General features: G+C 28.8%; 1 long non-coding RNA gene across 1 annotated transcript; it reads right to left on the bottom strand.

The window, feature by feature from the left end:
• Positions 1 to 41,836: 41,836 nt before the first annotated feature.
• LOC123300839 lies at positions 41,837 to 65,494 on the bottom strand. The gene is made up of 3 exons (XR_006535408.1): positions 65,481 to 65,494; positions 50,715 to 50,717; positions 41,837 to 41,965 (listed from the first exon to the last, which is right to left on the bottom strand). It is a non-coding gene; the product is annotated as an uncharacterized LOC123300839 (long non-coding RNA).
• Positions 65,495 to 72,089: the final 6,595 nt, after the last annotated feature.

Here is a 72,089-nt window from a genome sequence, read left to right as displayed (position 1 = left end):
AGATTATAAAGACAAATACAGTTTTATTTGTAGCATGACTGTTAAATTCAAGAAAATAATATTTGTGTCTTGTGCCTAAAAAAATTTGGTCAAGACTACTTTTAGTGAAAATATCCAGAGTAAAATTTTTTGGAATTTTTCCCTGGTTTGCAAATCCAACGATTTTTGATATACTCGAAAGTAAAAACCGTAAGAATATGTAGCAGCAGAGTTGTCTGGCTCTTTTGGGTTACTATTATCCCATATACTTATAAAAGTTGATAACAGTAATTACGTTCATCTGCTAATTTATTGACTCACAAAACTAAATAAAGATAATTTTATTGCAAATACGGTTATATACGAAATATCGGTCAACAAATAATGTTTAAAAGTTTCCGAAATTTTTGATATTTTTATTAAAAGTAGTTTGGTCATATTCTTTTGGACAACCCATTAATGGGATATTTGTTAATATTTCCCAGTTCATAAGAAATAGCTTTCATTCGGTAAAAAGATTGGTGAAGGTCGACCTCAGTTCCGCTCTTATACTATGTCAAAAGAGTTCGGCAAACTGATGGGTGGAGGTCAACCTCAGTTCGGCTCTTATACTATGTTAAAAGAGTTGATAAATAAAGTACAATAAATTATTGTAAAAACCAAAACATGTCTCAATCGACAGTCATAAACTCTTCCTGTCAATTTTGTTGCTGGTATGCAATTGCACAGATTATAATTTATTTTTTCAATTAAAAACTATAATTTGTGATCAATTGTCAATGTCTTTCCTTTCACACAATAACAGACAACCGAAAATTATAGAAATATACATGAAAATCGAAAAATTGGATTTCCCTCACTAAACCCTCTCTTCTTCTTATTTTCTTTTTTTTTAAAACTGGCCTTTACCAATCCTAAAAAGGCAGGCGATAATAATCTTTGAAATCAACCTTAAATAGCTAGAAATAATGATTAATAAATTATGTAAAACGTACTAAATCAAATTGTCGGTAAATTATTTGAATACTAAAGAAGGTATTTGATAAGTGAAAATCCAACAGCTATCATGAAAATTATGAGTAAAAAAAAAGTAAAAGTCAATAAATGATATTTTTTTCCATTCATTGATATGCAACAGTTTATCAATTTATCATCACATAATGTGCTGTATGCAATAGTAATTTATACATGCCGTGATGTTATGGTATTTATTAATCAGGCAAATAACTTTCTGATAAATAATTATTGTTTTCATTCTAAAACGATTGCCAGAATCAAATTTCATAACAAAGTATAAAGTTGAAAATTAGGAGACAATAATGGACTTTATGTTCCTCCTAAAATCTAAATATCTTGGTAAATATTAGGCCACAACAAAAGAAGGTAGGTGAAAAATAGTATAAAAATACCTATTTACAGTTTGCTTAGTATGAAATTTCCATCTCCTAACAGCAAAATTCCAGATTACGTCTCCATGTGGAAGTTCTCTTGTACAACGTATGAATTGGGCTTTCTTTTAAATGGTATCGTTTCCAGATATGATCATGGCACCTATGTAAATTTAAGAATGATTGGTAAATTCTAGATTTTGCCTCCATCTCGAATTTTTCATCGGCTACGTTTCGATTGCACCGTCAGTTAAATGGTATCGTCTCCAGATATGATCCTGGTACCTGTGTAAATTTTAAATAGACCAAGCAATTTGTTTGGGAGTACCTAGTAGCGCAGTTGGAGTCAACCCTTGTAGCTCAGTTGGTTAAAGCGTAGCCAATGCTGTACTTGAAATGTCTTGGTTTCGATTCCCGTCGTTACAACAAAAGATTTATTTAATTAATGGTTTTTAAGTGCAAAGTATGCATGAAGAGGACTTTTACTTTAATAAGACAAATGCTGCCTCAAAAGTCACGTATGGTCATGTGTCAGCGTCCTTAGATAATCAAGATAAAAGGTCACAAAAATCAGTTTTTGGAGAATATTCTGTTTCCTTTACCTTCAATCGTATTTACATTTATTATAAAAGTTGTAGAGCATAAAATTTTGTCTGAAAAACTTTTTTTTAAACGTCGAATTGTTTTTGAAACAATCATTTTGTTCGAAATAAATCAGGATCAGCCCTTCGTCTAAAACTTGAAAATTGCCATTTTTTTAGCCTCTCATTATAATAGAGGAGTTGATAAATAAAGCGGAAAAGGTGGTAAAACACATATGGAATCATGATGGGCTTTATGGCCTAAGTGTGTCTCTTGTGGACAGTCAATGTAACCTAACGTAACCTAACCGTGCGAAACAATTAGCTACCCACGTAGACTTATACTAGCAAACATTTTCGAAGAAGATATAAAAATGTAAAAAATCACAAAATTCCGACACAAGATTTCGTCACAAAATTTAATTTTTCATGGTGAAAACAATAACATTTTATCAAGAAACTAATTGTGATATCGTAAAAGAAAGGTGTGAAAATTTACACAAGTGACATTTTATTTATTATTTATTAAAATGTATGTTGTTACTTTTAATCTGTTGGAAAAAATAAACTGCAAAAATAAAAATTTAACAAATTGTATTTAGAAATTTATTTATTTAATCATGACAGTTTAATCAATATTTAATATTTACAAATAAATTTTATTTAATTAACTTTTGAAACTTTTATAATTAATTTTTTTTAATGAATTTCATTCAAAAATTTTCTGAAAATTTTTCATACTTCTCAAGAATTACAACTTCGAAAGGTATTTCCCTAGAAACATCATTTTCTCTAAATTCAAATTAACTTGAAACTAAAATCTTTATTGAATTTTTTTAAGAATAATTTCCCTAGAAACATTGCGAGAAAACTTTTGTACTCTAGTTTTATTAATTCTTTGTATCTGAATATCTCAATTAAGATAATTTTAACCCAAAAAATAACGAAAATTAGATTTACTTGCAGATATAACAGTGTCAAATCATTTGAAATTTTAATTTAAGTTTTGGAAAACTGAACTATGAATTTTAAAAAGTTTTCCCAATTCAATGTTTTTTTGTTACAATTTAAAGTTTTTAATGTATCCGAACACAAGTGTACCAAATAAGTCAATTTGTCTCCGATTGAAATTTTTTACTACATCGACCAGATGTTTAAACATTTATAAATTTCTAAGAAAACTTTTGTTTTTTTAATAAATTTGGTTGAGTATTGTATCCAATTTTAGTGCTTTAAACAATTTCGAATTTCATCAATAATTTTTATATTTTAAATTAGCCCTAGGAATTATAATTGAATATCGGAACTTGTAAATCAAAAATTGATATGTTAACGAATTGACCGGATAATGTAAAGTAGCAGCGACAAGACAAACACGATCCCAAATTAAAATTTATGGTTTCACCTCAATTTCTGTGTTGTTATTATTTTTTTTTTTTGGTACATTCCACATTTTTTTTTTCTTCAATAATATATTAATCAAATCCACCACATATGGTACAGACAAATTATTTAGTCTCAGCTTCGCAGCGAGAATATTGTACGTACGTACGTCCGTTGATTCTTGTTGTGGTAATGAATTATATATTTTTTATATTTATAATTCCAAATAAAACTTTCTACTTATACTATTAGGTATAGGGTCGGGTGTAGTATTTGACGGCCATTTCTTAAAGGTTGAAAATTTATTTGAGAGAGACAATACGAGAATACGTCAACAAGAGATGAATCGATAATAAGAATCCCGATTTTCGATAAGTATTCGATAGATACACATCTAATATTCGGGCGACAGACGATGAACATTTGATAAGCCTTCGCTTTTAATCTTCGAAAATGTGTTAATCAGAAAACCGATAAATTTTTACAACAAAAATTTGAATGCCGACGATTTAAGAGAGTAATTATAAATTAAAAATATTTTTTTACTTAATTAATTACTCTCTTAAATGATCGGTAAGGTACCCAAATTTTTGTTTTATTTGTTTCATATATATAGTAAAAATTCGATCGTTACCCAGTTATTGTTTTAAATTACTCGAGTCACCCTCATTGATGTTCTTCGATTTTGTTTGTTCGACTGATGAATAAAGTGTGTTTTTTGTTTTTTTAAATCTATATAATCTATTTATAGTCCATTCATCTTGTAATTCACCTCGAAATCTACTGGATTAAGCAGAATATTTGCACAACCTTTATTTTGACACGAAAAATGTTGTCTTAAAAGTCACATATGGTCATGTGACAGCGTTCTTAGAAATTCAAGGTCACAAGTCACAAAAATCAGTTTCTGGTGAATATATCGTTTCCTTCACAATCAAGTATTTACATTTATTATAAAAGTTGTAGAAGATAAAATTATCATCAAATATCGTCTGAAACTTTTTTTTATACGTTGAACCGTTTTTGAAATAGAGGACGCAGAAGATGAAGCGCTCAGCTATATGTACTTTCGTGCACATGGGCGATATATTCACCATTGTAATAATCATTTTCTTTTCAATAAGTTCATTATCATTTCTCGTTCATATAAATTCAATAACCTTGTTCGAATGTCATCTTGAATAATTTTTATCAACTTTAAGCAAAAACAATTTTCCGAGTCTTTTGAAAGAGAAGTCCGGGTTATAAGAATTTTCGTAGAGCAGTTGAGAAGTTGTTAGTCACGACCTTGCTCACATCTTCTTCAATTTCCAGTCGTTCTGAAATGACTATCAAATTCTACGTCTGGTCCTAACTTAAATACACAGCGCGAAGCCAACGAGCCACAATAATACTCTAAAAACATAAAATTATAACCCGTAATAATAATAATTTAAAAATGTAGGCTACTACTTAAGGTTTATTTTTATTTTTTTAAATATTTAATAAAAAATAGTTATCGTAAATCCTTGACCTCTGGAAAAAAAGAAAGAGATCTCTTTAGCGTATTTTTTCACCTCTATATGTACATGATAAAATTTGTTAGAGGTAAAGTTAGTGTTTTTGATACAGAAAAAATGGTAAATTGTTAAAAAATCAAAAAAAAAAAAAAAATTAACTGCAATAAAACTCCAATATTTTACCTGAATACCAAAAATAATTTTTAACAATTTAAAAAAAAAATTGAGGCTTTAGAATCAAACAATCTGCAATTAATATTCAGAACTTGTAAAAGATGTTCAAATAAGGTTTTGAGATATAGAAAATCTCAAAACTTATTTGCATTAATTTTCAGCTTTGAAAATAACCTTTTTGGAGTTTCTCCAAAGATACAACTGTTAAAGTCAAAGATTGTAAGCTTTCGAAAAAAATAACAAGGGGCCCTTTTGATTCAAAAAACCTCGGGTAGCTTTATCTGATTCAAAATATTGATATTTTACTTTTTCTGCTTAGAGGGAGGGAAATTGGACCGTTAAAAAGCGACATAACTAAAAATAAAAATTATAGAGTCATACAATTATGTTACCTACCGCAAACAATTCATAGAACATATTTTTCTGCTTTTTGGAAACAGCTAAGTTAACGAATTAAACGAATAGTAAAATTTTAGAAAACAAACATCATAGCGTCCAATGATATTTTGAATAGACGAGAGTCTTGTTTTATGGAAGCTTGTGTAGTGCACGAAAAATGAATTCTTTTCAACCTATTTTGCTAGCTTTTAGTTAGTGTATATAGAAGTCGTGTGGCCTTCGTACCTACCATAAAATTTAAAGAAAAAATATTATTTTAATAATTCATCTCTACCTGTTGTTATATGAGTACGTGAAATAATTTTATTTCTAAAAAAGAAGTTTAAAAAAAAAATTACATATTTATTATCGTTTTAAAGTAAAAGTTAGAATAAGTTTTCTTTCTTTTTATAGTTTATACCGAGTGTATATCGTATATTCATACTTTTTGCAAAGCTGTTGGCAATAAATATGTTTTATAAAGCTTATAGAGACATTCTATAATCTTCATGCTAAGTAAGTTTGATGTAAAATAAATTATACTTTAAACTTTAAAGTTATGTAGTGCCTTTTTGTATAGGCACACGCGTTAAAAGGCAATGTTAAATTGAAAGTAGGAAAATATTAGGCTTCGAGCAATATTGGTTTTTTGTTTGAAGGAAATTAGCGAATTAAAAATCATCATTTCGTGAGATTATAAGATAGTCATAGATCGAAATACAACATTTTTCCAGTTCCGCTTCGGACCAGACAGTTAAACGATTCAGTGTAGACTGACGTGGGTGCAAGTTTGCAAGAAAGCATCCATTTTACAAACTCTGTCATGTGCACTGCGTGAATTATGTGACAGCATTAGAGAATATAAGACACAAGAGCTTCAACCGATCGTTTAAAATAGTTAAAATAAGAAAATGATCCAAAAATTTGAAATTTTACTTATTAATTAATCATCTTTTTATACGTCTTTTGTGGGAAATTCATATCGATTTTCTGTACGGTTTATGAGAAATTAACTATCAAAGTTAGTGTTTTTACCAAAAAAAGTTTTTCATTTTTATGCACAGTTCTTAATTTTGGTTTGATTTTAAAGCTTAAAACTGGAGGAATATTGGTAAAAGTTGTTTATGTAATTGGTTAAACATTTTTAAAAACACTTTTTGACTAAAGCACAAACATTTATTACGACTTCTTCATATACCACCATGTAAAAACGGCTTTTTTTAATAATTAATTTATTATAAACCGTGCAGAGAATGGACTTGCAATTTTTACAGAAAGCACATTATAGTTTTGGTATCGAAACACCTTAAGGAAACATGTATTTCACCTGTTGTGACAACGAATGTAAACGAATGACATGATTACTCAACAACAACAAAATTTTCAATGAACACCATGGTATCTTTTGTAGGTGTGGAATTGGGAAGTAAGTGAACGTTGAATTGTTTTTAAAAATACATGCATTCCTCAAAATTTGTATTTCAAAAGAATGCACGAAGATCAGGGCCTTAAAGACTCGAATACTATAACTATACATATAAATTAAGAGTAAAATGTTTTCATAGCAATATACCTACGGAACCAAAATTATCATATAACACATAAAAATCGTAATCATAAATTTTACAATTATTGTGCTGTTGAGAACTCAAAAACTTTCATAATATAATCTCACATTAAAGATTTTTTAAAAAGATTGTGAGAGAATTTATACCAACATAGAATCGTTCGTTTGGTTGCGTCGTGGACGACAGTAAAATGCTTCAATTTATTTAAATTATTTCCATGAAAAGTAAAATTTATTTATTTACATTTTATGATTTCACACATAATATTATAATACTAGTGGGAAACCTGTTGAAAACTAATGCCGTTGCAATCATATTGTTTTTGAAATAGGAATATATTATGGGAATTTAGCACAGCCCTAATTTAATTTTGAATTTTTGCATTTATATGTTCAATTTAAGCTTTCTAGTTCGCTTCATTTCTAAAAGATAAGCTATGACGTAGCTATAATAAGTGGCGGATTAACCAGGTATGCAAGATAGGCTGTTGCCTGGAGCGGCACATTTCAGGGGCGGCGAATTTTTATGGCGAAGACTGATTAAAGTTACAGTTGGATTTCAAGCACTGCGATTACACCCTTTACTCTATCGATTTGAAATTTGGAAATATTATAGGTAGGTACTCATATTCTACCTGCCCTGGTTACTTTTTTTGATTGAAAATCCTGTTAATTTTCATAATTTTCACTGTTGACATCCAGGTATCAATACATAGTATAAAACAAAGTCGCTTTCTCTGTCCCTATGTCCCTATGTCCCATTGTATGCTTAAATCCTTGAAACTACTCAACGGATTTTGATGCGGTTTTTTTAATAGATAGAGTGATTCAAGAGGAAAGTTTTTATGTATAATACATTCATATTATAGTAGAGTAAGGGGTTGAAATAGGGGTTGAAAGGGATATGCTTCAAAAACTAAAAAAGTTGTGCATCGATTAAGCTCAAATATTGACACGATATACAACCAGCTTCAAAGATCTATTGTTTTTATCTACTTTTAACCTTCGGAGGGTAGAAAGGTGTAGCGAGAAAGTGGGAAGGAATTATCGAATATTTACAAATATACCTAAGTGGGATATCAAATAAAAGAGCATGATGTGTACATTACAAAACTGTTATCCAACGCAAGGAAATTTGGAGGGAGGGGTGCAAGTGGGGATGTTGCCCAGCAAAGCGGGTAGTTCACAGCTAGTAGTGGAATAAGGAAAAAGTACCTGGGTGTGAACAATAAAATTTGGGAAAATAATAAGATACTCGAAAAATAAAAATAACCAGGGCAGGTAGAATATAAATACCTATAGCTTATCCAAATTTCAAATCGAGTAAAGGGTGCCTGAATCGAGTAATCGCAGTGCCTGAAATTCCATTGTAACTTTTATCATTCTTATCTAGAAAACCGCTTTTATTTATGTTTTTTTTTCCACCAATGAAAATTTAAGAGGAGTCATAAAAAAGTTATAAAGTTTCACGCTAATCAAAGAATGATGTCACGCCTATCAAAAATGAGTATAGAACCGTTTTAACACAAGTTTATGGTGAGTGAAGGGGGTAGGAAGGAGCTCGGCAATTACACATCTGCCTATGATGGCGAACTTTCTTAATCCACCCCAGTATAATGTTCCTTTAGAAAAATGATCGATGAAATAAAATAAGGGACTGAAATATATCGACATCATCTAATTTGTTATGAAACTACTAACTAACATTCAAATTAGTGATAATAAGGTTCTTTTGAAAAAAAACCATTCAGCTATAAAGAATTTCCGCTTCCGATTATCATCATCCAATCGCTAACACATAAGAAATACAATATACATTAACCACATTGTACGTTTCTTTATAAAAAAAAAATATTGCATCTTATTCGAATTGTTTTTATTTAAACGGAATTCCATCAATCTAATTCAAAAAAGTTTTTTTTATTTTTACAAAGTAAGAAAAATAACCACATAAACTTGGTGATGTATGATGATGATATGATAATCGCACTTTGTTAAAATGTATTCTATAACAATAGCAACAAATAAGATTAATGACCGAATAAAAATTTATTCATGTATGCGGTGTTGCTTGCGCTGCGCTTTAGTAAATAGTGTGATATTTTAATGTATAAAGTTTTATTTATAAAATTATTGTGGCATATACTCAAATGACTTCTATAATAACGATTACCCATAAATTTCATATGCGTTTAGAATTCCAAGGCAAATAGGGAATATTCATGGCTGGACATTTGAACTAAACCATTATTTTAGTAATCAATATCTTTTTAATTACTTAAAATTAATTAGTAAAAGTACAAATTCAGTGAGAGAAATTCAAATTTTAAAACGAATGTGACGTCATAGTATGTGGTTTTGTCAAACTTGTTGACATTCTGTATGGAATTCATTACTTATATTTTGTATGGCATTACCATGGATATATACTATAATTACTACAAACGTGGATATTACACCTGTAGTAAACAGTATCTGCAGTAAACTTGAAGTTGTTCAATTTATACTGGCTTTTGGGTCAAAATTCTAAGTGATCACAATCAAGTGTCAGTGTATAAAAATAATACTTAAATCTGTGTGGACTTTAGTAAAACTTTACCAGTGTAGAGGTAGACCCATGGCATTCAACTATTTGAGAATGTTAATAATAGTAATATCGAAACTTAGCAAAAATTTCAATCAAAAATGTTTCGAGCAATTAGCGAATTTCCTTGGTATGTGCGCAATCATGATATTCACCGAAGTCTCCTAGTGCCCGCAGTTCGTGAAGAAATTACACGTTTCAGTAATAGATACTTGGCACGCATTGAGCAGCATTCAAACTCTGTAATCAATAAATCTATTAATAGTTATTTTGAAATGTGATAAAAGAAAATAGAAAAAAAAAAATTCAAATAAATCCTCGAAAACTTTGCCAGATCTCGTACCAATACAAACAAATTTGTTTACGCCCCATATTTTGTATAAATACAAAACTACTCACTGGAGATCGGGACTACTCACTGGGAATCAGGAATTTAAATTCAAAAATTAAATCGTAATAATCATTCATATTCTTATGTGTATATATAGACGTAATAAAAGTTACAACTTAAAATACATTACCTTCTATTCTTATACTTTTTTTTTAAATTTTATTTTATGCATTACTGATGGCGAGTGAATAACATAACAATTCTAAAAATTATGTATACTTACCTACCTACCAACTTAATATCCAAAGTCAAGTCCAAGGTGACAAAAAACTTACAATATCATGTTCATTACTACTTACTTTTTAAATACTTAAAATATTATTACTCTTATTTTCCCCAAAGATATAAACTTAAGCATTGGATAGAAGGCCAACATATTTTAAAAGGTTTTGGGGTATGTGATGACGAAGTTATAAAAATGGTGGTTGATTTCAACAGTTGGGAAGGGGGGGGGGGGGGTGGTATGCGAGAAACTAAAATTTAATACGTTTTTAAAGCTTTTCTCATCTAATTTCCTTTTGTGGGAGTTTTTGACAACTTCCATAGCCTCTAAAAATTGTAGTATAGATTTAAGGTTTATAAAGCTTTGCTTATCTAATTTCCTTAAACATAACTTCCAACTTGGAAGACTATAAATCGGTATATAGGTAGCCTCAAGGAACTGTATTTTGTTGGTGTTTTGGATAGCCTCCGTTGTCTGTACAAATTGAAGTAGAGAATTAAGATTTATAAAGCTTTGCTCATCTTATTTCCTCAAACTTCTCCATCAAATTGGAAATATAAAAATCGGTATAACGGTAGTTTCAGGGAACTACCTTTTGTAGATATTGTTGATAATCTTCATTGCCTCTACAAATTGATGTAATAAGTATTTCATGTGTTTTAAAACAAAAAAAGACAATAATAAGAGGCATCAAAAAAGGGTTAATATGACTTTAGTGATGACACTCTGCTGCTCACGAGTTCTTTCTTAATTCATTGAATGGATTCCTAATTACTAAATACCTAGTGACGTCACACTATTGTTACCTTCATCAATGTCACAAATTTTATTTATCCAAATCTGTGATAAGAAAGTTGCTGTTTGATTCGTCTACTTTACTTTCAATTTGTTTACTCTAGTAATATCTCTCTATCGGGAAGAGTATCATTCCATAACCTTACCCTTGTTTATTGGTGTAAGGGTAATTAAGCAACATGTGCAAGCAACATAAGCAACTTTTTTGTAGCCTGTATTTATAGAAACCTAAGGAAGTATTTTCAATGCTCATTCCTTCTTCGTTTGGTCCTTAGGACTGAAAATTAAAATAAAAAAAATCGTAATTTTTAACGCTCCAATGTCTCAAATGGTTGGCACTGATTTAAAGATAAAGCGAAAGAAATTAAATTCTTTTGGAAAGAAATTGAAAAAGAAAGGCTGCGAGAAGTTAAGTTGAACTTTTGCCAACATAGTTTTCTTCCCTCTGTAGACCTAGCAAGTACGATATTAATTTCTAATCTTATTTCATTGACATCTTCGAAAGTATCGTGTTTCAATATTTAGGTGAGTGTCTATTAAGAAGGTCAATTGGACCTGGGAGTTTGTTTGATGCTGTGCCGCTCTAATCGATAATACAATATTACAAGCTCCGCTTTATTCTAACGAGTTTAAATGGAAATAACTATTTTTACACTATTTTTGTCATTTAATTGCCATCTGTATAACAATTGCTTAAACTCAATAATAAAACGAACAAGCATTTGAACAAAAAAGCAAGTGGTAGTCGGTAAGTGGAATCTGAATAAAAGAAGTAGTGGCAAGTCAGAATTATCTGGTAGAAAGATTTAAAAATACCAAATATTTTAAGTGTTGTTGTAATAATTCTGCTGGCATCTATTGAAAATGTGTTGAACTTCTGTAAATGTTTGTTACTTTGATATGTTTTATATGAAACAAAAACCACGGATGAGTGAGTGTGTTGGTAAATAATATGCTGCGTTGTTGTTACTTATGGTCAAGACTCCCAGAGTATGGTTGTTTATTTGCTTTGATATATCTGAAAGAACTACAACTTCGACTGAATAGAATTTGTACAATAATGTAGAGATAACACTCTGGTACCAAGAAACTTCACTTAAAAATATAGTGAATATTCAATCTCTTAAGTGTTTCACTAATAGATGGCCTCACCTCTGTTTCAAACTTCCAGGCTCCTAAAAATTCAGAAAATTTACGTATAGTTTATGTGTTATTTATTGCTCGAGCTCGCAAAAAATCTCGTTCGTTTATTAATTTATACCTTCGAAAACAATAATTAAATTGATTAACCTCTTCCGGCGTTAGTGTCTACCTCTCATATTTGTTCGTAAATTTTGTTTAATCGCTTATTCTTGATAAAGCTCTGGTGGTGGGAGTGCATGTAAATGCATTTAAACATAGTACTTTAAGTTCGAAAATTGAACTTTCCCTGCGCTTCCACGAAAATATAATTTAATATAATTTTTTTTGTTTAATAAGAGAAATAAATATAAACTCAGGCTGCGTAGTAATCGATCCTACTTTTTAAACCACGTTATATACGTTACATCACGTTATAATCACGCTATATACGCCTTACTGGATTGACTTATTTCATTGACATTATTTTTTAAAGTGGAGCCAATTTTTTCAAACTAAAATCAGACCAAATTAGTCCTAAAATTAACAGTTACTAGTTGCAAAAACAAATAAATTAAAGTTTGTAATGTAAAAATAATACGTTGCCTTCAGGAAAAAACAAATAATCAAAGTTAATATTTCCAAAACAAAATATGTGAATTTACTCTGGTATGATCTGATCAGCAGTAGGTACCCAAAGTTTTTTTGTCTCGTGAACTATTCGCCAGTTTTTAATTATTTAGATAGACCTCCTCACACCCAAAGCCCGAGTTACATAGTGCGGAACCCATAACGAATAATATCACTCGACCATTTTTTTAAAGTTATCATGAATCTAACATACCTTCCGCCTATTTCCCATTTATGAGTTGGCCTCTACAGAAAACCTATCCGCACCCTTTCGCTTTGTTTTAGTCAACAAGTACATTATCACCTTTTTTCGTTTTAATTAGCGTTCATCCGCCACCTACCCCCATTTTCCTTACCCAATATTTTTGTTCACTGAGAACGCACGACTCTCAGTTTTTTTCGATACCGTAGGCCGCTTTCTATTCTTAAAGACTTCCTTTTCTTATTTTCATCACCATCGGCTTCTTTTGCCTTCAAATCGTCCCCCAGATGTAGACTCTTTGGGAATGCATGATATAGATTAACTCTTCGCATTGTAGTATTTGTCACGCTCAACCAATAATAAGTTATTTGTTGCCCTGAAAAATCATCTACAGAAAGAGAGCTTGTGATAGGGAACAGTTATCTGGAATGGGATTTTTAATTGAGTGAGAAAACCTTGAAGCTAAAATGGATGGAGTTGATTTGACTGCTAATGATTTGATGTATATTAGAAGCAAATTTATCAGATTTTGAAAAAACTATAAATATCCCAAAAAAAAAAAAAACGATAAATTCGGTGTCCTCTTTTTTCAACCCGCAAGAATATTTATTTTGCAAAACAAAATTGATTTTGAATCGATTATTATTTCTATACGGATCAAAGAATAAACCACGACCGTATATTAAAGTTTTTTTTTTTTTTTGCATATTTCTTTTATCAAAAAATTACTGAATAATAAGATATAATTTACTTTTTTTCAAATAGTAATTACATAAATATTTGTCCTCATTATTTATACTAAAGTTGACCACACTAATTAATAACATATATGTACTCCCAATATAATAATCTTTATACTCATACATAGTTAACTTGTAAGTCCGGTGTATGATGTTCAATGAAAAAATATCTTAAAACTAGCTTGATACCCGCCCGCTTGACTGGGCTTTAAAGTAAAAACCACCGCTGTATAGCCTCCAGCTTTCTTGATCTGACTTATCCCTGTTCCAAACAACTCACAGGGATTATTTTACACAGCTAAACAATACACACAGTTTTCAATTTTTTTAAGTGTAAAATAGTCATAATTCATTGAGTATATCAGAAAAGATGGTCATGAATTTATCTAAATTCATTTATTATTTTAAATGTTTACAGAAATTTTTAATTTATGGTTCATAATGAAGTTCATAGATGGAGGAGTAAAATGTCAGATTAAATTTCATTTTTTAATTTTTCTTTAATATAATTTTATAAATTGTAGTTCATGTGTTATTCTGATATATAAGCTATATTGGTCTACAGCTTCATTCAAATCTATTCGGTAGAATTTTCATGAAAGCGTAACAAACAAACATTTATAGGAAAACATATAACATATATAGGGATAATTGGTTCGGATTGGTTAGAATGATGTAAACAACCCGATAAATTATGTATAGAGGCAAGCATTGCCAGTATATAATCGGGATTTTAAGAAAATAGTTCAGAATTTAAAGAAAAAATAGCCGAATTATTCTAACTATCAAATGTGATAGTATTTTTTTTAAATATAGAACTTGTTTCGTACATTTAAGTCAAAATTTCAATATGTTTCCTTTCCGTCATTCACCCTTAAAATTTCTATTTTCTATCGTATTGACACAGTTTTTGAATGCGAAATTGCATGTTTTGCAATCGCTAGGACATACCTCAAAACTGAATTTAAAGTTATCGAGGACGAATAAACGAAAAAATTTGGAAGCACGTAAAATAAGGCAGACTAAAATATTTTACCGCCTCAAACTGGTTGAAAGTTTTATACATATAATGAAAACCTAAATGGAACGAAAGAAGAGGGAAAATAATTGGTTTGAACAATTAGCATGAGTTTCTCGAAAAAATCGAAAATGCTTTTTATTCCGTGTTTATTTTTGCAAAATGACCAGAAACGTTATTACCTTGATAACGAAATCTGTCAAATATTTTCTTTAATAATAAAATCAAAAGTTATAAGATAACCAGTATATTTTTTTCACTCTTGAGAAAACTAAGTTTACTGGATAAGTATAAATTGTTTGAAGAAAAATGCTAAAATTTTATCTTTACTTTTGTTTACTCAGACCATTCATTTTTCAACGAGTTTCACGTTTATAGTAACAATAATAATAACTTCGTAACTTTTAAAAGTTATGTATTTCAATGTTTTTTTTTTCTTTTCTTTTTAATTTTTAAATATTTATTTATTTCTTATATTGGTAACACGACCTCAAAAATTTAAAACTAAGAAAGAAAGAATACAACAAAAAAAAAATTATATTATTAAATTTTTATAATAACAAGATCACATCGTCAATCTGTCTGTCAGTCAGACTATTTTAAATAACAATTTTAAAAGTACACTTCACTGAATTTAAATGATGCTTTACATACCTAAGTATATGTTGTTATTACTAAAAAAATTTAAATAAAAGTAATTTTAAAGGACAAGCTTTTATAATAGTTTTAAGTAGAAAATAATTTTTCCTTTAGTCACTTATATAAGATGATTTAAAAAAAAATTGCCACTCCTATATTTTGAGAACGGAAGGGAAAAACAAAGAATGAGAAAACATGTAGCTGCATATTTTGTGGGAGGATTAAAATCATTATTAACTTAGGAACGTCTTCATGGTCAAACAGGGACCTTTTTGGATTAAATTTTTGTGTCATGCTACAAAATACAAAAAAGGGGATTTTTGTTTAAATATTTTGTTTCTTAGACTCCAATTTTTGCCACCATCATCCAATCAAGAATAATAAGTAAGTAAATTATACAAACCGATCAGGAAATTAGTAATTTTGAAATTTTTTTGTCAATTACTTGTATACAGGTAGGACCATTTTTATCTATAAAGGCAAATACTTCGTTTTTAACCGACTTCAAACAAAAACGGAGGAGGTTATCAATTCGACTGTATTTTTTTTTTTTTTTTTTTTGTTACCTCAGAACTTTTGACTGGGTGAACCGATTTTGGTAATTATCTGTTTGAAAGCTGGTGCTTCCCATTTGGTCCCATTTCATTTTGGTCCAGTTCTGACAACGGCATACATAAGAAAATCATAAAAGTCTTAAATTTGCATTAAGTATGCACGACAAGAGGACGAATAATTTAATATCACTTCGATGATTCTTTTTTTAGTGACAAATTAGTTAATGTTCTTCAGATTCACTAAAAATCACAAAATAAAAAACACTTTTACCAAAAAGAAAACCGACTTCAAAAGAAAAACTTTTCCAAAATAAATTAAAATGCACTAAAAAGTAAAAAAAACGCTAATATAATGTAATTATTGTTATTTTTGGAGTCGGTGTCAGCCAAGTAAACAACTCTGACAGAACAATTTTCTACATTAGCTTGGCTGACACCGACTCCAAAAATAACAATAATTTTAACTACATTATATTAGCGTTATTTTTTTACTTTTTAGTGCATTTTAATTTATTTTGGAAACGTTTTTCTTTTGAAGTCGGTTTTCTTTTTGTTAAAAGTGTTTTTTATGTAGTAAACCAATCAAAAAATAAATTAAACAAAAGTTGCGTTTGATCATGCTCTGACATCAGATTGGACCTAGTTCTCAGGGTTGTTTTCATAGGCAATTTAGATCTTATTTAGAACATTTTTTCAAAAGTCGTTAGCTTTATGAAAGAGACGCAAAAAAATGAAAAAAGACAATTGCATTAGATACAAGTAGTTCAGGACAATAGATGGCATTCATCTGTCTCCTTGACTTTGACCTTAAATTCAAGTATCAAGGTCATTTTATCTTGAAAATTTACCCGCCATTTATATTTATTAGCACAGTCGAATGATCTTTATTTTGCTTGATAACTTATGCCTTAAAAATGTTTCTAAATCTAGCATATTTTCTTTCTATTAAGTGCAATAATAATGACATATTTTTAAATCGTATTTCCTCTGATTTTCGAAACAATTCCTTCGATTTATCAAACGATTTTAGAAAAAATGTTTTATAAAAAAATGTTGGGTTTTATTATGAGGACCAACTTCCTAATTTATTCTATCTCTTGCCTTTTTGGATCTAAATCGACTGTTAAGGAAGTTCCCTCACCAGTAATTGATCGATAAGACACCCAAATTTTTTTTTGATTTAATAATATGTATCGTTAACTACAACATACTAAAAATTCGGATCCTTATCTACCAATTTATTTTTTTCTATTACTGGGGAGGGAACATCCTTAAAGCTACCCGGAGAGCTAGATCCTATCTACAACTTTTATTTATGTTAAAATTTGGTTGGTTAAGTTTAAAACGAGCTTTTAGCCGTAATATAATAAAATGGTCAACCCTGTATATCATATGAAGATATTTATTTGAGAAAAATATAAAATTTACAACAAGGAAACATTAATAAAGCTCTCAGTACTTAATCGTGTAGTATAAATTTTTGGTTATTCTCTGTATACAAAAATTTAAAAAAACCATTTTGAAAATATTAATAATTTTTTGGTTTTATTAGGATTAAAGAAAGTGAATTATATAAAAATAAATTGTAAATAATATGATAATATCAAGTTTTTGATTGTTTCAAAAAACTATATTAGTCATTAGTGAAAGTGGTTTTTCTAAAAAGGATACACGTACCACAAAAAATTTCCCCATTGAAAGTAAAAATTTTTTATCATCATAAATATTGTTAAATATGAAAATGCTAATTAATTGAATTTTTATTGTCTGTCAAACAATGGTATATGTTATTTAAGGGCATAGTAACACAGCAATTACATTCATATTTATAAAATATGTACAAACTATCTTGATACCCGCCCGCTTCACTGGGCTTAAAAGTAAAAACACCGCTTTTTAGCCACCACCTCTCTTGATCTCACTTATTCCCCTTCCATAACAATCGAAGGAATTGGTTTACGCAGCTAAAATATTAACACAATTTTCAATTTTTTTAATGTAAAATAGTCATAGTTCATTCAGTATATCAGAAAAGAAGGCCATGAATTTTTTGACATTTACTATTATAAATTTTTACAGAAATCGTTCATTTAAGGTTTACAATGATTATCATAGATGGAGCAGTAAAATGGCTGAAAAAATTTAATATTCTAATGTATGAGCTATATTGTTGTACGGTTTCACTGAAATCCATTCGCAAGTTTTTGCGTAAAAGCGTAACAAACAAGCAAACAAACAAACAAACATAATATATAGGAATTGTTGTAAATCACGATAGCCAACTGCCAAATAAACAATGTTAAGCAGGTACTTAATGAAGTTTTTGGCCTAGCTAGAAACCAGTACCCAGAGTTATATCTGAAATATTAAAAGCTTTCTCTGAATTTCACGGATGGCTTAAGTTTGATCGGACAGAAAGCCACAATTTCATACAAAAATTTAAATTTTTTTTAAATATAAAATATTTTGATCTGTAAGATAAATATTTAACTTTAATTACTAAAAATAATAAATTTTCTTCTTTTGACTTTGTCTGTATTGGTGGACAATAAATTACATGAATATTTTATCTTTTTAATTTAAGATATTTACAAAACTCTTCGTCAAACTATTTTTTTTTTAATTTTAACGTAATTTATAAAAACAAAAGAGAGTTTTAGTTCGTAAATGAGTAGTTGGTCAATTGGATTTTTAATCTGTAGGAGGCATTTTGTAAGCCGTAAGAGATAAAACAAAAATTTAAATATAAAATTTGAATTCTTTACGAAAAAATAAAAAAATTTTGTCTGAAACATTTTTTCCTAAACATGTGCTAGGTATTTTAAAGTTTTCTAAGTTATTAAAAATAATGCAAGCACTGATATTCAACACAAGTATTAACTCAGTAATTGTTTTTTTTTTTTTTGAATTGTTATTCTTGAATTTGGTGTAGATATACAAGTTGGACCATTTTCATATATAATGGCTAAAAGCTCGTTTTTGTGTTAACCAATCAAAAAATAGTTACTGACATCAGATTGGACCTAGTTGTCCAGGTTCCTTTAATTGTCAATTTAGATCCTAAAAGGTAATAGGTAGAATTCAACTTTAAATTAGAAAGATGATCCCCATAAAAAAGTAACATTTTTCATCGAAACCATTTTTTCGAAGATCGTCAGCTTTCGGAAAATATGTCATTATTGTATTTAATCAGACGAAACCTACGGAAAAATACTTTATCCAAAAGTTGTCAAAGAACATTCGCTTACATACATGATTTTGTTTTACAATTATTGAAAAACTTTAAGCGTATTTTCTTTCAATTAAATGCAATAATGACATATTTTTAAATCGCATTTCCTTCGAAAGCTTACGTTTATTGGAAAAATGTTTCAAACTAGAATGATTAGTATTTTTATGAGGATCAACTATCTAATTCAAAGTGTTATTCTATCTCTTATCGTTTAGAATCTAAATTGGTTATTAAAGCAAACCCAAGAACTAGGTCCAATATCATGTTCAAACGTGATGTCCCCATCAAACTTTACAATTTTTGCTAAAGTTATTTTTTTATTGGTTGACTACTAAACGAACTATTGGCCATTATAGATTTAAATGATCCACCCTTTATATCATTCCCCTACGATTTTTCGTTCCCAAGATATGAGCATTTTTGTAAACCTCGGATCCTGCGAAATACGAAAATTTGGATTATTAAGGTAGAGAAGTACGTATATAAATTTTAAAATTTAAAAGTCTCTCGTGATACAAAGTAAAAGTTTTTTAACTTATTATTTAATAATCAAATAATAAATATCTAATGTCATTGTTATTACATGATGATGGTGACACTAAATGTTACCACTCAAAAAACTAACTTATCTCACACTAATACTATCAACAATTTATTTTATGTAAATTAATGGATGAGCTGTGTGTACTCGTGTACTTGCTTTTAATAATTTTATTGTTGTGTTTTTATCATGTAATTATTTAAAAATAAATATTATAAAAATCCGATTCTATTGTCTTCACAAAAATTATAAAAAAAAAAAAAAAAACATACGCGATTGATGAAAGATGATATTAAAAAGTCACATACAAAAATATGTAAAATAGTTGAATGTATCATTAAGTATTTACAGTAAAACCTAGTTGAATAGTTTCCACAGAAAATTTGTTGTGGTTTATTTTTTATTAATTTACATTAATAAGAGTTAATGTTCCAAAATTAAAATTCCATTTCAGTATTTGTAAATTGGGTTCCAATAATTGGCGTTTAGTATTCATGAATATTTCTTGATTAATATTGGTCAAATTGAAGCTGTTGTTATAAGTTGTAGAGACATAGAAGATAAATTGTTAGTTGTAAATATTCTTTTTCATTACTTATGGCTCATTTCAAAAATTTCAATTTGATTAACATAAATCGAGAAACTTTCAAAATTACAAACCATAATTAACGAAGGCTAATTTATCTAAGTGACTCTAATCTTCAAAGAGGTGCTATGATTTTATCCAAAAACTGATTTGACACGATGTTTTGGCTCGATAACGTAATAATAATAGCGGCAATACAAAAATTTTAGGACACAATCCTATTGGAAATTAAGAAATAACTGTAAATCCTTTCAAAATTAAGCAAAAATTGACTCTACGATCTTTTCTCTTATACTATACAACAAGTTTGTGAAATTGTCAATGGCACATCAGAGTTGAATGTCTATTATCAATTATGACTCGAGTGTCTTATCTATAACCCGCACGAATTGGACATAATATTTTCTTTCAAAATACTTTTATGGCTTTGAAATTAAGTAATGTGTGTTAATCTCTTCAAGTGTACAATCACGTTCTCATATGTTAAATGGTATTTTGTGTTGAGATAATAAAAACTATTAAAAGTATCATGTTTGAGGTACTTAAACTTTTATAAAGCACAAAAAATTAAAACAAATCTAATAAAAAGATGTAATTGAAATTAACTAAAGATCTGTAATTATTTTCAAAACGGTGCAAAAATAGATTCTAATTTCTTTTATCGTATACTATACAAGTTAAATTATCAATTACACACGAGAGTAGAATTAGAATTTCAAACGAAGAGTTTGATTTTACCACACAAGTGCGTAAAAGACAATCCGCATGAATTGCACACAATGTTTTTTTTTTTTTTTTTTTTTAAATGCTTGATTAGTTCTCTATTTATGTTCCATAAAATATAAATATAAAATTATCCATTACTGCTCCAAATTAAACTGCCTCACGAAAATGGTAATATGCCACATCTGTAATTGTCTATTTTCGAACGGGAAACAGAAAGAAAAGAGCACAGTATTATGGCACGCCATTTTACTATTTAATGTCGGAAACAAAATGATCGTAATAATAATACATTATTATTATGTTATCATCATAATAATAATCATTTTCATTATGTACATAATTTTAATTCAATCATTTTTATTATGTACATAATTTTAATTCAATCATTTTTTTTAAAATCTTATTCAAATAAAATTAACTGATTTATTATTATGTATCATCATAATAATAATACATTATTATTATGATGATACATAATAATAATACATTTTTATTATGTTATCATCATAATTTTAATTCTCATCTCTCTTTTCTCATCTTATCTTATATCAATCTCTCTTTTACTAAGATTTATTTTACAAAACATAAAATATAGAATATAAAATTTCTGATTGAAAAAAAAAATTAATTAATTTTTTTCTCGATAAAAATTAGCCTATTAAATAGTAAAATGGCGTGCCATACAGTATCTTACATCAGTAAAGAAAAATAAATATTAGTTATGTACTTAAGGCGTTCAGAATTGTTCATTACCACCACTTCATAATGTTAAACTCCAATCATTTATTTATGATAAACGAGGTTTAACTGTACAAATTACCATAATACCATATTATATTACAATTGTAATATTAATATATTATAATTGCCCGTGTGTGTAGGCATAATATTATTTATTTTTTGTGTTTTAAAAAAATGTCTCCGCGCTGCGCGACAGTTACTAGGTATAATTTTACTTTCACTTGTTCACTTAAAAAAATAACTGTTACTCATTATTATTTATTACATATTATATTTATTTTATTTATTATGAATCAGTAATTATTATTATTTACTTTGGACAAATATAATTAATTTATGATTTGTGTGGTGTTCATGAAGATGACAAATTTTAAAACAATGCATTAATTATGTTTTAATTAATCATCATTTTGACTTAATAACTCGAGCTTAGCTTCAGTGCTCGGATTTAAAAAAAATCATAGATAATTCAGTATTCTGAATAATTTTGTTAAAGGATATAAAACTATTCCTTTTCTAAAACATTAAAATAGTAAATAACTTTTTATGAAATACTTTTTTATGAACAAGCTTTTATTGTATTAAGAAGTACCGACAACCGACCGAAAGGGATATTCGGAACGCCTCAAAAAATTGTTATACCATGCATATATGTAATATGCAAGGTATCCTAAGTTTAGTCCCAAGTTTGTAACGCCTAAAAATATTGATGCCACGCACAAAATTTTGCTATAGGTGTTCATAGAATCACCTAATTAGTCTATTTCCGGTTGTCCGTCCGTCCGTCTGTGGACACGATAACTCAAAAACGAAAAAAGATATCGAGCTGAAATTTACTCAGCGTACTCAGGGCGTAAAAAGTGAGGTCGAGTTCGTAAATGAGCATCATAGGTCAATTGAATCTTGGGTCCGTATCATCCATCTTGTAAAACGGTGGAGATAGAACAAAAGTTTAAATGTAAAAAATGTTCCTTATCAAAAAATAAACATCTTTTGATTGAAGCTTTTTTTCGTAAACATTGCTGTTTACCCGTGAGGGCGCCAATTAGGCGGAAATTTTATAGTACGTACCATACTTGAATATCAGTTATGTATGTGTCACATGTATGTATGTGTTATGGGATAAAGAAATCAACACTGACTATGCATAGTATTTCAACAATTAATTCAGTCAATTGTTTGTTTTCACTTGTTTTTATTTCAATTTTTATTTAAAACTGAAAAACGTATCTATATCAAATGTAGTAGAAGCGATGTGAAAACCTGATTATACCTACTTACCAGAAAAATGCATTATCATCTGATTTACATAATTAAATATAAGCTCAATCGGATGCCAGGAAGTTGATAAAATGTAACTTGCAAGATTTGATTATAAATAACGGACAAGTGGAACTAAATAAAATCTTATAAAAATCAGGATATATTTCATGATAACAAAAAAAAAAGCAATTTTTTTTTTCAGAAAGAAATGATTTGGCACTTGGCATTTTTATCAATGAAAAATATAATATAACCATCGATTTGAAGGCGTAGTTATTGAACTATGAAGATCTAGCATTTGATTCGAGCATGAGTTTTATTTCAAGCCGTTTCCATAGAAACCACGCATTCCTTTATTAATATACTTGTATGAATAGGCATTTAAAAAAAAATTTAATACTATTTTCTTACAAATTAAATTAAGTAATTATATTAATTTTCATTTAAAAGAATATCATTTATGCAATTTCATCTTTTATTGGCACAATTTCTAATGCAACGAGTTTGATTAATTGTTGTACCATGTATATATGATTATATCAAGGTATACTAAATTTAGTCTCAAGTTTGTAACGCTTAGCTCTGTTGACACGATAACTCCAAACCGAAAAAAGATATCACGTTGAAATTTCTTGTGAACCGTTAGGCATAGAACAAAAGTTTAAATGTAAAATATGTTCCTTATTAAAAAAAATTAACAACCTTTGTTTGAAACTTTTTTTCGTTAACATCACTTTTTACCCGTGAGGACGCAAATTAGGTTTTATACACTATGTATGTATTTTATTAAGTATAACTAAGTATGCATACATTTACTGTATATTATATTACGTGTTTGTTTATAGCAAATAATATGTTCTCTGAAGAAGTGAGAAGAAAGATATTCCTATTATTTTGTGTGTAAGAGTGGCTATCTTTCCTTACTTACATGGCGTTAAAAAACAAACTATTTCCTAATCAACACTGTCTATACATGGTATTTCAACAATTAAGGTAGTCAATTGTTTGTTTTCACTTCTTTTTCAATAATTTAAATGTAACATTAATTACTATACCATTTGCATGTAAACAATCTAAAATAAGTCCTAATACCCTCCTTTATCTCCAAAATTATCCACTGAAAACGCTAGCATCTTCTCTTCTTCGTTTTTTATCTGAAGAGTCTCAGCTTATATTTTTTGCATTGGAGTCGTAGTACCTAACGACTACGGACAGAGTTTCATTTTCTTTCAGAAATGATATGAATTTGATAAAGATATGGAGTTGCTCTCATTTATAACTAGGTATACTTCAAAGCTTCCGCAAACTTGAAATAAATCCGTCATTTTCCTCATATTTTATCTCCTTCTTCTAAAGTAGAACTGAATTGTTCTTTGGCTGTAGGTGTGCTAGAAGTCTTTGTAGCTGTAGCTCGGTTTTTCTCAAGTAAGTATATATTTTCATCCATAATAAGGGAAATATAAATAAAAACTCCCCTCAGATAAAAACAATCCGATTCGTATTACCAAAGCCTAGAAATATCTTTGATATAATTCGAATAATTTTTTTTTAAAACATATATCCGAGGGCACTAATATATTAGATCTATATACATCTCACGATTTTTTAATAATATTATATTTTTAACTATGCTAGTTTTTTTTAGTAAAACAATTTTTATAAATAAAATATTTAAAAAAATGTTGTTATGTTCTGCCCTATTTGAATATTTTGCGTGTGTTTTGCCGTTGTGTTCGTTGTTACATTTTATTTTTCTAAATTCTAATAGATCTTGACTTATTACAAGAAGTAACAATTAAATACTTAGTTTATTTTTTATCTACATGGGAGGTGAGCCACAGAGCACACTTTTTAAATATATCTACATTTTTTGACTTGTGTATATAGGGTGTCCCAAGCAAGACAATTTAATTTTGGAATTAAAAGCATTGTTTGAAATACAGTAGTTGCATCACATCTTTCAGAATAATTAGAAAACATTGTTCTAAGAAAGATAGAACGCAAGTTTTCTAGTCGTGGATAGTGGCTATACAAACTAGGCCCTTCTTATGGTTAATAGTCTCTTTGTCCTACTGTTATCTATCTAATCTTCGGCCGGCAAGTTTCGATCAATGATACAACCATCTAGATTATGCCATATATGTCTATGCTCACATTGTCAAAGTGTTAGGCAAATAGAGGATAATCCTGATGTCGAATTAGCCTAGTTAAACTAGACTTGATACCATGACAAAATTTGAAAGTAAAATTAAAATTGATAAAAAAACAAAGAAGCTATAAGCAATCAAAGATTGCAATCAAAGGTTGCCCATATCTTTTTACGTTGGTTAACGTCACTAGTGGGTATCTTCCCCTTTGTTTAATAAGGAATTTTAAACGTTCATATCTGACATAATAGTAGTAGATTTTTAAAAACCAACTTCACTTTTTTATTCGTGAAGTAAGAATTCTTCTGAAGTGATTTAAAAAAATTTAGTCTGATCCCCTATTGCTTGGCACGATTTTATTGTCATTCTGAATAGAACTGAAACTGTTTCAATATTCCTGATGTGACTAGTGACAAACTGAAATTTTTCATCATCAATAGTGCCATGTCTATGAGGCAGGCGTTGGCATCCATGAACACACATCTTTTATCAATTTGTTCCATATTGATCCGGTTCTTAACACAATGGCTGAAGAAACTGAGGAATTTTTATTCCTTATTTATTTACACCAGCATATTTTAATACACGCTCATTTGATATGTGCTGGGTCCAAAATATTCGCTGGCATCGACGTAAAAACCATATTTCAGTTGTTCCGAGCAGCTTTTCGATGGGTTCGGTTATTATCCATGTTTCACTTATTATTCATTGTTATTATTCATGTTGTTTGATATATTTTTGTTAGTTAACAATGGTTGGAATTTTTGGAAGGCTGATTTTGCTAGAGCCACTCGATTTTTAATTTCACACACACAATTACCATAAGATGGCACTATTAAACCAAGATATGGGAATTTATGCACTTGTTGAATCTATATATTATGAATTTAGAGCATTTTGTAGCATGACTTCATTATCACGGATAATGAACGTGTCATCTGCATACCGCAGTTTGTTGATAAATTTTCCACCTACTTTGATGCCAGCAACATCACCTATTTGTCTAAAATCCATTCAGAATACATATTAAACAAGCCGGGTGACATAATGCATCCTTGGCAAATTACTTTATTCATGGATATATATTCGGAAATTTAGAAAAGATATAACGGTGTTAAAAGCAATACTACAAATATATGAATTCGGCCACCAGAGTAAAATAGTAAGGGAATTTAAATCATACTGATATGTCAGAATACAATCGACATTCATGTCCTATGTAAGGATTTTTCTGTCAATATTAAAAACAGTTTAACAATGGAAGAAACTTTTTCTTTGAACATTATAGATTTGTTTGTTCTAAATATAAACATGAAGTTTTGATTAATTTTTTTGGAGCAAATTTTTAGGGTATAACTTGCGTCACATTTGGCACATTCTAAAAGATTGATACAAGAAAGCTCGTTTAAAGATGTTTCAAAAGTCAACGTTAAAGCTTGATATTTTTCTTCTTCATTAAATTTTTATCTAAGTGACAGAAACACCCTTGAATTCTTTCGTAGCCTTTTTTCGTTGATTGGGAGTTGTATTCTGTATTTCAATAAACAATGCCTTTATTTCTAAAGTTATTTATTGCGTTCTTAATGGGACACTCTTTACTTATTTCTCTTTTTGGAATATGTATGTTGTGATTTAGAGTAGAAATTAAAGTTGTTTTTTTTCTTCGTTTTAAAACACACACATTTTTATAAACTACTTACAATTAAATATCACAAGAATAAATTAATTCATTTGATTATCATATTTAATGTGTATTTAATAAATTTTTAATTAAGTAGTACACTTATTATATTAATTAAATAAATAAATAATACATTAACTAAATTAAATTTATATAAATAAATAATATTTAAAAAAAAAATTGTAAATAAATAAATAAAATCACTTTTCCTTATTTAACTTCTTAGCAACCAACAAGTTTTTTCTTTTTTGGTAAAAACAAGCGAATTTTAAGGAAGGTACTTATATTGACATTTATTTTAAACAACCACTGAAAAAGTAAGAATTCCGAACCTTTCTTGCAACTCCTTATAGATTCCAAGATATTTGAAACAAGACAAAAACTACAAAATCTTTAAGGTTTGCATGGCAGTTTTATGTTCTTAATGTACTAAAAGTAGTAGTAACGTAAGATAAATTATTTTCAAATAAAAAAATAAAAAAAAACCCAACTACCTACGTTAAATAAAAATAGAAATGAAAAAAAAAAAAAAAACACAAGTCCAATAATTTACATAGTGACTTGACTGTAACAATCGGAATCCATGAAAATACAGGGCCAAATCTTCCCAATAATGGTTCCTCACTGCTTAATTCGCTATGTGAACTACTGGACTTGGCTTTTGTTTTATGTTTTTAGTCCCCGAACAAAAAAAGAGGGTGTTATAAGTTTGACCGCTATGTGTGTGTGTGTCTGTCTGTCTCATCGTAGTGCCTAAACAGATGAACCGATTTTAATTTTCAAGTGTGAGGTTTGGGTTCCGTACCCGAAAAAAGTAAAAATTGTCGACGATCTTCAAAATCGATTCAGTTTGAAAAGGCATGACATATAAATAATTACTATGGAAATGAATGGTCAAATAAACCTGGCTCAATGCATTTCGAAAAGTGAAATGATAAAATAATTAGTTAATTCAAAAGAACAAAGTCATTTCAATTTCAATTAAAACAGTTTCAAAAATTTGTCCCAAAAAATGATAGCTCTCTGGAATCCTTTTCATCTCATCTGATGTCCTTGACCATCAATTCGATATTGATTTAAGGAGTGTTATAATTTTAAAGTGTTTATCTGTGCATCTGTGTGTTTCTCAATAGTATCGTAGTCCCTAAACGGTTGATCCGACTTGATTGAGAACATTTTATAGCTAAGTTTCAAAAAATCGGTTTGCAAGGAATAAATCGCATTTGTCGGGGGGTTTTTTAAATTTTGTAAATTTCACTTGTTAGTTGATGATACTCCACTAAACATAAATAAGATACTACACTTAACATAGTTTCTCGACTTTAATTTTAAGGTTTTGCATGTACGTTTGGTAATTCGTGGTGGCCCTAGAGACCTAAAGCTCGAGCCGATTTTAATGATTTTCATATCAATCGATTTGTCCATTAATACATGTTCAATGATACTTCATTTAATATAGTTCGTCGACTTTAATTTTGTTCTTTTTCACAATATGGCGTCTAGTGGTCATCATAATGAATTTTATTACTACCATATATTCAGTGACACTTGCAAGATTATAACAAATCAATTGATAATATTCAACTAAAGAAGTATTTAGTATTTCATTTACTAATATCTACTGATTATCATTGGCTACTGGTTATCGAATGATATTCAGTGAATTTACCAATTTATCAATTTTTGTCATATCTGTAGCGCCCAAATTAGGGCTCAGATCCAAAATTGGTAAATAACTTTTTCCTTCGTCTTTATGAGCTTATTCTGTAGGCCCACGATTTGCAGTTAATAACAGAACGCCCTGTATAGATTAATAAACATTTTACCACTCAATTGTGTCAAAACATATAGCCTTGTTGTTTTACAAATGAAAGAAAAGCTTATTTAGAAGATTATGTATAAAATATTTTGCTAGCAATATTTTTTCTCGTTTCAGAAATATCATTTAAACCAGTATTTTTACCTGCGCTCCCACCAATAACGGTTTTTAAATTTTATAAAAATAGTAACTTTTATTATTTACGGAGGTGTTAATCAACGTTAAAATAACATTACAAAACAAAAAAATAACTGATCTCGAACGCAAAATCAACTGGCCAAATTATCTTTTTGACATTTGAATAAAAAAGAATTTCTTCATATTTTCTCTAATATAATTATAATTTTTATTTTTTACACTACATTTTTTTTTCCAATTAATTAAAATTGTCATTAGAATTATGTCGTGTTTAATAATATATAAATATATGACTTATATAACTATTTAATTTAATAAAAAATAATAATAATAATTATTTTATAAAATAAAAATAATGTCATATAAAAACTTAACGCTATTCTAAGCATTAGATCTAATTTATATTATGAAATAATTTATTATAGTAAAGTAGTACTTTATTGAAAAAAAATTATCTATTGTTTTAAGTATTTCAATTGGAAACAAATTATATTACGTATTGAATTGGTTGTATGATGCAGCTACATACACTGTAAAACGCCACTATTGGTTCAAAACTGGTAGCAAGTAAATGTTTTTTTGATTCAAAAAAATTCTATAGTAGTCTAATACTAATTTCATTGAATAAAATATTGAGATCGTTGATTTATGAATATTTACTTGTTACAAGAACATCAATAGAAAAATAAACAAGTTTTTCCACTAGAGAAGTCGTTTTTTACAGTGTACATGAAGAAATCGCTGTACTATTTTTATGCTATGTGTGGCTGTAGGTATGGAGACAACGACACGAAATTTCAAACAGTATGACGACCCGTTAAAAGGTCGAATTACGTATTTATTGAAAACAAAATGATGGGAACATTGCTGAAAGTCTTTACAGGTTCCGAATGTGAATGGTGGAAAGTAATTAGTTAAGAAATTCAATTAAATAGCCTCTGCTAAGAAATTGAATTAAATAAATTCTGATAATTATTCTTCGATTACACTTAGGCATCCATGTAATTTGACATATTCTAGGTACCAAATGATATGAAATTGTGTCAGTGTCTCAAATCTATAGAAAATGGAATGATAACGGTGATATAATATGGAAACAAAGCATTTTCTTCATTAACGTATGACAGCATCATCTAACATTGTGGGTATTATCGGGCACTTACTTTTACAAATTTTAAAAATGGAAACTGAAGATGTATTTACTTCGATGTAAAATGAATTTTCTTGTTCTGAACGAGAAAAAAATGTGTTTTGTTTTCAAGAGAAATTTCAATTCTTTAGATACAATATTATCTGATATTACAAGAGACGGTATAGACCTTCATTTATCTGATAACCAGGTACCAATTTCGATTGTTATCAGAAAGAAAATAATTTAATTACGAAAATAATGATATAGACTTGCCAGAAAAAAAATGCATGGAAAAATTGATTACAATTAATTTAATGATAAATAGCCATGAATACTTTTCGATAGAGAAACTATGATAAAAGTGTTTAAAAATCAATCAATAATCAGTCGCTTCTGATTATCAGATGCGTGAAGATTGACCGTATACTGTCTCTTAGGCCATTAGTGTATCTATATTTTTCTCTGGCGCAGGTCAAAAAACAGAAGCCGAAAAATATGTGAAAAGTCTAAACTTTTAAAACTGTAACATTTGGCCGCGAACTTATCCTTTTGTACTTCTTTGTTAATGGTGAAATATCTATTTTGGCTAGTTTATAAGAGTGCAAGGAAGTCAAGTCAATATTGGAATTGAATTTTGAAGCAGTTATCCTCAACTGTTTCAGCTGAAATTGTGCATACACATTTAGTTTACATGACAATAAATAGTTAGCCACCTAATGTAATTCAAAAACCAATATGGCGATGATCATGCAATTTTTAGGTAAGCATGACCTGATTGTCCCATCGCTTCCACCATATTTGATATAAGTACATAATTTTTTTGGTTTTAAATTAAGAATACAAATAAAAAATAATTTTTAAAGGACAAATTTTTATTGCCCAAAAAGTAGAAAATAATTATTTCTATATGAGTCACTCATACATAACTATTTGTAAAAGCTTGAGGAGATCCGAATGTTATTTTAAAATTGAGCGACTCTAGCTATTTAAAAATAATTATGTATGATACTTTCCAGTACAATTAAAGCTTGTCCATCAAAAATATTTGTTATTTATTTCTAAAACTCTAAGACCGAGTGTCAAATGTTATAAGGAAACTGTTTGCAGTAACTCAACTTTTGCTCAGTAACAGATGAAAGATTGTTTTTATAGAAATTATTTTTAAAAACATAAATAACAAATTTTCTAGAAAAAAACACGCTAAACTTTAAAAATAAAAAGTTTATTTCCTAGAAAAATGTGTTAATCAATATCGAAGGAGGATGGATATCAATTTAAAACTTAAGATTTATTTGACAGGCTAAATAATATGTAATAATTTTAAAGGGTAAAGACAGTGATGGGTTATTTAAAATGATTCATTCCAATAATTTCTTTTTCGATGATATAAAATATTCAATAATTTATCGTTATTTTTTTATTGTAGTTCGAAGTGAATCATATGTATACTTACTTCCGATATAAAGCATATACGAATTAAGACATACTGGTTTAAGAATTGTCAAAGTAACGAAAAAGTTAATTTCAAAATGGTTTGATTTTGAATGTTGAATATTTATTTGTTTAGATATTGTAAGAAGGTGGAGTTGAAAAACCTACATCTGAAAACTCAGAATGGCTGCGTAACTGCAATTATGTGCGCGGATACCAGAAAACTGAGAAAATTGCTGAAAAGAAGTTTAAGACAATTTTTTCGATACCAAAAGCAAAGTGTTACCAAAAAATTGAAATTTTGTGTGTCAATTTATGAGTATTTAGTACGCCATCTGTATATGTAAATTTCAAGTCGATTCTCTGTACGGTTTACGATAAATTAATTATTAAAAACAGCCCCTTTTTACATGATGGTATATGAAGAAGTGATAAATGTTGATCAAGTAAATAAGTGTTTTTAAAATGTTTTACATTTGCATAAAAAATTTTTTTTAATGTTCCTCAAGTTTGAAGCTTTAGATCATACTAAACTTAAGATTTTTTGGTAAAAGGAGTGACTCTAATAGTTAATTTTTCCTAAACCGTGCAGAGAGTTGATTTTCCACAACAGATGTATAAAAATGTGATTAATTGTTGAGTAGAATTTCAAATCTTGGGTATCATTTTCATTTTACGGTATCGAAACACCTTGAATAGTTGAAATGAAAATGATTTCTAATTTTATTTATCAATTAATTACCCATATATTGGTCTTTTGTGAAAAATTCATCTCGATTCTCTGTACGGTTTATGAGAAATGTACCTTTTTTTGGTAAAAACACTGGCTTTGATAATTAATTTCTCAAAAACCGATTAGAGAATCGACATGAATTTAATAAAAGGATTAATTGATAAATAAAAATTCAAATTTTTTCGAATCATTTACATTTTTTGGTATGGAAATTCCTTAAAAATATCCTTTTCCTTTTAGCAATAGAAATTATAATTGCCAGACAGTTTTGTCGTTGTCAAATGTTATTCTCACAATTAAAAAATAATTAGTTGTGGCCTCTAATTATAATAAAGCAGCGTTTTTGAGAATTTATTTTAAGACGGTTAAATTTGGGGTATTTCTTTTCCTATTAAACTTCATTTGTTAAGAAATACTTCTTACACCTAACACCCTGAATTTTAAGAGGAGATCTAAAGATAGAGGCTTCAAAACTTCAAAAGTTTGAATAATCTAGTGATACTCATTTATATCAGAAGTACCAACTTAGTATAATTTAAATAAATTATTGTTATACAACGTTTGGTGGAATGTCTTTTTTAAAAAGTAAATACTAATTACTTTAAAAAAAAAAAAATACATTTTGTGTTTTTTTTTTCTCTGGTATTATGATCTCGCGGTGAGCCAAGCCAACCTAAGCCAAGCCAGTCGAGTCAGCAGCATATACACATAGTTGTGCCTTAAGCAATATACAATTTTTATGTATTTCTTGCAAGAGATATATAAATATATATAACTGTTATTTAGTGTTTGGTTTCTTCATAAATGGACATTTATTTAAAAAAAATTACATCGAATATCCATCATATTATTAAGTTTAATGTCATGTGTGCGTAATTTTATGTTGTTGGGCTATGGATTTTTGGAAATACCATAAAAATTGATGCTCGGTCAAAGGGCATTAATACACACCGATAATATTTTTTCGTGTTAAACGTATTTATAATTGGTTAATAAATATTGTGTTATTTTTTTAGGGATATTTATAGTTATTATTATTTTGATAAAAACTGGTTATTTTGTAAATTAAATTTTAGCATTCCCTACCAGCTCAGGAATTGAAATTATTTTTTGCCATTTTCCCAGATAATGGATTATATTTCACAAGTTTTTGTTACATTGCATATATGTTGGTAAACATTTGCATTAATAGGCCTTTTTGATTAGGCTGCTTATAGGAGGTTCATTTAAAAAAGATTAGAAATGTGCAAAACAGGTTCTAGTAGGAAATTGTTTGAAAAAATAGAACTAATTTAAGAATCTTCACCAAAAGGACTTTCCAGCAGCTCCCAAAGAGTGCGACATTGTTACACAAATTAATGATACTTGAAAGTATATTAAGATGGGCAATTCCTGAGATCAATCCCAATAATTAATTTTTTCCAATATAAATGTGGTGAGCCCGACAGTGCTGGCAAGTGACACAATATTTAGACACGCCACCGATCACAAAGATCACTATGAAGTATTATGAACGAACGCGAATGATCTTGCAAACCCGATCTCGTTTTTTATTGTAGTTAGATCGTAGACTATAATCGGCATTTTGAAACACATCACAAATCGGTTAGTCAAAAAAGCGAACCGGTGCAAAAGGAATTAGTTGCAATTATAATGCAAGACTTAAGAACCGTTGCAAGAAAAATATACAGTCAATCAATATAGTGCATAAAAATTGTCGTACGAGTGCGGCAAGTTACTCGGCTGTAAATTATATTGTTCGGCATATGAAACCTTTTCAAGAAGGGAATTTTTTGGAGGAAGCCTGGTAAGCAAGCGCGCCGTCACTTTTTGAAGATTAAGATAGTAAAGAGAAGATAATACAGTGCATCAAAGATCTATATTTAGAAACCAAAAAGAAATAATATTAAAACTGGACGGAAATGTGATAGATCAATAAACTTTACACATTAACTTTGCTCGTACAATATCGCTGTGTCTTGACGCTAGCCCTGGCGTCACTCGATATGACGTAGAAAATGTTCGTATGTTCGATATGACGTAGAAAACCTCAATAAGGAAGAATAAATTGCAAATCCTCACGAAGACTCATTAAGCATTTCATTGCAAAAATGGCACGTTGATACGTTCGCCAACCCTGGGCTACGCTGATTCCCACAGTCAGCGAATATTATTATTCCCATATTTATTGAGGATACATAAAAACATCATTTATTTATCCTCAATTCTAATTTAACATCAATTCTAAGAAATGGTCTAATTTTGGAGCTTAGAACTTAAATCGGATAGTAGTACATTTATAATGATAAAGGAGTATTTCGATTACTAATGCTGCCCATCCTCCAGTGTCTACCAAGAAGTTTTATCATTGCACCGTGCTTAAACTTAAAAATAAAAGGCATTTTGAATAAATTTAAAAAAGTTAGTTTTTAAAAATCTTTAGAAGTACACAAAATATGAACGTTTGAAATTACTAATTAAACCAAGAGAAAGATATAGGTTTATGACATCATTGATTGATATCACCATAGAGATGACATATAAAATACATATAATACTTTATTTTGTTAAAAGAAGATGTGCAACAATCTTTGAATGTTTATAACTTCTTCGTTTTATATCAATTTTAATTTCACTTTCAAATAAGTTAATGGTATCAAGTTTAGTTTTACATTTTTATGCGTAATATGGCAAATTCAGCATCAGGCAACTACCGTATTGCATGTTATATCAATTACGAATGATGTACAAAATTACATTTCAGCAAAAGAAAAAGGTGGTTGAGCTAGCCTTATAAGGTGTAGTTATCTAACGCGGAAATATCGTTCAAGTTACAAAATTACCTACTGCCAAAATAAGTATAGCAAAAACTTTTAATCTACATACTGACAATCCTTAACTTACAGAGCTTTAGCTAATTTTGCAAATTTAATTAAGGCTTGTTCTGAGTGTTTAAGCTCTGAAATAACGTTTTTAGTCATATTACTGAACACATTTTTCTATAGAATTGCTTTAAAAGTTGAAGCATTGAGATAATAATTAGTTTATTTTTAAAATAATTTGGATTTAATACTTTGTTTTGTCTTGCACGGTACATATTTTTCTTACAAATAAAAGTTGTTTAATATGATGATACATTTTATTAATGAACAAATGGAATTTATTATAAATGTTTTCGGAAAAGATTAAAAACGCATAAAATTTTTGTAGTTTGCTTCGCAATAAACAAAAAAAAAAATCGTTCTCATTATCTCATTAAAAAAAATATAAATATACTTATATTAAATCGTTGTTTTTATGTACGAAGCAATTTTGTTTTTTGGAATACCCCGCACATATCATATTTTTATGAAATTTAATATTTCATAAATATTTTTTTGAAAGTGTATATTTAAGAGGCTTTTTTTATATTTATGCTTTATTTTAAAGGCGATCTTGCAAATCGCTCAGACATTTTTATATCAATGGGACATTAATACGACACCTGCAGTAATCTGGGGGAGTTATTTTAATTCGACTGGTAGGTACCCCGAAAAATGGGTCCAGTTGAAACTGGCAGCTATTGTTAGAATTCCTCCTAAAAAACAAAATTCTCTACCCAACTCCGTTAATTTTCTTTCATGTTTACTTCGAAATATTCGTGACTTTAAGATACCATACATAGCGCTTAAACCGCGGTTGAAGATGATGTAGGCATCCAATTCCAGGATATAAACAAACAAAAAATCGTATAATCTACTTTCTATCTTGGAGTCGCATATAATGAGTTAATGAAAAATAAGCAATAAATCTTAAACTTTTGCTTGAGAGCTTGATAGTCTGACCTAAATTATGTAAAAATCCTGACAGCGTTTATCAGTTTTGTTTCAGTTTTTGCATGTTTTATCGATAGAATAGATCGCTAGCATAATATCGTGAAGATTCTGCTTGCATAACAAAGAAAAATCGTTAAATCGTCCTTGGGAATTATTGGGAAAGTAATGATTTTGGAAGGATTCTAACAAATAATGCCAGTAGTATCCTGTTCAGAGTACAGAGTCCCGACTCATTTATAAAACTAAATACCAGACTATAATAATGTAGGGCTGTATTAGCTTCGAGTGGATAGATATTTGATTAAACATAAAAATTCCCTGCTGTTAGGAATAAACTAAACATATACAAGTTGTCAGTTCCAAAATAAAATTCTATGCATAAAATTATAATCTTGCAAATATTGACCCAAAAGTGGATTTAACATCCAAAGTCTATAATTTGCATAATTTATTAATATTCGAGTCATTTCGGTTGAATGATTCATAATTTTTTATGCTATAATAGTTTGTTTAGTTAAAAAATAAAATTCTCATATAACTTTCGTCTGCAGTTTTTGTAAAATATTGCAAAACCGTTGCAAAATCTTAAACAAAATTAAATGTTATAGGTACAGTAGTGCATATCATAATAATTTTTAACACCCGAACTAAAAAAAGGAGTGTTATAAGTTTGACCGCTATGTGTGTGTGTCTGTCTGTCTGGGGCATCGAAGCGCCTAAACGGATCAACCGATTTGAATTGTTTTGGTTTTGTTGGAAAGGTAATTTTATGGATGTTTTATGTATTTTCAAGTGCGAAATTAAAGTTTCATACCCAAAAAATTTAAAAATTGGCGATGAACTTCCAAATCGGCTCAGTTTGGAAAATACTTTAAGGAATAAGGCAATTTAATCGAGAGTGTTCTTAGCTATGTTTCAAATGATTACTAATAATTACTACAATAACAATAGATCAACTACAATGGGCTATTAATTAATAGACGTGGAATAGTAAAATCGCAAATGTCTTTGTGAAAAGTGACACTTTTGATTAAGTTTAAATTAATATCAATAAAAGACTAGAGAAACAATTTCAATGTTTGAAGGAATAATCTGTGTATGTGCGTTAGATTTCTTCCTCAAAAATTATGCACTATATGCTGGTGTTTACCAGAATTTAAAAAATTTGTATGTTTTTAAATATAATATGCAAGTAACCTTTAAAATAATTGAGTCTGAAAATAAACAAGCTATGAAATGATACGGAAAAACGTATTCCATTATACTATATAAAGGAAGGTGTTCTATAATAATTAACTGCAGACCTCTTTAGTTCCTAAATTAGCTTATAAAACCAAATGAAAAAGCTTTTTACTTAATTTTAACATCCGGATTATTTTGATAATTAAATGCAAAGATAAAAACATTCTTCTGTTTCTAAATGCTCTGTCATTGGATAAGTTTATTAATTGTTTTGGTTAACTATCTTGGAAATTAGACCTCAGATCGAAATTTGGTACAGAGCTTTTTCGTTCGTCTTTATAAGCTTAGTTAGGAAGTGAAAAGTTCTGCTGTCAATTAGAGAACACCTTATATATTGGTGGATATCCCTGGCATAAGTTGTATAAAGCTTGTAATATTTTCAAAGCTGAAGCTATCAAATGCTGATGATAATGATGAAAACCATACCTCCTAGGAGGCGTTGACAGCCATGTTTTTCCAATATTCTGTCATGCACTAATGATTTCAGCTGCAAGAGTGGATAAAACTAGCCTATAATAATAATCAAGCCTAATATTATCCAATCATACTTTTTGCTTTCTATCTTCCGTTTTAATAAGAGTATCGTAGACATACGAGATGTCACAAGTAGTTTTATCTGAACCCATAAACTGTACGAAATAGGACACTTTCTGATTTTTAAATGTTTTACTAATTGTTTTCTTATGGCAAATATTTGTCACGCAAATTTTTTTTTCTTGATTATTTGTTGTGCTCAGAATTTCATTTCCGAAATATTTAAAGTTTGTTACTTGGTGTATATCGAAATTCTTTTGTATTATATGTTTATTCTTTCATTGTTATCTTTCTTTGAGAACAATACTGAAACGCTGATTCTCTAGGCTATTGATATTCTTAGTTGAATTTTTCACTAACATTAACAACACTTCAAAGCACTTTTTCCAAGCCATGTTTTGTACCGGCTAGCAAAATAATTTCGTCGGGGTATCTAATATTCTTAATTCTAACTCCTTTAATTTTTAGTCTTTCGTCTACATTTCCTGGTATTTGTTTCTTAACATGCTCGCTGTATACATAGTATAGTATTGGTGATAATGTGCAACCCTACCGAGCCTCTTTAATTGGAGATGTTCAGTATTTCCAGCGCTATTTAGAACAGTTACCTCTTGATGTAGATAAATGTATATTTCAATATGCTGTCTCGAGTTTCTTCATAGGATCAAAGAGTATAGGTCGTGATTTATTTAGATAGCGAACATATTTTGGTTGTTTTCAAATACTACAAATACTAGAGTTACGAAATCAGAGACATCATACTGTATCGATAAGAGCGAATGGATAATTTATGACAGTTTTCTTCACTGAATCGCCTAAAAACATGTATTTGCGTAAATTTCTCGTAATCTCCAACTAAAGGGACTCGTTTCTTATACAGACAAGACTAAATTCCAAGAATGTCTCTGTCAAATTTTATGTGTTCTATAATGTGGGAACAAACTCCTAAAACTAAAAAGAAAATATTTACGTTAATTTTATTTCACTATAATTTATTTCTATTTTTACACCTCTATCTGACAAAAAAACAATAAAGAAATATGATCTTACTGCCAAAGAAATGCAAATATTTTGAATACTTTGTTTATCCAATTTTATATTACGATCAAAACGACGAACAACAAAAAAAAAAAAAAAACAAAATTAAAAAAAAAAATGTTGTCTAAACATTTCCAAACCAGTTAAATTTTTTATAACACTATTGTAAGTGGATGTTTGTGAATTTTTAATTGAGTAGGTGTGAGGCTAAGACTACTGTTTTCTACTACAAGTCATTAACACAACATGAGAAGAGTTTTGTTTTGCATTGAAGTAATTAATTATTTCGGATAAAATTATCAAACCATTTTTTTTATTAATAACATGACAGGCTTTCTAAATAAACACCTAAAATGTCAACCATAAAATTTTTGACAAGGGTTTGTTTATAAGACGTCTTCATCGCAATTATTTTTGCTCTAACCTATGAAGCTGTTCATTTAAAACAGTCAAAATGACTTGTCAGGTAGATATAAAGCCTATGTTTTACTCGGGTCACCACGGTGGAACATTGTCCTGTGCTTAACTGCCGCTATAGCAAGAACTTGCTATCACCTAACACACTCAACATAAATTGTTAAATAAACAGGGAACATTTTTGAAGGTTGTAAAAGTCGACTATTTTGTTGAATTTCGTCATGGCAATAATTTGTAACATATTGTAAATGAAAAAAGAAAATAAATATTTACTAAAATAAATAACCCGACCATGTTAAAAAAAACTGAAAAGAAAGAAACAAGTCCGGTAGTTTACATAGCGAGTTTAGTAGTGGGGTCCCATTTTTGGGAAGATTTCAGTCGGTCTAAATTTTAATGGGCCCCGGCACTTAAAGTTGCTATGAAAATTACTGGACTTGTTTCTTTTTTTTCAGATTTTGTTTAACACAGTCGGGTTTTTTAGTTTTGTTAAATAATAATTTTATTTTTGACTTTTTAGTGTCCCAGCAAAGCCAATTTATTAGACCTAATCAAATTTAAACATATAACTTACATATGTTTTTGTAATCTCCTTGAAGTTTCCTTTATTTTGATACTATACTCGATAGGTTTTGTTATATTTTTATTAACGTATTACTATTTTGCTCCAAAAATCCGCCATTGTGCTTTGTTTTATTCAAACACCTATCTAAGAACACTTGGGTTTTTGAGACAAATACAGGTAATGATACCATAAATATTAAAGTCCATTGAGCCGTTTTGAAGATACGAGGTAATAAAGAAGTTTACAAATATACATACATACAAGATACGCGCGAAAAACACAACCACTCCTTGATAGTCGGGTATTTACAAAAGACATTTCAAAGCATAAAGACAGATATCCAAAGTTGAACCTTACCGTCCAGATTGGCCCATTGCGGCTGGCCAATTAACGATATATTTGTTGATATGATTTCAAATTGTATTTAAAAAACCAAATTTGTTGAGTTTTTCTGCTTTATTATTAGAAATCACTCGAGATAATAAAAATAATTTGTGCCCACATCGTAACAGCATAGTTCACAGACAATTATGCGAGCCTGTCGTATCTCAATTCTTTCTTTAAGGCCGCAATGACCACAGTAAAACTGGATTGAATTTACCCAAAAAAATATTTAAAAATGATGTAAACTTGGAAGGAAATGTGCATTAAATATTTTAAAAAATTTTATTGCATTCCAATGAATAAATTGCGGTAGATGATATACCTACTGTGATACCTCCTGTAATTTCTGGTATTTGTGGCATTTAAAAAATTAATTGTTAATTAATTCAACTTCACTTGTTCAAAATACCATGATTAAAATCAAGTTAATTGAAATCCGATATCAATTACATTAATCAAATTTAAAGAAAAGATTATCATACAATGATTATAAACTAAATAAATATATAATTAATTAAAATAAAGAAACATTTAACAAAAAAAACTTAAAAAAAAAAAGAAAACTAATTTGTTATGCGTTTAAGTACACTTTGCTTAAAGTAACATAAACTTACTTCACAAGTAACTAATTAATTAAAGATATAATATAAGAAGTAATGTATACACAAATAATCAGTGCTCTATTAATTACAATGACATTTTAAGTACAATATATTTTTTAATTACTATTTTATGCAGTTTTATGGAATAAAAATTTATTTTTCATTAATAAAAATATATGTTATAAATGACTTACACACTGGTTTATTATTATAGTATTTCTATGTATTTTAATCTTTTATACATTGTATATAGGTATACTAATGGAAGCTATCAAAAAAACCCAATTCGAACAAAATTAATCACTGTCAGAAGCTATGTTTAAAATTTGTACGATTAACTATTTCGGTAACTGAGCGTTTTCGTTTATAAATCCTTGTGCCAAGCAAAACAGAATTATTAAAATCGCCTCAAATCTTGATTTTAAAACATCGTTGGGAGTTAATATCTAGTCTTTTTAAGTTATTGAAGCCTAAAAGTTGAATACAGAAATAATCAGCCTAAATGTCTCGATTATTGAGAATCGAGGAAGAAAAGTAAAATAATTTTCGAGTTATCGGATAGGTTAAGTTGAACAGCTTTTAGTATTAATTATCCTTCAAGGGCCTAAGGCCCATTGTTTTGTCCTATATTACAAAAATGTTATTAACCTCTCTTAAATATTCGCTTTGTAATATTTCCAGGTTTTAACAGAGCTCGTTCTTGTCTGGATGTTTTTTTCTACCACCTCTTCCAGCCAATTAAGAAAACCTTGCTCCATGATCTTAGATCACCTGCTTTTTAGTGTCTCCTTTCCTCCGTATTTCCCGTAGAGATCCACCATTCCCTGTAATAACTCACTTTGCTATCCAAACTAAATCCTCTTTAGGTTTCTGGTCCTATTGCTATCAATCTTCGGCTACAAGTCTGGAATAGTGAACACAATCGATAGCAGTGGCCATTGGCTTACATTCTTTTTGTGTACCTGTAGTAGGAAATTGTGTCCTGTAATGATCCCTCTAAGAAAAAATGTAAATTATAGCCCAACTATTCAAGATATGTATAACGTCGCAATATTTTTGGTTTCTTTATTAAAGGGTTAATAAAGGTAAACAATTCAATATTTCTCAAAGGGGACTCTTTTACTAACCTAGTAAAAATAGGTTGGTAAAATGATCCCATTGCATTTTTACCAAACAGTTCATATAAAGTATTAATTGCTCTTTTAAACGATTAGTATGAAAACAAAAATCATTGTTGAAATCATCTAAATCAATACATTCAAGACCCGCCACATGATGGGGGATCATTTTACCTATTGTAATTTTACACACAAAATAAGGATAGTTCTAACGTATATAAAAGGGATCATTTTTACTCGAAAGGACAATATTCTTATAAAAACTGACCTTAAAATTTATTATATGCCGATCAAAAGATGTCAAGAGTAAAACAACCAACCGGCGAAAACTAACACACAAAAATTAATTGTACGTTTAAATTTGTCTTACTCTAGATCATAAGCAGTAAAATTGATATTTTTGCTAAGTCGAGACACAAAACAGCTTATACATCGCCATGTCCTTTGTTGAACGGTTAATTTGATTCCGTGGAAGCTGTCTATCGATTAATATACTAGACGGCTTTTATAGTTCAATTAAAACAATGATGGATCATTTTACCCTGAGGGATCATTACATAGCACTTTCCCCAATTAGCTCTTCAATTATTCGTCTACTAAAATTTATTAAAAACATTTGTCACTACTGTCTAATACGAAATGTTATTATAATTTGGACCAATTTATTCCAGATGATAAAATTTTCGATTCCTGGATTACAACGATTTAGTATTAAACGTTATGGTATAAACTAAGAAATTTTATAGAAAAATATTGCACAGAGAAATTTTTTAATTTAAATAAAATAAATAATTTTTTTATTTTATAAATATTAATTTAATTTTTTATGTTTTTATTTATTTATTTATTTATCTAATAAACCTATATTTTATATAATGATATTTTTAATTTATTAATTATTTGATCTAAATATTTCGAATAAATATTAATCACTTTTACTCGAAATGATATCTTTCTTTTACCATGCGGTGTACCGCAAAAATGTTAACTACTTTCTTGTTAAAAATTCTAATTTAAAAATATAATATTTACTTTTTAAAGAAGCCATATGGACGAGATTTTTAATTAATTTTAATTTTTTTTTTTTTTTTTTGGAATATTAATATTTAAAGTAATTATTTTTTGAAAAAAATGAAACAAATAATAATTTCACTCTAAAATGAAGACATAAAAAAACATATTTGCTTAGAAAAAAATACATGGTTTTGAATACATATCTAAATGAAAAATTTCGCTGGTTCTAGGTATATCATTCGGAAAACGATGGAAACTGAATGAAAAATTTTATCTATAAATTACTTATGTAGGCACATTCAGCGGTTTGAAGTCGGTTCTATAAAAAATGATTCCAGCAAAAGTTCCAAACTGTAATATAATTAACAAAAATTTTTTAGTTTGAATTGTTTCTTTATTTCCTAAGACCAATTTTGTGTGAGTTTGACCCAAACATTACAAAAATAAGGTCCATTTTACCGCTTGACTAATGTTTTCCAAAATATTGGTAGTTCAATGGGTTCTATGAAACTGACATCTTGAAAACCATAAAAATTTAGGTATTTTCTCCAACGTCATCGTTTTTGCTGGGCGAAAATTAGAATAAATCTATGATTTTAATAAAAAAGGAGCCAAAAAGTTTTTTTTCAATTTTATTTAAGAAATCGAACAAAATTTTCTTGTTTTCAACGTTTATTTGACTCTTGTATTACAAACATCGTGTCCACTTGATTGCACTACTTATGTGTTACAAAACATTCGACATTCTATGTTTCTGTGTTCGAATATCGCTATTTTTTAACTTATATCTTGAAAACCCTAAGGCTGAGGGTATTTCGTTCTGAATCATCGTTTTCACTGAATTCACTAGAAAATTAACTTAAATTCACGTTAGTATTGAAACACGAGACAATTTTTTCGAATTTTTCAAAGGGGGCTTAAAATATCGAAAAATTCGAAAAACCGTCTTTGTCTCTATTTTAATAAAAACATGCAATTAAGCTAAAATTCCTGTGAGAAATCGAGACTAGTAGATATAATCTATGCATTTATTGCATATTTCGCGATTTTTGAATATTTGGATGAAAATTAAATCATAAAAAATTATTTTTTATATGGAAATTAGATTTTTCTTTCGTCCATTTTATCTGAGGAGGTTTTATCTACCAGCCACGTCTTCGCAGGGTTAAAATTAGCATAAATTCATGTTTTTATTAAAAATGGTATTCGAATTTTTTCGGTTTTTTAAAGTATACCCCCTGTGGAATGCCTTAATTATTTTTCTCTAAAGATTGTTTATTTAATATTTGTAGATACGAAAATCACTACAATGGAACTGATATCGTAAAAACCATTAATATAAAGATATTTGATCCAACGCAGCGATATAATTTTGACGGGGAAAATTTCTTTAAATCTTTTTAATCTACGTGAATTGTGATCTGATAAAAAACGTTTTTCAATGGCTTTGGAAAATTCTACTAAGAAATCACAAATAGCTTGCTTTCGTTTAGATAAATCAAACAGTTCTTTGTTAGTAAAATTTTTCCAGTTAAAAGATGAATGAACTAAAAATGTCAGTTTGTGACTCAATCGGCATTAGTTTTATTTAAGTGACTAAGTAAGTGATGATTTAAGATATTGTGGTATCGATTAATAATCGTTAAACTATTGTTGGAATATTTTCAATACTGAATCATTTCTATGTAAGTATAAGGGAAAAAAGATTTGGATTTTTAAATTCTTAAGTAGATAATATCAAATTGAATATAACAACACAAAAAGTCCTACAAGATTATAAATTGATTTTTTTTTGGAATTTCAAATGATGGTGATACCAAATAAAATTAAGCTAGATCAAATATTTTAGATAAATTTTTCCTGGGGTTCAGAAGATTTTTTGTTTTACCTTTGTATTAATTTCGAGATGTTTGGCAGAATTTACAAATGCTTAGATCTATCAAATTTCGAATGTTTACAATGCAAGATATTTTTTGAATAAACTGAAAAGGATACGGGAAATGGACCTTTTCCATTTTATTTCGAAAAATATAAGAACGAAAAAAATTTGAGTTTCTATCTATTTGTTCAAATGAAAGTACGTAATATGCGTTTTCCACTGAAGTGTGCAGTCCCACTTTCACATGTTAAGTGGTATAATGTGTTAAGATAACACAAGTTATTAAAAGGATCATGTATGAGGGACTATGATTTATATAAAGTACACAAAAATTTCAAATAATTGTAAAAAGTTAAGTTTTATAATAAAAATTTTTCTTCGTATTTTCTGTACTTCAGTAATCTTTTCATCCTATTGGTGAAAAATTATATGAAATATGTCACATGTACGCTTCATTTTCTGTTTGACTACCTTCGTTGTATTAGCGGTGGATGTATTATCTCGTACACCTCTTTTTCCAATTTGTAACGTTACTACAGAACGTAAACATACCTTCTCCTTGTTCTGTAATAGCATCATCTTTGAAGTCATGCATTGTAGATCATGCTCGTTCATATTCGAGTAAATTAATTTATCTTCCGATGATCTTTCACCTTCGTTTAGGGTTCTGCATACTTCTCTCCTTTATTTCAGATTTTTGTCTGAAATAAACTATAGTCGTCTGTTAGTCTGAACCCCTTAAAGTAATAGAAACATCAGTGCTATTGGCGTTTTTTTTTTTCACTTAAGCTAACTTGCAGCCATCTTTTCTCTTATTCGTAACATCTAGATCCTTATATTCTTTCGAAGTTTGTTTTTGCCGCCAATCTTCTTAAGTATGCGTAACTATACGCGATAGGATAAACTCTTGATGGATTTAGTTTTTATAAATTCGACTTCTTTGATATTTTTTGCCTTTTATTCCTTAGGATATCAATTAAGTTGCTCATCCTAATTAGCATTCATTTCTAAGGCAATTTGGGGATTGTGACTAGAAGAGAAAATGTTGAAGTGGATTTAAAAGAAAAAATCAAATATTTGAAAATAAAAAATCTCATACGGTTTCATCTAACTAAAAATTCAATATAGTCAAACTTGGTTAAGAGAGAATTGAAAAGGCCGTGAATTTTTTTTTCGTTTATATAGGTTTTTCACAAATTTGAGTTTTTAGCTTTTAGAGGTACAGGAGAGGTATATTAGCATTATCTAAATTATTTAGTTAGAAACATAGTCTTGTATGGATTGCAGTTATGACTTACATTGAAAATTTAATATTATTGTTTAAATAATTATAATAATTTACATTTGAAAAATAATATTTGTGCAGTTTGAATTCTTCTTTTCACAATTTTTAATGCATTAAGTTTAATTAATTTGTATTTTTTAATAATTTTAATTTGATATTTTCTATAACATTAACATGTAAAGAACTGCAAATTAGTCATTACAGCGTCCTTTATCGCCAAAATTTTTCACTGGAAGCGCTGGCATCGATTTTATTGTCCCTACCACGACTACGCACACTACGAATAGCGAAAAGCAAAAACACACGCAGTTGCTGAAAAATAAGGCATGAGTCATACAAAGCAAATATTGAACTGTCGCTTATAAAAGGTACAAGCAGGAGAGACTCTCAGCTATAGAGGTCAGGGTAGGAAAAACGTATTACCATTTTTCGAGCGTTTGGGAGGAAGGTGAAGGGAGAAATGTCTGTCAGCAGTATGTTACGTTTGTATGATGATAAGGGAGCTTGTGTAGTTATGTGCAGAAATTTTGCTCAGTTTTTACTAATTTCATTTTCTCTTCCCCCTCTATCTGGAAAATGGGCGCTCTCCGAAAATGTATATCCTACGAGAGAAGATGATCTACATCGACTCAGAAGCTTATTAACCACGCGGCTTATTAAAGTAAGAGTTCATGGATTTTTTTACATGTCATATTTTAGAATATTAATTGTTCGCTCATTAAAACGTTAGTTAAGTGATTGAGATCTTAAATGGAATGTTTCAATTTTTTTTGAGAGATCAAGGTCCGGTACCAGAGAAATATTCTCATTTATAGAGTTTTCTCGCCTAACCAGTTCTCTCTTACTCAGGTTTGACTGTACTAGAATTTAAAAAAAAATTTTACAAAAGTAAATCTTGATCATAGGTTTTTCTCTACGGATCACAGTATATCCAAAACAACAATACACATAGTGTCACCTTAAGCCCCTACTATTATATAGTCTGATGATGTCGTGCAATGACCCACACCACGATAATCTAACTCTAGAGCTAGAGTGTCGTATATCTATCATCAAAGACACACACGATAGATGATATTATTTATAACAATAGTTCACTTCAACACAATCATAAATAATAAATTAATGTCCTTTAGAGTTTTACAGTGAAAGTTTTCTTCAATCTATTTATATGTGGTGACTGGTGGACACTGAACTGTTTGTTAGACATTAGACAGTAAGTGCAGCGATGACATGAACCAAAATATTATTATTATATTTGTTATATATAGAAGAGAAATCTTACATCACAATTGTTAATAATAATTCATTTTAATATAACAATAAAATTATTTAAATATGTATATAATAATGTACACAGGCATTTGAATTAAATTCTTTATAATTCAAATTAAACTTCATTATTGTAATCACGACGATGAAATAAATTTTATTTTTTAATTCTAAATTAAACACGTTGAAAAATCAACAGTTATAGAGACCAGCTCCTATGACACGTCTGATGATGGCAAACGTTGGCTTTAGATCAAACAGAAATCATAGTTCCGTAGTAATAGATGTATATTGACTTCTGATTGACTTGCGACATCCACAGAAACCTTCATATTTACTGAATATGACAGGATGATACAGAAATATCTTATAAACACCTAAGGTAAGATACTTTTCCAATCATCTATAAAGGGGATCCGAATTGAGTTTCAAAACTTTAATTAAAAAAAAAACAAAAAAAAAAACAAATTAAAATATAAATTTACCTTTAGTTATACATTCATTAATCCGATATTACTCCATTTAAAATGAAAAATGTGCCTTCAGCAGCAGTTTATTCTTTGGAATGTATGAAGTTTCTGGGGGTTCTTTCTGCTTTAACTTGGCGAATCATAGCTTTTAGGTGCTTCAACATTGCAGGTTTGTTGATATAAAAGCGACTCTAATGAAAACGTATTCGAGATAGAGGGGAAGGGGGAAATGAGTAAAAATTGAAAAAAGTTTCTTCTCCTTACCAAATTAATTCCCTAACGACCGCACAAATGTTAAGTAATGCTAGCAGATATATCCCCCTTCCTTCCCTACTAATATCACGCAAACCATATAAGCATTTTTCGAGCGTTAGGGAGAAAAGTTAAGAACGATCATAAGGGAGCTGATTTAGTAAAGAGCAGAAATTTTGCTCAGTTTTTACTAATTTCATTTTCTTTTCCTCCTCTATCTCAAAAATGGCCACTCTGCCATATATATTTTCTATGGGAGAAGATGCTCTACTCAGGAGCTTATTTACGAAGCAGCAGATAGTAAGGTTTCATGGATTTTACATACCATATCCTTGAATATTACTTTTCTCCAATGCCTACGGTCTCCTCGAACTTTGGACAAGAATGCGAATTGTTTGTCCATTGAAACGATTAAATTGGCCATAACCTTCCCGTAAAAGTCAATACACAGTTCTTACAGAATTCTTGTTTCTAAACAATCATTGGACATCGGACATAATTAGTTATTATATTTAAAGATACGCATCTTTATTCAAAATGAAAATTTATGAATCTGTCGAGTAATAAGTTTTAAATATTTACATTAACAGTTGAACTTCGATATTAATTTGAGAGTTTTATTAAGTGGTTCCCATTTAACGATTTCCATCTGTGTGGACTGCAAGTCTAGAATTGCAACATTTAACTTACAATGCCTTTTTACTGAAAGTTCCACTATAATTTAAACACTCCCAGATAAAACTATTGATACGACAAAAACAGATAAAATAATGACAGTTGAGGGGGAAAAAATCCAAGAGTCTTAAAAATTAATATAGTTGTTTTTTAGAACCTGTAATACAATATACCAGAAGTCCTGGCCGATGGATGGTGAACGTAAGAATAAGTCCTACGGAAATAAAATGTTCAACAAAAAAGCTTATATTAATGTTTTTATTATTATTATTCTTATTACCAGCTTTTATTTAACTTGCAATGTATGTATGAATGTATGTTTGTCCGTGTGGAAACATGCAACTAAATTTTGTAGCAGTTATCCTCAACCGATTGAGACGAAATTTTATATAAACATTTAGTTTGGGTGACAATGCATGGTAAGGTAAGTGGCATCTTGATTTTCCCACCATATTTGAAACACCCGAACAAACGGTTAAATATAAACATTGATAAGCCTCAACCTTTTACAAATAGTCATGTATGAGTGACTCAGAAAAAAAATTATTTTCTTCTTTTTAGTACAATAAAAGCTTGTCCTTAAAAAATTTTTTTTTTTTATAAATTTTTGTTTATCTTTAATATATAACATTATACATAATATAATATATTTTCATTTTTACATGTAATACAATATACCAAAAGTTCTGGCAGATGGGTGGTAGAACGCTGATCAGGTACTTGATGACATTAGATTTCACCCAGGAATCTCAGAATCGATTCTCGATAGTAGACTCAAGCTGTGGGCGATTATACTACAATATGTACTGCTAAATGATTGAAAAATAAAAACAACGCTTAATTTACAGATTATTATCTTTTCCATACAATCGTTGTTTTTATTTTGTTATCAATTTTCAGGGTTCCTTTCCTACGATATAATAAAAAGTGGTACAATCAAGCTAAGATTTAAAAAAATTCGATTAAGCGGAATCATTCTGAACCAATTGTGGTTTAAATCTGCTCGTTTCCTGATTTAATTTTCCTAAAAAAACTGAAAGACCTTACTCAAGATTTGAAATAGTTTAACTGTAGTACTAATAATATATTGAACGCACACCTACGCACAAACAAGTCGTTTAACAACAGATGTGCTATTGAAGTATGTACCTACATTATTGTTGTTGTATACCGCCATGGCCCATGGTCCGTGGTCGTTGCAAGCCATAGCCATTATAGCCGGCATGTATATAATGTTGTATTTTATTGTAAAGAAGTCAATTAAATTATGTAGTAATTTATTAAAAAGTTATTTATCATTAATTATTTATTTCTCACACAACTGCAACGTCTTCGTTTTAATGTTTTCCTTACTTACTTTTTATAAATACCTACAGCATATATAATTAATATTAAATACCATTTATTAAGGTTATCTTCTTTATCGACACGTTTCACAAAAATTTTATTAATGCTTGGTGTAATAATTGACTTAAAAGTAGATTTATCAGTTTCTTAGAAATAATTTTAATAGTTGTGTTGTTAGTATGAATAGCAATATTTAATTGTACACCGAGAATACTGTTTTGAATTTAGCAAATTTATGTCTTTATGATTATATTTTTAACCCTCGAACTAAAAAAAAGGGATGTTATAAGTTTGACCGTTATGTGTGTGTGTCTGTGTCTTTGTCTGTCTTTGGCATCGTAGCGCCTAAACGAATGAATCCATTTTAATTTTTTAGGTTTCATTTGAAAGGAAATTTTACGGAGATATGATTTCAAATGCGAGGGCTACATACCTGGAAAAACTAAATTGGCGATGATCTTCAAAATCAATTCAGTTTGAATAAGGCATGACATATAATTTTAACATATAAATAATTTACTATCGAAATGAATGTTCAAATAAACCTAGCTCAATTCTTTTGGAAACAATAATTCAAAAGAACAAGGTCAACTCAAATATTTCAATTTTAATTAAAATATTTCCAAAAATTGGTCCCAAAAAATGATAGCTCTCTAAGTATCCTTTCATTTCATCTGATGCCCTTGACCATCACTTTGATATTGATTTACGAAAGAGTGTTATAAGTTTAAAGTGTTTATCTGTGCATCTATGTGTTTCTCAGTGGCATCGTAGCCCCTAAACGGTTAAACCGACTTGATTGAGAACATTTTATAGCTAACTTTCTAAAAATCGATTTACAAGAATTAAATCGTATTTATCGCGGCTTTTTTAAATTTTATAAACTTCACTTAGTTAGGATTTCTTAATTAGGAAGAATATCTAAGTCGAAATGTTTTAAGAAATCGTTTTTTCGCCACTAATGATGCCGCTTTTTGTATTGATTCTCAAGGAGGACCTTACTTAAAAAAAAATATGTTCTTAGAGTGATAAATAGCAAGTTAATTTATTCTTAATTCATGAAAATATGTTGCAATAATGGTACCAAGTAAATATTTTCTTGGTTCAAGAAAATATGTTCTAATCATAGGTAGCAAGAAAAAATTTCCTTGACTTAAAAAAAAAAAAGCAGTCAAATACTTATTGCCTTGAATTAGATATTGAGAATGTTAGCTCAAGAAATACTTACTTGTTAAAAGAAGATCGACAGTCTAGTGAACACGATTACTTCAATCCAGTAAATTTTTTCACATTGATAAAGTCGATAATAATGACTTTAAGAGGTATTTATTATTCAACAGATTCAATGCAATTTATGTCATGCAATTGTCATGAATTTTCTAGAAAAATTTAATTTTAAGATAATCATAGTCAGAGCTGAACAGATTTGTGGCCAAACTGAGCAATTCGCATATATCAACTTGCAAACAGCCACAAAAATAGGTTTAGAAGATACACAAAAAGGGGGCTAAAATCTTATTTGGAAATCTAAAACCACCCTAATGTTTTATATATCTTAAATATTGCAGACATTAGGGTGGTTAATGTTTTATATATCTTAAATATTGCAGGTTCTTAATCCGTTCCATGAATGCGTTCAACCTGAGTAATCGAGTAATTGTGTACAAAAGATTTACTAATTAGCCAGAATTTTGGTCAAAATATCTAAAATCAAATGAATCATAGATAAAGAATGATGCATCAATAAATGACATTTTTATTTGAGTGTGATTTGTCGTTTTAAATCCGGATTTTAATGCATTACACATCCAAAAATCCATAAATAAAAGTATACCTACACTATGTGACTAATCAAAAACATTATATAAGAATTTTAGATAATAAAAAAAATTCCCAAAAGTGAAATGAATCAATGGATACACCCAATTATTTACAAATAAAATTAAGAGCATTTTTTTTTCATAGATAAAATAGAAATTAATGACATTCTTTTAACTTTTCGATAGAATATAATTGTTATGACTCTGAAAATCGAAATAAAAAATTTGATTAATTTGTGCGCATGTACCAAATTTATGTAACGTGTAAACAGATAATAACTCCCAATAACAAAAGATTTGTTTAATTAAAATTATTGGCAGGTATTGCAGTGCCAGGAGGTTTCAACCTGATAAGACTTCTAGTCAAATTGAGATATACACAGTGGACCATTTCCACCTACGATGGCTAATGACTCATTTTGTAGTTAACCAATCAAAATAAAACTCAACAAAAGAGTTTGATGGCGCATCATGTTCTGACATCATATTGGACCTAGCTCTACTGGTTGCTTTAATGATCAATTTAGATCCTGAAAGAAAAGTCGTTAGCTTTCTGGGGTAGTACGACTTAAAAATGTGATATTATTGCATCAAAAGAAAATACGCTAGTTTTAGAAAAAATTTTCAGGCAAAGGTTATCAAGGGCATTAAAGGTCATTCATTTGACTTTGAAACGAATATTCGAATGACCTCAATTATTCTTACAATTTTTGGCTATAGCATTTTTCTGTAGCCAGTGTGATTTCTTTCGTTTAAATGCATTAATGAGATATGTTTCTGAAAGTTAACGTTTTTCGAAAAAATGTTTTTACTAAAAGATGTATGTTTTTTTAATGAAGATTAACTTTCTAATTTAAAGTGTAATTCTACCTCTTACTTTTAAGGATCTAAATTGACTATTAAAACAATCAGATATCTCCTATCAAACTCTGCAATTTTTTGATTGGTTAACGGTAGCTATTTGCTATTATAGATTTAAAATGGCCCGTCCTGTACAAAAGATAAATTGAAGGAGAGAAACTCAAAATTAGTAAAAATTTCTGAAATACGCCTTTTTATAACAAAAATTTCAAAACTATCGAAATATTATATCGAAAAACCAAAATATTTTCCTGCTTGTATTTCTACCGGATCTTTGTCCTTGATTAAGCTTTTTTAAGGGTGATTTCTACTATTTGGTCAAATTTTAAAAGTTTTCTATTTTTTGTTAATTTTTGTCCAGCCCATTTAGGACCAGCCTGTTACGTAAATAATTTTCATTTGTTATTTTTTCTTCGAATTATCCCTCCATTCTTATAGGATATGGAAAGTTATTGGCCTGGCTTCTAAATGTGATACTCACCACAGGCTGTTACAACGTCTAATGTATCTTCCAAGATTCATTCACTTCGTAATATCATAAATATATAAAAACAAAAAAAAATTCACCTTCATTAATTTGATTGAGTTCTCTGACCTCTGTACCATTATCCGACCGCTGAAATACAACACCCAAATGTATTTATTATTATTATTTGCTTACTTCAGTTTTTTGTTTTATAATTCTTCAAATTAATGAAATTCCCGACAAATGATAAATATAAACGTGCGGGTAATTACAATTGAGTTCTGAATATTTACATATCGTACACTTAAAAATTAGGAAATCGGATCTGACTTAAACTTGTTTATCAATCCAGGTGAAGAATTGTCAATGGACGTGCAGAAAAGTGAAGTTGGTTTTTAAAAATCTTTACTAGCACGCCAGTTATGAACGTTTAAAATTCCTAACTAAACAAAGAGGAAGATACCCACTCGCTTGAATGTAATCTTTGATTGCTTATAACTTCTTCGTTTTTTAATCAATTTTAATTTCACTTTCAAATTTTGTCATAGTAACAAGTCTAGTTTTACATTTGTATGCGTAATATGGCAAATTCAGCATCAAGATTATCCAATATTGGAAGTAAATTTCTAGGATATGATACAAAAATTGCAGTCAATTTCCGCATTTAAATTCAGAATTCTGGGAATTTCTTAAAATTAACAAGATGTGCAATTATCCTCCATTCCTTCTGAAACTTATAACGGTATGTAATTTAAGACAAGTGAAAACAAAAAATTGACTGAGGTAACTGTTGAAATATCCTGTTTAGAAAGTGTGAAATTTCAGTGCTTGCTTGCATTATACCGTTTATATATGAAAAATATCAAATCAATATATACTATATTTAGTCCCAAGTTTGTAACGCTTAAAAATATTGATCATACAAACAAAACTTTGACAAAAATATAAAATCACTAAGTCTATTTTCGGTTGTTTCCCCGTTTTTCGGTCTGTCTATCAGTGCACATGATAAGTCAAAAACGAAAAAACTATCAAGGTGAAATTTTGATAGCGTGCTCAGGACGTAGAAAGTGAGATCGAGTTCGTAAATGAGCAACATAGGTCAACTGAGTCTTGAATTCGTAAGACCCATCTGAAACTCAAAACGTTAGAGATAGGACAAAAGTTAAAATGTTAAAAATATTCTTCAGAAAAAAATTAATTTTTGTTTCACTGTTTACCCTTGAGGGCGCAAATTATATAATATGGGAATATCAGTTCTGTGTGACTATCTAAGACTGGTAAAAAATAAATGATTCTGTAATCAACACTGTCTATACATGCTATTTCAACAATTAACTCAGTCAATTGTTTGTCTTCACTTGTTTTTAACTTTATTTACTCACGAGAAAAACTTTTTCCCACACCAAGGTGTGTCAGAAATACACTATATTCTAATTTATTGTTATGCCAGAAATACACTATATTCAAAATGTTAAAAGCTTTGTTTTCACTTGTTTTTAATAAATTAAAAAAGCACAACAAAAACCTCATAATAATTAGCACTTCTCTTTTCCATGAAATTTGTCGACCCTAATTTGGTGCCATTTATCGCACGTTACTATGTTAGAAGAAAACTCAGAAATGTGAGGTTTTATTCGAAACTCTAGTGTATTAAATATTATAAAAAAACATAGATCATTAGCCAAACAGTGCGACAATCATCAACGAACAATAATCATGATTACAAAAACAAAAATCTTAGATAACTTACAAAAAAAAAACATTCTTTACATTTTCGTTTGACTTTTTTATATATTTATTTCGCTTATTTTATTTCGTATATTTTATTTGTATTTTTTTTGCGCACCGCGGCTTTTTTTACAAATTAAAAGAAATAATTGTATACCAAATTTTTCTTGAGAAAGTATCATCCGTCATTTAATGTTGTCTTGGCTGACTGTGGCATTGCGACTGACTGTGTCCTCAAAATTGTGTGTGTATAGGAACAGGAAAGAAATAAGAAAGTTTCGTTTGTTTTTGTCTTTGATGTTTTTAAAAAGTTGTCAATTTAATAAGAAATAATAAGTGAATATGTGTGATTTTCCAAAATACTCAGGTGGCAAAAAGGAAATCCGGTACCTTTTTGTTTTATTTTTTTTGATGTATATGAAAACAAGTTTAATTTATTTTTGTTAAATAGTAATAATTGAAATAAAATACAAATTGCATTGATATATATTTTTGTCTTTGAATATTTTTAAATGAGAAAATGAATTTATTAGTGCATCTAGTACAGGATAATTCAGTTGTTGTGCATACAACCAACCGTATATTAGTCCAAAAATGCGATAAATTTGAAGTGTACATACTATAAAAAATATTCGATTCTATTTTGTGGATAGAAGAAAATTAAAAACTACCCAAAAAAAACTTTTTTGAAAAATATATCGAAAACAAACGAAGATATAGAAAAAAGTAAAAAATAAAATTACTTTTAACGTATTTGCAATAGAAACCGCGATATTTGTAATAAACAATTCTAATTTATAGCTCAGCAGGATAAAATATGAAAAAATTGTCCCCAAGAAAATCGAAAAAAACTCCATAATTAAGTTTTTCAGTTCTATACATGCTCAAAAGAAGGAATTTTCACCAGTCGGCTGAGCTATAAATTAGATTTGTTTATTATAAATAGGTCGGTTCCGTTGCAAACACGTCAAAAAAGGTAAGAAATGGTAAGAAATTTATATTTACATTTCTTATTTAAAACTTTTTTCCATATCTTCTTTTTTTTCGAAATATTTTCAAGAAATTGATTTTGGGGGTAGTTTTTTGGGGGAAATGTTTTTCTACCCATTCAATAGAATTAAAAAATGCAGGCTTCCGATTTGATGGTAGTTTAAATCTTCATAGTTGTTTACAAGTTTTGAATAAACTGAAAAATATAAGGTAATAATGGATGCACTTTGTATTTCTAAGGTTGTCCGATCTTTTGCATATCACCACAAAGGCTTGTGCTTTTTCACCTCTTTTGAAGGAGGGCTCGGGTAGAATTCATTGTCTAACAATTAGACATCTTTTATGCACTTATATACGTTTTTAGTACTTTAAGTTAATTTAACCAAATTAACAATTTATTTCATAGATTTCGAGAGTGTTTAACTCCCTAAAAATGATGGAGTATCAAAATAGCATAAAACAAATTTAATTATTTGCTCCATTTTGTTTTTCTTATAAACAGATTATTATAACAAATGAAAAATATTTCGTCAGATAAAACAAGGGGTTGTCCACAAAATACGTCATGCAAGGCAGGAGTATTACTTAGTGTGTCGAAATGTGACATGAGAAATGGACCATGATGAACATGACGTTTCTACCCCTATTTTTGATTTTAACTTGCTGTAGATTAATTAAAAGGGGTATTTGGGTCTAGATTACAACGTTTTAATCGCAGTAAACGGTTAATAATACATAGAAAATATAACGCAGTGTGAACTAGGGGTAGAAAGGCGTTATCAAACTCGAAAATTGCAATTATCAGAGTGTCAGACAACATACATCTGGTTGCTTAGTTACTAGACAAAATTAGCTGTTTTTCATTTATTTTCAGATAATAATATGAAAATAACAGATATTCATCATGTTTTACCTGTAATGAAATTACGGGGTTCTACTCAACAAGCGTGGTAGCTTTATGAACAGTGCTTTGGTTCAATGTTGGCGGCTTACCAAAGGACTACACTAACATAAGTTTTTACTTTGTGCGAATAATTTCAGGTAAAACTGATAAAAAGCATTCATATTCCATTATTCTTTTCAAAATCAGTGCAAGTGCACCAATTGCATTGAATCACCTAGTAAACCATTATAAATACACATTATATATGGTATATTACATACATACATGTATAATAGCATAAGTAAAGTATTGTTGTAAAAGTAACTGTTGGAGAGGTGGTCCAGTGACCTAGTTGTGCAGGTCGAACTCGAAGTAGAAGGGATCCTACTACCACTATATACCATCCAAACATGCCGATAGCGAGCTGGTGATGATGAAGACTATAACTTTAATATTTATACTGCAACTTTAAACAAAAAACAACTTAGGTACTATTTTTTTGCTGAAACAGAAAGAATAAGACAGCGGCAACTCTGATGAAGTTTGTTTGTTGACTCTTAGTGAATTGTTGCTGCTGGTTGGGTCTGCTACCAACTGAAAGCAAGAAGTGTTTGGTTTTTGGTGTTTGTATATTATCTTTGTGGTGGGATACTCTCTTTCTGAAGAGATCTTCTTCTGTAACAGTGAACATCCTTAGTCAGTGTTGTCTACACTGGTGAAGATTCACTAGGTATATATGAACGTGTGGTAGACGACCTCTAACAGATATCTTATCGTCTAGTACGGTAGCAAAAAACATATTATTATACAAAAAAAAGAATTAACCATCTCGTGTTTCATATTGAAATCTCCACGTGTTCATATCTTAGGATCATAAAATATCGATAACAATCGATTTCTTCGTTGCAGTTTGAGAGCTTGGAGTTGATGACTTTGCTGTCATTAAAATAAAATCACTCGTCATAATTATCATCATAATATGTAGTTTTATATTGGTGGTATGTGTTATTTGTTCGTTCATTCACCAGGAAGTCATACCTGCAGAAGATGATGTCCAACATATGTAGTATAAATTCTAAGAAATTATAATTATTTAATAATTTTTTTATATTATAATGGTTTTTATTATTAAATAATACTTTTTTTTGTTATATGACAATAATGGTTCTAAGTTGTTGTTAAATTTGAAAGATTGTTGCAGTGTTATTCGAAGTGATTTTTTTTTGTTTAAACGTAAAAAGTGCTAAAATATTTTGGGTTTTTTTTGGCTTTAATGTTTATTTTTGTGTGATTGAAATTTTAATTATTTATAAACGTTTAAGTGTGTCGTTTTGTTTATTTTTTGGTCATAATTTGCGTATTAAAAGGTAAGTCTTTCGGCTTTTATATTTAAAATTTCCCAGTAATTTAAACTTTTTTTTCTTTTTCTGACTACTAGTTAGGGAACTTAACTCAAGTGTTTTTATACCCTGTTTAAATAAAATATATATCATGGTATACTAATTTTAGTCCCAAGTTTAATATTGATGATACAAACAAAATTTTGGTATAGGTGTTCAAAAAATCATCTAATTATTCTTTTATCACCTGTCCACCTTTCCGTACATTCGCCCGTTAAGACGAAAATTTAAAAACAAAAAGAGATATTAAGCTTTTTATAGCCCAATCGCGCTATTAAAAGCTTGATATTGGGCCAGGAGAACCCGTCTTGTAAACTATTAGAGATAGAAGAAAAGTTTAGGCATAAAAAATGTTCCTTATTAAAAACTAAATACCTTTTACTTGAAACATTTTTTCGTAAATATCTTTATTTTATTTTACCCTCAGGGTCCAAATTAGAGCCAAACTTAAGTTTCCAATTTCTCAAAACTATAAAAGATGAGTTGAAAATCTGTAGGTTGATTCAAATACCCGACTAGAAATTGTCCCAGTACTTATATTGGGGCCCGCTTGGGATTTGTTGGGGCATGGCCCAATAGGTCTATCCCAATTGGGATCCGATTGGGAACCTTTTGGGATAGCCCAATGTAAAAATAGGCGATTTTATAATAGTTTTTCCCAACTGGGGCCTATTTGGTATCTTATTGGGAAGGCCCAAATTAAATTTAAATAGGTCTATCCCAATTGGGATCCAATTGGGAACCTTTTGGGATAGCCCAATGTAAAAAACGGCGATTTTAAATAATTTTTCCCAACTGGGGCCTATTTGGTAACTTATTGGGAAAGCCCAAATTAAATTAAATGATAAACACAACGGTTTAATTGTTTGAGTGGGACCTGGTTGGGAACACGTTGGGATAGCCCGATGTAAAAATTAAATAATCTTTACTCTATTTTTACCGGATTTTGAAAAATTTGATTGCTTTGAATAAAGCAAATATATATGTTCTTAATCTTAGTACAGTTAATTGATTCAAAAAATTTCCTACTTTATTAAAAACAATCATAATTTTTCAATTAATTTTTTTTGTTTAAGTTATTTTTTTATAGTAAGTAAATAGTTATAAATTTAGAAAAAAATAATTTCCCTAAAAAAGTTTAATTCAAAACGCTTTACTTCACTTTTAACTGTGTACTTTGAGTATTTATAAACTTTTCGTTTTTTACATAATCTATTTTTTTCTCTTAATATTATTCTGTTATTCCTATTTGCATCCCTTCTATTTGCATCAAAAGTATCAGTTGTTCATTTTTGAATATTCCGCGTTTTATTTATTTAAAACATTTCACCAGATGGCGCTACGAGAAGTTTTTTATTTGTCACAATAAAAACACATGTGATTAACAAATGATCGAGTATGAATCGAAAATAAGTGATTGTTTATAGTTTTTTTTGGTATTTTAATTTAAAAAATTCAGCATCATACTATATCATAAAATTTTGTGCATTTACGTTTAATTGAATTTTATTATTTTGACATATGAGAGTAATTGAAAATGTCAATTGGAGATTGAGGTTATGTGAACTTAAATGTGAACTTGGACGTCTACGGACCAGAAAATGTCAAACAATTCCGCACTAGTTTTTATTCAAGTATACAAGGTAAAAATTTCGATTACAAGTTATATTGTAATTATTAAAAAAAATAGTTCTTTCATTAATAATTTTTTTTAAAAATTATTATAGATGTCTTTATTAAAAAACTAGCTTCCAGTCCCGAAAACCCACTAGACGATAAAGAAATTTTGAAGGCAATGACAGCAGTGATACAAGGTGCTCGAGATTGGAATGGCCATCGTCTTCTTCGTTTTAAAAAATGATCATTCTATTGACTGGATCTATTGTATTTTTATAAATTTATAAATAAAAAAATTTGCTTGGTAATTTCCAGTTTATTTTTAATTTGAAGCTATAGGCTACATCATGATTGTATTGATTAACAAGGAGCAAATGATTTACAATAAGGTAAATTAAGCGGGAACAGACCGGGATTATTCGATTGGGAACCCATAGGGCTTGCACATTCGGGAACCTATAGGGACTGCCCAATCGGGAACCAATAGGGATCGCCCCACCGGGCCCCAAATAAGTTTCTGCGTTACAGCCCAATTTGGGATCCCAATTGGGCAACCAAGCTGGGTCCCAAGTGGGAGCACGTGAAAATTTCTAGTCGGGTAGTAAGTTTTAAGGTTCTAATTTGATATTAAACGCATCCGAATATATAAGGGGGTCAAAATGGGTCAGTTTTCGATGAAAAATTTTCGTACTTTTCGGGGAAAAAAGGACGTTTTTTTATTCTACGTGACTGTTTTCGTTTTTTTAAACTTATCTTACTTATAAAAATAACACAAACATTGATATTCAACTCTATCTACATAAAGTATTCCAACAATTAACTAAGTCAATTGTTTATTTTCAATTGTTATTATTATTTATTTTTAGTTATTTTTCACTAATTTCCAGGTGTCCTATACAGTGGTAATAAGAAAGTATGCTATGTTATAAGTTAATAATACTTTATGGTTGCTTAAAGCTTACAGATAAAAAACGAGAGGTTATACAATTAGTAATTCATAAAATTGACTTTGAAAAACTGCCAATTAAAAGTTTCACTTAGTGAACCATTTCACTTTGGACTGATTTTAATTTGCACTTTCACTGTCTGAAGAGGGATGTCATTGTCAATGTCAGAGTTGTCTATACATTTACCTTATCTGAATTAATTAATTGAATTAAAATAAATACATTATTATAGCCCCGGGGAATACGACAATTTAGAGACACTGTCAGATATGTTATATGTCTGGTAGTCGCTTGGAGCAACGATTTTTTTAAGTTCAAGTTATTTGTATCTTGTTTGAGATCAGTTTTCTAGCAATATTTCTAAAATACCGAAATTTATATGATAGGTGAACACTACAGCAAATATCACTTCAGAAATCTGTAGAAAAATGGTTGAAAGTGGGATAGTAAATTTAATTTAAAGGGATTTGAAATAAGATAGAGATAAGAAACATTTTGCTAAAAAACGGGTAAGAAGTTATAATTACGACGCAATCAGAAAATCTCTTATTATTTTGCTTATATTTATTTAAAGTAGCAGCGCAAGGAAATAATTCATTGTAAGATTTATCCTAAACACTATCGTTAAAAATATTTGCCAAAATTTTATCAAATATGCAAAGAACTATCTCAATCAAAAGTATTTAAATTCACTTCGCAGATGTTGCATAATCTAAGCGAATTTTCTATGTATTATTGAACTTCGTGAGTGACTTCCTAACTTTTTTCGAAACTGCTGCGTTCTCAAATGAGCACGATAACACCAGATATCAGCTATTGGTCTGAAAACGCAGCAGAATATTTGTCGGACAATGCAAGTGTCCATTATCCGAAAAATGTCATATAACATTACTAATTAATAAACGGTAAAATATTTTGTTCGACAAAAAAACTGCACCGATGAGCTTGTCTACGGCCTCGAACCTGCCGTACTTAAGTATTTTTTCCTTTCAATACATACGTAGTTAAGTTTTTGCTGAATTGTTTAACAATTATTAAGGTTATCAAGTGGTCATAGTGTCCGACATATTCGTTGCTGCCTTTTTTCAGACCGATAGCTTAAATACGACGTTATCATGCCTATTTGAGAACGTAGCACTTTCAAAAACAGTCGTAGAGGAAAGTTTGGTAGACTCACCAAAAGGAAGCCACTCACGAAGTTTTGAAAATGTATTATTCATTTTACAAAGCACCTATTCTCTCTCACGGTCTAATATTTTTAATATAGAAATCGAATTCGTACACATTTATATAAATGTAAAATTATTCGAATTAGTTGATAAAGTCAAAATAATAGCAGCAAGTTCTAACAGAATTTATAATTAAATTTCGAAATAGAAGTCTCAAGTATGATTATACATTCTTTTTTTGAGGAATTGCCTTAATTTATACATATTATATTTCGTCAAATTATAGTTAAAGGATATAAAGTGTGTTATTATCCTGCGGGAATATATAGAACTACACATCGAATAAATTTTTTTAAGTACCTACATCATTTTGAAAACGACTCAAATAATATTTTTTTCAAAGTATCCTAGCTCAAAAAGCCATTCTAAATAAATTTAGGTATTTAATCCTTATATCCTTAAGGATCTTTAATTATACTACGATGCCAGAGACAAATACACAGAACGATAATTACGGGTAAACTTATAAATACTTTTTCTTTATGTCAGAAACTGATACAATAAAAATACATATTTTATATTCTGGTACCAGCCATAAATAAACCAGTAGCGAAATTCCTTACATACAATCGAGCAACGGATGCAACTACGCGTAAAATATTATTAAATTAATTTTCTAATACAAGAAGAAGAAGAAAAAAAAGAGAAATTTTTACATACACTTAAATTCATCACATTATTTAATTATAACTATTTGAAATAATAAAATCTAATTACTTCCGTAAAAATACAACACAAGGTATATGGAGACCTCGATCTATTGCACAGCAAAAAAAAAAAAGACAATAGTTGGAAATTTTAAACATGTCACACTTTATAATTGAATTAAAAATTATAACAAAACAATACACACACCAAAAAGGTGCGAGTTTATGGTACTGTGAAATAAAAATTATTGTTGTGTAATTTTTAGATAATTTAATTTATTATAAAAATTATTATTAAATAAATAAAAAAATTACATACTTGTGTGTGTGATGTGTGCAGTACTCTATATTATCGGCGTCTAATGCCCATAACTAATTATTGTTATATGACTTTTATTCATTTTTTAAATTAATTATTAATCTAATTATATTTAATATGTCTTTCTTTATAGTAAAGTGTTATACCTTGCACTTATTACTTATAAATAATGCTTATTTGATTTTTTTTTTTTAACATTTTAGGAGATATACAAGGATTAGATAATACTAGGGATTTCTTTATAAATACATTTTTTCGTTAACAAAGTTTCCAAAAATCACAAAAAATTTCTAAGTCATTGGGCTTTTTATTATTATTTTATTTTTCAAAGTTGGCTGATAAAATGATGAATCATATAGGTTATCCTTTTCAATTCGTTATTTCTATGTAAAAAAAAATCAAGAGAGTGTGATAAAAAACTATGTAAAATATTTAAACAATCTTGTATAATAAACAATGATGATATAAAAAAAATTTTAATTTAAGTATGAGTTCATCGAAGATCCATCATTTGATGAACAGAGACGTCTTTAGTTAGAGTATTGATGATTGAAGAGCGATATCTATATTATCAAATTTATAAAGAACACTGGCACACAATATATTATATATTTTTGTAATTTCGCCTATTGTAAAGCCAAAAATAACATATTATTTGACTACAAAGCATGTATTTGATTAATATGTATGTACCGTGCAATAAATCAAAACTTTTATGATACTGTTGGTTTACAATCACCTTAAATAAAATATACGGCCTTTCAATAAGAGTGATACTTTTTTATAAAAAATAAATTTTCATATCAAATAAAATTGTGGTTTATTTTGTGTCTTAGACATTGAAACTTTGTTGTGTAAATATATCACAACTTATTAAACGTTTAAACGTTTTCCGAAACTATTCTGTAGGTCTGGGATGCCGCAGATTTTCAAGAACACACAATTTTAATACTTAAATTATATGTTGGATATTGGTCTACAATTGTTTTGTAAATGATTCAAATAACTTAAACACATATATTCAAAAAAATGACCAAATTAGTACAATTTTTTTAAATACAGAAATTACAAAATATTCAAAAGGAGTCTTGTTGACGAGCTGTAATCGACATTCACACAACAAAATTTCAAGGTTTAAGCTACAAAATGAAGAACAATTTTCTTTGATCCGTTAAGTTGTTCTTGTTTTTTCAAATTTTAAAAAGTATATTCTTGTTGAAGCACCCTATATTACAACGGAATTTGTCATTTCTTATGGCACCAATATTTTGAGAATTTAAATATTAAGCACCTATCGATATATTTTGTTATACTTAATGGGCATATTGTGGTTCATAGTACACGATCATTATGTGCATTGAATCACAACTTCCTTCAGATTGTCTTTTCAGTTTCTGTTACATTGAATCCACTCCTTGTCCTGTACACACGGCGCCAATCAGCACACGCATTATATTGTAGATAGCATTTAATGGTACACCACGTTGCCTTGTTCTATGGCACAAGAGATTTTTTTAATTTAAATACGGCAATACCAATTTCTAACAATATGAAGTGATTGAGGTTAAATGTCAATTATAACACAACAAGAATATTCCAAATAAAAAATAATCATAGCAAAATTTTTAATTTTTCACTTAAATTGTAAGTATGTTTTATTTAAACATGCACATGGACAACCATCCTCTTGATTGGTTGCTGGTCTTCTAGTAAGTAAATTTTTTCTTCATGTAGTTGCTACAGCAAATGAATATCTTTCAAGTGATCTAAAATCATTTTCATCGCGGTACAACAGTTTATTTATTCGTAATAAGACAGGTTTAAAACTTCAAATTAGAGTACAACTAAATTTAATAGAAGTGAATGTAAATTTAATTAAGAAGTGCAGTACCTACTTGAGATAAAATATTTAGTTTTTTTAAAGTTATTATGATTAGTTTTTTTTTTTGTGTTTATTAATTAACCTGATTTTTAAGCACATTTGACAAATTGATAAATTAATTTAATTTAAATGTGTTTAGAAATTTGTCAACATACTTTTTTTAAACGATTACAAATTTTGATTATAATATGCTTTTATTTAATTTGCTTCGTATGTATTTCTTTCCAATTTCGGGTCGATTTTTCCTGGAATTTGTCTTTCCTTTTTTACCTAAGGAGATATGCAAAGATTGAAAAATACTAGGAATTTCAATAAAACTTTATAAATACATGTTTTGATAAACAAAATTTGCAAAGTTCACAAAAAATTCGTAGGCCACCGGGCTTTTTATTATTATTTTATCGTTCAAAGTTGGCTGAAACAATGATGAATCGTATAAGTTATCCTCTTCAATTGGATATTTCTCTATTAAAATCTAGAGAGTGTGATGAAAAAACTATCTAAATATTGAAACAATATTGCGGTTTATAATAATTCCATCAAAATAATTAAATAAGGTTGTCGATGACATAAAACAAAATTTTAATTTAATTATGAGTTCACCGAAAATCTATCATTTGATGAACAGAGACAACTATAGTTATAAACATAGAGTATTTATGATTGAAGAGAGATATGTATATTATCAAATTTATAAGCAGAAGTGGCACACTCTATATTATATATTTTTGTAGTTGCGTGGTATTGTAAAGCTAAAAATAACACTCTATTTGACTACAAAGCATGTAATGTATTTGGTTAATATGTATGTACCATGCAATAAACCAAAACTTTTTTCGATTCCTGGGGTGTGCATATATATTACGATACAGTTGTAAGCTTAAGGAAGCAAGCCTGAATGGTCGAAAATTTGGAATTGTTGGAAGCATACGAATAATGGAAATTTAAATTAATAAGAGAATTTTATAATACCAATATATTTTCCTGCGTTTTCACAAAAAGTACGATAATTTTTCCAACTTGATTAAAACGTGAGAAATGCAATCTAAAATTACTCTTAGTTCCAAAGCAATTGAGGATGGTCGATAAAATACTGCTGTCACAAATTATGGGTATGCAATCGATTCCTAGTAGAAAATTTTTTCCTATCTTGAAATTATGTCAAATTAATTAGCTTAGTTTGCTGCATAATTTTAAGTTAAAGGAAGAATGGGAACTTATTTGTATTCTGACACTGATTTATTTCAATTTTGCAAAATATCAATAAATAATCGAGTACATCTTTCATGAAAAACAGATAACCTAAATATTAAAATCAAATTGATACCAAATTCTACAACATTTATTAAAATTAATATTCTTATAACATATTATGAGAAAGTAAAACCCCATTAAACATTAAAAAAAAGGTTAAATAATAATTATATTATACAAACACAAATAACATATGTATCTTCTTTCATCACAAACAACACATACAGTAAAACCCCCTTAGGAAATAAATATACATACCTACCTCTTGTGTCAAAGAAATCAAAAATAATTAAAATGAACATACAAAAAAGATAGAAGAGCTGATAGCATCCAATTCTAATGCTAAGCTAACTTAATCTAGGGTCAGACGTACAGTTTGGCATACATTTCAAAAACGCTGAAAATTTGAGAGACTATTGTTGTCGCGTCTAACAACTTTTCCTGTACGAAAATTTAAATAACTGGGGATTTCTGAAGGGGCTTAGAAAATTTTTAATTGCGTGGCCAGATTGATTTTTGATTTTGGAATATTCCTTGCAGACGGTTAAGGATGAAGATAATTGTAGCGTTGTCTTTAGAAACCTTAATAATTGCAATTTTTAAAAGTGTTGAGCAACAAAAATCTAGTTTTTTCTAATGTTGGATAAGATTAGATTTGCATTTTTTATATCGCAATTTTCATCCAAATAGGTTTGGTATCTATGTTTGTATAGGAGCTATAAATAATCGTAAACTTATTGTACTAGCTTAGGCTTCCCATCCACAAATCTAATTTAATAATTTGTTCCCGGATTCCAATTTTTCATGCATTTTTATGGTGAGTATGGCAGGATTTCCAATCGCTTCCACCATATTTTATTTACATATCCTTTGAAGTTTTAAATAAAAATAGTTTTTTAGGAACAAGCTTTTATAGTACTAAGACGTAGCAAATAATTTTTCTTTTGAATAACTCATACATGATGTCTAATTGTAAAAGCTTGAGGCGCTTCGGATTATCCTTAATATTTTAAATTGAGAGCAGTGCGTGCAGTTTTTACAAATAGTCATGTATAAGTAATTCAAAAGCAAAATTATTTTCTACTTTTTAGTACAATAAAAGATTGTCCCCAAAAAAAAATTTTTTATTTAAATTTCTTTTTCAAAAATCCACAATGTATTCAGATATCAGTAATTATGACAATATTTTTTTAATTGAAAAATAGCCTTAGCTAATTTTAATATCGAAGAATTCATTAATTTTGTCCTCAATTAAAAGTATTTCAGATCCTATCAAGAAGAGAGAGAAAGAGAGTCCTGGCTTTGCAATAACCTATTTAAATTTAAGTGCAGCCTTTCAGAAATGATAAACACTATGCCTGGCCCTAGACTTATTAAATATAAGTAACTTCAACTTATATAAAAAATATATATGACCAAGAGATGCGATAAATATATTAGAAAAGGGCGCTAGAGGGCTAGAGAGTAAACAATGTTATTATTTTGATGAATTCTTATATACTCCATTAACACAAATAAGTAAAATAAATATATAAATGGAAAAATTAGTGATGCGTCGAAAATATGAATTTATTTAGGAAATTGGGGAAAATTAGGTGAAAGAATAAGAAGAGGATACTTCAAAGTAGTTTTATTGTGTTTCTTTTCAAAATTGCTTTGTAGGGTGACCAAACTATAAAAAAACTCAGGGATTTTATTCATAATTTTGTAGCTAATCTGCTATAGAAAATACTTTAAATTACAATGGAAGATGCTTTGTTTTTTTAAGTAATATATAAACTTTTCTTTTGATACAGTACTCGATGGATTTAAGCCTTACGAAAGTTTGTCGAATTTTGGTTAATGTTAAAGGAACTAAAAACCTTACCCTTTATGCCATTGCAGTAAATAAGGTCAAATTTTCCATAATTATAAATAAATTTTAGAAAATACATCGTTTCCTAGGTATATAATTCAAATTACAGATTTTTGTCTTCAAAACATAAAAAATTTATTTCACACTTTAATATTAAGCAATTTTAACGCACCAAATATGTAATTCTATTAATTTTTCAAATTTTGGCCTAATTACAGTAGATTTTTTAAAATTTTGCTTCATTATCCAAAAAAATATTTTAAGTGCTGAATCATATCATCAAAATCCAAGAAAATCATACCTCAAAACTTTCCACAAATTATAATAAAATACAGGTAATATAGAAGATGTCTATTTATGTTGGCTACATGTAGAAAACTTTCTTGGCTGCATGTGGAAAGGTTTACGAAAAAAAGTTATTCTTTATAAAAATCTCTGCTTTCGATAATATTAACATTCAGCTATTCACTTTTGACATCGAATGTACAGAGTGGCCACAAATTGAAAAAGTTAGATAGGGATGTTAATGGTCGTTTAGAAACGTTGACCATAGATGTATGGATGGAACCCCTAGATTTATGGAATTTACAAAATTGTTATTTTACAAAATTCTTCAAAACTCCAACAAATCTAGGGAGTGATTTCTTGAGCCATTTTCTTTATTATCTATTCAAACTGGTCCATTACTTTGTAAGTTCAATATTTGAGCTTACTGGACCATTAACAATTATATCGAACTTTTTCAATTTGTGGACATCTTGTCAAGAGTGAATAGCTGAATGTAAATATTTTCGAAATCAGAGATTTTTATACCATGTATATATGAAATATACATGGTATATTAAGTTTAGTCCCAAGTTTGTAACGCTTAAAAATAATGATGCTAGGAAAAAAATTTTGTCATAGGTGTTCATAAAATCACCTAATTAGTCCATTTCCGTCCGTCCGTCCGTCTGTGGACACGATAACTCAAAAACGAAAAAAGATATCGAGCTGAAACAGCGTACTAAGGACGTAAAAAGTGAGGTCAAGTTCGAAAATGAGCATCATAAGGCAATTGGGTCTTGGGTCCGTAGGGCCCATCTTGTAAACCGTTAGAGATAGAACAAAAGTTTAAATGTAAAAAAATTTTCCATATCACAAAATAAACAACTTTTGTTTGAAACATTTTTTTCGTAAACATCACTGTTTACCCGTGAGGACGCCAATTAGGTAGAAGTTTTATAGTATGTACTATACTTGAATATCAGTTATGTATCTATGTGTTACATGCATGTATGTGTTATGTGATAAAAAAATCAACACTGATTATGCATGGTATTTCAACAATTAACTCAGTCAATTATTTGTTTTCACTTGTTAACTTTAGTAGACACCCTCCATATCCACAATATTTGTCCAGTTTATTTTACTAATACAGGTAAGGTTACAAAATTTGTACTCTCTTTGTAATCAATAACTCCTAATTGCTATGAGTAAAAGCATCATCCGTAACATCACTAAATAAATATGTGTATATTATAGAGATATAAAATATTATATGTTTTAAAACTGTTTAAAAACTTCAATTATCAAAATTTATTACAAACATAATTAAAATTATATAGTTTGAGTTTGAATTATCATAAATATTAGTTGTTCTTTTTTATATATTATGTGTGTATGTATGCACCTACATACGTATGTACTTACAGTGTTCGTATGTGTTTAAAAGTCAGTTACTAAACTCATTCATATAACAGCAGCATCAGTAACTGAAGTATAATTAGATTTTGAATATTCATTATAAAATACTATACAAAATAATTCAAAAATACTTCGTTAGGTGTGTTTATAAACAACAGTACTAAGGGTTCAATACGCACTAAGAAAATATTAATTCTTTCTTCAATCAAACAGACTAATACCAAATGACGTAATAGCCGAAATATTACAATTAAATTTTGAAAATCGACAATTTTAGATAGGCGTTGCTATGTACAATAAATAGTATAGTATAAATCTATAAATAATAGTATAATAGTATAATACATAGTATAAATACATAAATAATACATACATAAATAATACATAGTATAAATACATAAATATAAAATACATAGTATAAATAATAGTATAATACATAGTATAAAACAAAGTCGCTTTCTCTGTCCCTATATCCCTTTGTATGCTTAAATCTTTGAAACTACGCAACGAATTTTGATGCGGTTTTTTTTAATAGATAGAGTGATTCAAGAGGAAGGTTTATATGTATAATAACATCCATAAATAGTGGAGAAGTACTGCTATTTTGAGGTTTCTAATGTGATGTCGTAAATAATTATGAATTGAAAGTGTATGAATTTAGATATTCCAAAGATAGCAGGAAATCTTCATGGTATAGGGAAAGGGGGATTGTTTTACTCCAAATTTAACGCGTGCTGGCCACGGGCGGTAATGAATAAATCAAAACTACTGGATCGATTTTAATCACATAGGCTATATATTTTATACCCGTGCGAAGCCAGAGCGGGCCGATGTTTTTATATACAACGTTCACAGTTTTTCTGTAGTGTATTTAGTATCAGCATTGCACCCGTGCGAAGCCGGGGCGGGTCGCTAGTAATGCAATAAATTATGTTCCATCAGATATTTACAAGTTATAGATAAAGTACATTAAAATTTTATTTCGATAGTTTTCCATCAAATATGAAAAGAGTAATAAATTAAAAATAAACTAAGGTTACTACGGCATTTAAGGATCACCTACATTAAAAAAACTATAAAAAGCATGTAATTAGAATTAGGCAGAAAAAATAAAATTTACTGCATAGTTTGTAGTGCAAATGTATTTTGTTGTAATGAAAATGAAAGTAAAAGGCTTGAAAAGTTAAAACTTTTAGACTTTGAATATATAACTTTTTTAACACTCTTTCCTTGGGCCTTATTTTACCTCGGTAGCATAAAAATTCCCCTAATAAAAAAAAAAAAGTAAAAAAATCTATTATTAATGTAAAAAAATGGGCGTGTACGTTATTATAAGAATGAAACATCAAAAATTATCGTTTTATTTAAAAATTATAAAAGTGTTGCCTCAAAAAAGCCTCGTTCGTCACTGACAAAAAAGGTGGCGTGGGCAACTGCGGACCAATACTTTGTAAGTTCAATATTTACAAAATATTAACAGTTTTAAGGATGTACGAGTACCGGGGCAATTTTGGATAAAAGGCTTGATTTTTATATGAAGTTGGCGAAGTCTAAATCAATTCTAAAAATTTTTAGGGGTTGCTCGATTATTTAAATAGATAAATGACTTTAAAAGTATAAATATATTTAAGATTGGTCTCCAAGACTAGTCGGTGGAAATAAAAAAAACTATTTAAATTCAAGTTAAAACCCTAAAACATAAATTAATAATAAATCCATTGCGAAACACTTATTAAGGATGTATAAGCACGGTAGTGGGGACACAAATTTATAAAAATATATTTTTCAATCTTGATGGTAAATTATAATATAACTTGACAGTTTAAGACGAAAAGTAATAATAAATTTTTCGATATCTGAAGTAATTTCAAAATATTGAAAATTGCAAATTTTGTTTAATTAGTTAGCTTTCGATATTTCGACAACACCAAGACAAATATCGAAAACTTTTATTATGATTTTTCGTCTACGTTTATTAAGTTAAAACAAAATTCAAATACTTTCAACCACAAAGTCTAACCTTGCATTGACGCTCGTTTACCTTAACGTTTTAAAATATAAAATTTGGAATATATTTTATACAGAAATTGTAATAAAATTTCAATTTTCTGTAAATAATCAAGGAATATAACAATTTACTTATTTATAATAATGCTTAATTCACTCCTAGCATTCCTCAGACCATCTTAAATTTTTCTAGTAAAATTTTAGTCGATTAAAAAGGTAGTTAAGGTAATGAACCTTAAAACAGGAAAGATAAATAATAAAACATAGTTTGAATTGTAATTTATAATGAAATAATTTCGATTTAGATTGTTAATTTTTTATTTATATTATTAAAAAAATTTTTTATATACGAGTAAAATGAGTGAAATTTTTAAATTTATTTTAATCGAGTGCACGAAGCTTTATGTAAGTATTTAACACACTTTTTTTATTCATCAAATTATTATTGACGTCACGTTTGACCTATATTTTATACCAACGTGTTTAAATGAGCATGAAATGCTGTGCATCGTTAAAAGTGAAAGAGTATTAGAACGTGAATTTCCTTAAAAGACTAATGAAGTATTCGCAAA

The sequence above is a fragment of the Chrysoperla carnea genome, chromosome 5 (genome assembly GCF_905475395.1).
Source record: "Chrysoperla carnea chromosome 5, inChrCarn1.1, whole genome shotgun sequence".
Taxonomy (NCBI): Eukaryota; Metazoa; Arthropoda; class Insecta; order Neuroptera; family Chrysopidae; genus Chrysoperla; species Chrysoperla carnea.
The sequence above is the reverse complement of the archived record's forward strand: the minus strand, read 5'-3'. Positions and strand labels throughout refer to the sequence as shown.